Source organism: Lagopus muta, chromosome 16, assembly GCF_023343835.1.
Source record: "Lagopus muta isolate bLagMut1 chromosome 16, bLagMut1 primary, whole genome shotgun sequence".
NCBI lineage: Eukaryota > Metazoa > Chordata > Aves > Galliformes > Phasianidae > Lagopus > Lagopus muta.
The window spans coordinates 2,401,344-2,472,600 of NC_064448.1; the positions used below are offsets into that span (position 1 = coordinate 2,401,344).

General features: G+C 51.2%; 1 protein-coding gene across 2 annotated transcripts; it reads right to left on the reverse strand.

Annotated features, from left to right (window-relative positions):
• Window positions 1-13,348: 13,348 nt before the first annotated feature.
• Window positions 13,349-47,204, reverse strand: PMEPA1 (prostate transmembrane protein, androgen induced 1). 2 transcript variants are annotated; one of them, XM_048962874.1, is made up of 4 exons: window positions 46,748-47,204; window positions 21,992-22,146; window positions 17,906-17,959; window positions 13,349-17,804 (listed from the first exon to the last, which is right to left on the reverse strand). In XM_048962874.1, exons 1-4 carry the CDS (start codon window positions 46,848-46,850, stop codon window positions 17,259-17,261), a joined length of 858 nt encoding a protein of 285 aa, XP_048818831.1. In that variant the 5' UTR covers window positions 46,851-47,204; the 3' UTR covers window positions 13,349-17,258. The 2 variants fall into 2 exon arrangements, with proteins under 2 accessions (XP_048818831.1, XP_048818830.1); XM_048962873.1 differs by having other exon boundaries at window positions 13,349-17,807.
• Between the last annotated feature and the right edge of the window lie 24,053 nt (window positions 47,205-71,257).

Sequence of the window (71,257 nt, forward strand, 5' to 3'; positions counted from 1 at the left end):
AGCGTGGGTTATTGAGGCCAAGGGATCCTGTGTCACTGCCAAGGACACAGCAGTGAGCACTGAGGTGTGCAGGGTTCCTCTGGGAAGGGCTGGGCTGCCCCTCAGGCCTTGGACTTTCCAGGGGATTCTGCTTCATTTGGGTGCTGAGCCTGTAAGTGGGAAAAGCAGTGCCCTATTTGGACTGCTTTGTCCAATGCAGTAAAATTAATTCCTGGAGTAACAAATGTGTATCAGAAGGAAAAGGTTTGTTTGGGTATCTGCAGCATTCCCCGGCTCTTCTGGCCAACTTCTAGGGCAAGTGCACAGATAAATGAGAAGAAAACACTCGTCAGCATGCTGGCTGCAGGGAGCAATAGATAAGGCAGATAAGGCAGCAAGTGAAACTTTCCTGGTTGCAAACACAGCCCTGGGTAAAGGCTGCTCAGCCACAGCAGAAGTGTCGCTAGCAATAACTGCACCTTCAGGCACAAACAGGACAATAACTGCCATCTTATGAGAAGTCTGTTGTACAGAGAACCTGGAGCCTTCCCTGCAGCCAGAGGAACTCAGGGAGGGCTTTCAGCCTCAAGCCAAGGTCTCCGGCCCCAGGAAGCAGGTACTCAGGGCTGGTCTGCATGAGAGTGTAACCTCACAGAATGCAGAAGAGAGAGAAACATGGACACCAGAGGTCAGCTCAAAGGCCAGTACCACCTGTAGCACCCTCCTCCCACAGCCCCCCCAAAACCTGCCTGTCAGAGCTGGCTCTGCCACCAGGAGGAGAGGCACAAAGTCAGTAGCACCCATCCCCACCAGCCCCAGCAATTCCTGGCCACTTTGGCTCTCTAACCCCAAACCCTTTGAGGAGTGAGAACTTCCCTGCCATGCTGCTGCCAGAGGCTCTCAAATCATCTCACCCCCTCTTTACCCAGCGATTCTTGGAGCCTTCATAAGGCCGTTTCACAGAAACTGATGGAGGCTTTCTGCCCAGCTACTGAGACTTATATATCCCAGCAGTTCCTTCCCTGTATTTATTGCTGTTCTGTTTTCTACCTCTGGGACCTGAGCAAGCCATTGAGCCTGGATGAAGAACACCACAGAAGAATTCAGTCCTAGACACAGCCAAACTTTGGTTTCCAATGAAACAAAACAAAAGGCTGCAAAGAAGTAACCACCTCAGCAGCTCTACAGCCACGTATGTAGGTATTACCAGTGGGGTGAGGGGAGATAAGAACACACCATCTGTCCAGTGAAGTGTCCAAATCAAACTGATTTTTCAGCAGTTTTTTCCACCACTCCAACTTCAGCAGAAACGGTGGATAAGCCACATTTAAAAAGTTGTTTTAAAAAGGGACAGAAGAAGTCCTCATTCCTGGTGGGACAGCAGGAAGGCATTTCCTTTCTGGGCTTTGTCCCAAGATGCTGGACATCCGCAGCTCTCTGTCCATGAGCAGGGCACGAAGCAGCCCTCAGGTCTGACTAGTGAGAGCTCAGCAAACTCAGCATTTGGTTTGAGCTAAACATAAGTATATCTTTCGAGGATGATCATCGCTATGACCCACAGAGCTGCCACGCAGCCTCATGGTAGCCACCCGAGGGGTGGAGAAGTGAGGGGAGCAGGGCTGGGTGGCCACTGAAGGTCTCTCCCAACTCACACGACTCTATGAGCAGTGCACAGCCCTCCCACCCCCCTCAAACACAAAGGAAATCAGTGCAATGGGAGGCAGCTACAGGTGGACCACACAGACATGACGAGCAGGTGGAGGAAGAAGGCAGCTATGCAACAAGGGGATTTACACCTGTTCGTTAAAGAACAAGAGAACTTACAAAGCCTGAGACCTCTGTTTTCACAAAGGGATGGGGTCAGTGCACAGCCCCCACTGGGTACAAACACTGAGGAATGTGGCTCAGTGCTGGTGTAACCTGTTTGCTCCATGCACAGCCAGCCCTGTTGGCCGGACTTTGGCCTGAGAACATTTCACCGCATGTATTAACCCAGCATCCATCAGAGCAAACATTTCATTTTCAGGCTTTGCAGAAGTAACTGAGCCAGGTATGGAGGGCTGCAGCCCCACCAGGCCCATGGGTTCCACCCCGGCACCACAGACACTGTTATTCTTCCAGGCAGAATCACCATCTAGAAAAAGTGCTGGAGGAAAGGTCAGCACTTGTGAGCACCCAGGATGGTGCAGGGGATGGCTGCTGCACCCACTGAACAGTGTTGTGCTTTACCCATACACCATAGCCCTGTGCTGCCATCAATGTTTAACCCTGGTGTCCTAAAGCAACCCCACAGAGCTGCCTCGCACCTGGACACTGCCAAGGGTTTAGGGGAAGCACATGTCACCTCTGGTGGCAAGGAGAGGCTAGCAGGTCTGTTCTCACTGCAAGCAGGGGCACATCTGTGGCCCACTCACACCTGAACGAAGGCATACAGCCCAGCTGGGCTCTGTGATGTTAGAAATCCAACTTACCACAAGTAGTTGTTGATGTAATGCCATTTTCATATTAAGAGATAAGCACTGTAAGAACAGGGCAGCATCACCTGCCTCTCCCTGCTCACCTCTCCACCTCAAAAGCACAAAGCAGCCACAGGTTTCTATGTGCTAAAAATGAAGTAAATCTGGATGTCCTGCATTGCCACGCATTGCGGCAAATCCAGTAGGTCTGCTGGAGAGCTGTTAGCTGCGTGCATATGAGATTATCAATTTCTCTTACCTTTATAAGCACCATGAATTCTCTCAATACAGCAATACAACCACTGCTGCAATGCTCAGGATGCCCCACATCCAACCAGTGCAAGCACTGGGCAGCTCTCTTACAAAGCCAGCAAGTCCTTAATAAGATGCCCCTTCAGTTTCTGCGGACATCCTTCCCCCCCAAGCAGAGCAGAGCCCAGCGCTCACCGCTTTGCCTTCTATGGGGCAACGTGTTCGGCACCCACGAGCAGTCCCCGCCTCCTCCAGGTGCAGCTCAGCAGCGCTATTGGGGCTGCCCCAGCCCCGCTCCCACCCGGCCCGGCTGCATAGGGTGGAGAAGGAAGAGGGGGAATGTCCCCGCAGCGGTGGCACGGGGAGGGGGAAGCGCCCTGCCCTCGGGGTTCGTCTGCGGACACGAGCAGCCGTGGCACATTGCGGGGTGCCCCGAGCCGTGCTCGCAGCACATCGCTCTCATCGAGCGTCCAACCCTACCCCGGCCCTATCTGCGTGTCTGTGTGTCCGTGGCACGGCACGGTGCCTCTTCGCTCGCCCCCTCGTGGCAGCGGGAGCCCAGCACGGCCCGGAGCCGATGTCCCCTCGACCCCAAGCCGTCACGGCCGGGACCGCTCTGAGCCGGGCGGCTGGGACTCGCCTGGCAACAGCAGCACACGTCCCTGTCCTTGCAGCCCCTGATGTACCCTCAGCGCTGCGTTTCGAGGTTCTATGGGGGACCCGACGAGCTGTGCCAGTGCCATTGCTGCACCCATACGCTCCCATTGTAGGCTCAGCCAAAGGATTTTCATCAGATGAGCCCTAAAAAGAGCCGATGGATGCCTGGTTGCTCTCCCAGGCCAAAGCAGCATGCTCCAGCCCCAGCAACTGCATCCCTCCTGCCCCGCAGCCCTCGGCCCTCCACCTTACTGTTTCTGTTTTTCCCCTCTCATTTGGGTTGAAAGCCACAAAAGGAGCCTCCCTCTCCTGCCCCCGCCTCTCCCCCCCTCCCATCTGGCAGGTCTGTGTTATTATTAAGACACTTGAGATTATGGTTGTCTGAAAGTTGAAGAATGACAGCACAGAACCAGATGCTGCACACTGATGAATTACAAGGGCATTATGCAGAGGCAGCTGTGCCATATAAACGTCGGGGTTTTACGCGGTGCCATGATTTTCCATGTGGCATCGTATGGTTCCAGCATCTGGGCGTCACCATCAATGCCTCCCATATATTTTGCTGAGCACTGTCATTATGATAATGAAGAAATTGCAGCAGACGTTAATTGCAGTTCCCGCTGGCTATTGAGAGAAGAGGAAGGCATGGAGCAGGCTGTGGGGGCCTCAGCTGGTGAGGGGTTCCCACTCCCCCTTTGGCTTTCTCATAGCTGAGCAGAGTGTGGTCATGGACTGTGTGAGTCCTCCTTGGTCTCCCTGTCCCCTCCTCTGTTCCCCATTCCCCAGGTGGGCCCTTGCTCTATTGGCAGGACAACGTATCTTCAGTTTTCCAATTAGTTCTGAGTTTGGAAAAAGTCAAGTTACGGTTCTCCTTGGACTTCAGTATCAGTGCTTACTATGGAGTTTGGTATATTTGCCACAAGTCTGTGTGTTTGGCATTTCTTCCTCTCCTGCAGCCTGAGAAAATCTGAATTGCATGCAGAACTGCTCACACCTATAGGATGTGGCCTCCTGGCAATGTCCCCGTGCCCTCTGCAAGGGACCAGGTGGTGAGCCATCTCCTCCCATCCCCACATGGATCTGGGAGTTGCCCCCAGGCTGTGGGTAAGGAGCAGCCTCATATCTCCAGGACTGCTCAGTGTGCCAGGGCTCCCAGGCTGCATGCTTGCCCCGAGCACAGTGCAGGAGGCACTGGCAGCACATGGGGGGTGGCTGCTGAGAAGGCAGCCTGGTGGCACTGCAGCCCCAGCACAGGGATGGGTCCCCACGCACCGCTCAGCCCCACGCCAGGCCCTCCTCTGTCCCCCAGGGAGACTGAGGGACATTTTGGGCTGATGGCTTCATTCTGGGTGCGGGTCCTGGAAAGGATGGCTGCCCAGCGATGCACAAAGCCTCTGGAATTCACCACTGGCGTTTCCTTGCTCTGCCAGCAGCCGGGATGGGCAGGATTGCTGTCCCCTGAGTCACTCCCTGATAACCATCTATTAATCAGGAAGCTTCAGGGATGAAACACTGCTGCTCCTGTTTGCCCCCAGCCCAGTGGGGAGGTGGCCTCATGGCATCACCGTGACTCACAGCAGGAGCAGCGCTGGTGCTGTGGCAGGCAGAAGGCTGCACCAGGATCCAGCCCTATATGGGACATGGGACAACAGGTGGGGCACCACCGTGCCAGGCAGAAGTGACAGCAGCTGCAGGCCCACTCCTTGTGCCCCCCCCCAAAACCCACAGCAACGATGGCCCCAAACCTACCTATGAACTCTGCCCAAGTTGTTACAAGTTCCCAAAGCCCCTCAAGGCAGGGAGCTTCAGTTCCCCTCCTCCAGCCCTGCCAGACCCACATCCATTCCAAATGGCTCCATGGTGTTGCAGGTGGGACTGCTGGTGTTATGGCAGCACCTGTGGCTGGAGGGGCAGCAGCTCCGCTCGAAGGCGATGCAAACAGTACTGAATCTGCTCTCTGGGAAGGCAGCGCTCAGCTCTTTTTTTTTTCCTTTTTTCCAATGGGCAATGGAAATGATGATGAGCGAATGTATGTGGCTGCAGCTTCCATGGAAAAGCACTCGGGCTGCCCGGTCAGCAGGCTGTGCTGCAGAGCAGTGTGCTGTCAGCACAGCCAGCTGGGATGTGCTGTGATGCTGGAACACAACAGAGAACCAAAGAGCATTCATGCCCACTCCTGTCAGCTACCAGGAAAAGAAAAAAAAGAGAAGGTGACCAGGCTGTAGAACTATGAAGAGATGGATGGGGATGCAGGAGCTGCTGGAGGTGCAGCACTCGCTGCTCAGGTGTGGATATCCACGCTCATTCCCCACAGCGCTCAGCAGTGGGGAGCAAAGAGAGCAGTGCCTGCAGCTTGAGCAATGCTCTGCCTGCAGTGAGAAGAAAAGGCCTGGGGGACACGGAGGAGATTTTCCTGGAGGAGGGGGGGGAAAAAGGGAGAGGGAGGCCGCCTGTCTGAGCGCATCACTGCCTGGCACCTGTGTCCCGGGGCAGGCGGCCAAGTGCTGGGAGCAGGCATGGTGCCACGACAGCAGATGGGCACAGAGCAGGCAGCTTTCGGACTGGGGAGGGGGTGGCTGCTGAGGGCAGATTTCTCAGCTGAGAATGTCCAAACAGCTGCCAGTCTGGAGTGTGTACACCTATAATTAAGGGGGTATGCGATTTCTAATCCAGCTCAAACGGAGCTGGATTAATTGGCAAACCTAAAAATAGCACCCATGACCATGTATGGCAAGCTTTTGTGTGCAGTTTAAATTAGGAAAGCGAGCTCTGTTCAGAGTAAGTTGGGAGACACAGGGGCATCGCTCTGCAGTGGGACAGCCTGCAAGTGACAGGAGCAGCCCACAGCACAGCCGTGATCCCACGGCCCCAGGAGCACACGGGGCAGCACCCAGGAACTTCTGCTTATGGGGGAATAGGAGGTGCCCCCCATAGAGACCAGCTCTTGGCTGGGCCTCCCCAGTGTGCCTGTCCCAAAGGCTCCTCAGACGCCCCCCTGTCCCACACAGACCCCAGCAGCAGAACAAACCCTGCTGACTGTGCTCCACCACCGCTGCCTTCCTCGAACGCCCCGCAGCCAGACTGCAAGGTTAAATTGCTTTTAATTTCTGTTTAATTATCTGCAGTGGTACAAATAACTAACAGTATCGATCTGAACTTGGCACACAAAGGCAGGTTTCAAATGGCAAAGCATATTATGGGATCGAATTATTAAATGTAGCTAATGAGCAAAATAATGATGCGGTGCCAAGCTGTAAGAGGTTAGACTTTAAAGTTGTCACAGTTCATAAGCAAGAAAGATTCAATCACATTCTTAATCAAATATTTATATGATAATGTGCCTTAATCAAAATAACAACAATTAATTTGGAGAGGAATATATTGCCTGCTTCCTGCTCCTGCATTGTGGTGGTGTTGCAGCGGGCTTTCCCTGCAGGTTAATGGAACCCATTCACTGCATGGTGGGACCCATTCATTGCATGGTGGGACCCATTTATTGAATAGTGGGACCCATTTGTTGCATGGTGGGCCTGTGTGGTGCTGGGGAGTCGATCAGAACACTGTGACAGTGTCAGAGCTCTACCCACCCCTCCAAACCTTTGGAATGCACCTCCACACGCAGCCTGGTCGCTTCTTTCCCCCCCTCATGCCAGCTGTGTGTGTGTGCACTTTTCACTCTCAGCCTCTTTCACACTTCATCAGAAAGCTGGAATTCTTTAAGCACCAAATTTGCCATTTCTGTTGGAGTCGAGATGAAAAGCTTTCAGTGAACCATCTCTGATTGGAATCACTTCTGCTGCCTTTGCTTTGGCCAGATGTTTCCCAATTACTTATCTGTCAAGTATGTTTTTTAACATATTTTTCCTCTAAATGAGAAATAGCATACTGTTCTTGTTTAGTGTCTTCGCCTGAGTGATATAAGCCAGGCTAAGCTTCATCAAGGCCACATCTCATGCTTGAAGGCTCAACTCAACATCAGAAGTTTGATCTTTCCCCTATTCAGCATAGCCTTTTTAGAGCAGCCTTAGCAGGAGCCACATGGCACTGTGTGGCATGGATTTAGAACTTTTGTTTTCAAGGCTGGATCTGAGTCATGCAGCTTTCTCCTGGGCCAAGAGTTTCATGCGGTAACCCATGAACCTGCTGCCATTACTCACCTCAGTGAAGACTTTGTCACATGGATGGACTCACTGAACTGGTGCTTTGCAGTGTGAGGACAGCAGAGCCATGCAAAAGCAGCCCTGCCCACCCCAATGTCACCTCTCCATCTGCACAGGAATTGGAAAGCCACACACACAGCAGAAGAAAAGCTACAGCCATTCCCCACAGATTCTACAGTCCAAGCACTGCTGCAGATGATAGACCAATACACAGATGGGATTGAATCAACCAAAAGCAAACCCATAGAACATTTCTTTTTTTCAATAGCTTTAGTTATCTTTGAGGCCAAGCAGCATTCTTTAATGGAAGCAGTGAGACTGGGCTGGTAAAGCTTCCAGAGTTTAAAGTTATTTGATAGCCAGTTATTTTTCTTCAAAGGAGACAAAGTAAACCTCTGCCTCCAGCCCTCAGCACAGCAGCAGAAATGCTTTCTCAGTGTATTTGTGACAAATTAATTATAGCAATGGCAAATCTCGGTGGAAATGAATATTCAAAAACAAAAAACTTTTTAGGCTGTTGACTTCAGGGAATGCATTTCTGGTTCCAAAGCTCTGTGTGTTCCTCATTAGCTCTCCCCCTCCCCCATCTCCTTTCAGAAATGATGAGAAATGGGCCGATTTTCAACCAGCCTGAGGAGCGGCTTCTGAGGCACAGCTGGGTGATGCTGGGCTCTGTCTGGCACCCAGCAGTGGCCTCGGCAAGCTCTCAGAAAATGTGCTGGGATTACTGCATTGCTGCTGAACTGCTGGGTACCACCATGCAGGAAGATGTTGGCGTGGAGTTATCTCACAAAGCTTAAGGCTGAAGGAGTTCCCGTTGCTATTTTCTGGCCCTCATGGCAGACAGTGCAATCCCCAGGCTGACATCCGCAGAGACCTCCCTGCCCCGGCTGGGCTGAGCTCTGTGGTTGGGCTGGATGGTCTCACTGGTCTTTTGCACACTCTGTGGGTGTAGGAAAGCACAGCAGGGGCTGGTGGCTGTGGGGCAGGGCAATGGGATGCCCAGCACCACACTTTCGCCACGCTGCTCTGCCCTGCTTGGCCCAGGAGCACCCATGAGGGCCGCACCTCCTCCATTCTCCAACCCCCCAGCGTCTCAGCTTAATTAAGTTGAATTAATAAGTAGCACGGGGCTGCTTAATTAATAATTAATTAATCCGTGGTTAATAAGGCCATCAGGAATTAGCTCAGAAGGGAATTGTTCCAATAGATTGAGGTGAAATGAGGAGGTGAGAGCAGCAGCACCCAAAGCTGTGTGTGGTGCTGACCCCATGGGTGATGCTCTGCAGAGCCACGTCCCAGTGATAGTGCATGGGGACGGGCTGTGCCCTCCCTGGGAGCACTGCTCCTGGTGGAAGGGAGGGAGGGAGAGGGGCGTCACACTTAGCGAGCAATAAAAAAAGGGAGGATCTGCTACAAAATGCACTCTAAACCCATCCTTTCCCTGCAATCACAGTGCAGTTGGGTTGGAAGGAATCTCACATCCCCCAGGCCCACCCCTGCCCTGGGCTGGCTGCCTCCCCAGCTCAGGCTGCCCAGTATCCATCCACAGCCTGGGGCACACGCAGGGCTGGGGCATCACAGCTCTGGGCAGTGCCTCACCGCCCTCACATCTAACCTAAACCTCCCCTCTTTCAGTTTAAAGCCATTCTCCCTTGTTATTGGGGGAATTTACTTGTTATTTACTTGTTATCTCCCCCTTGAGATAGCCATCGCTATCAGAATGTCGCTCCGTCTCCTCCTTCTAAGCTCCCCCAAGTACTGGAAAGCAATGTTGATGTTTTCTTCTCATTTTGATACAGTAAATGTCTTGTTTCTATATTAATATTGATCTCAAGGTGTGCATACATATGTATACACGCCGCATTAAAAGCGCTCATGTTATCATGTAACATTTCAAATGCAGCTAAACTGAAGCAGGTGATTTCTCCTGATGGCTTTGGTTTGAAATTTCTCATCCACGAACCGCTCTGAAATCTCAAACAACACAAGAAGTCAGAGCTGCCATTTCCCACACAACAGATGCAATGCAACGACGGAGGAAAAGCAGGTTTCAGTTATTTTTGTTGACGGTAACTTTTGCTCACAGAAGGGTTCAGAGAAGATTTTGGGCGTACCAACAAAAATAACAACAAGAAACCTTCACAGAGTGTGATTATCGTTATTTTCACTTACAGTGTTGTCATTTCTGTTGCCTGAGCACATCCACTTGTAGTTCACCTTCATTTAACCGCTCAGCACAGCACCTGGCTTTGTAATGCCATCCATCGCAATCCCAGCAGCCCTTTGGGGCACTGTGGTGGCCCCAAATCCAACAGCAGTGCTCAGGATGAGCACAAAGCCATCTCCTCCTCAGTGCAGCTTAGGGCTGCAGAGCTTGGGGCAGTCAGAGTCCTCCTTTCCCAGTGCTGCACTCTGCAGCTCACAGTGCTTACAGACTGGGGAGGGAGCGGTGCAGGGCTCAGCACACCGTGCTCCCACCCACCCGAGCAGCTGGGAATTGCAAACATCATTACAAATTCCTGTCCAGTGAAAAACTGCATTTACTCATCCAAAACAAATGCACGGGCGTCACCACAGTGGAAGAGGGTAGGTCCTATTTTGGAGCACAGCCATCCAACTCAGGCTGCATGCACGCTGGCTGCCTTTGTGACCTTTGGAGGAAGCAGGGGCTTGCAGATGTGCAGGTCTGCAGCTCTGGACACTTTTTATTCCCTTTTCTGTAAGGAGGAAAGCTCAGTGCAGCTGTTCCTCACCAGCACTGGTACACAGCACACAGCTTTGCTGACCTGACTGCACTGGCACATCTCCCCAGCACCGCCTTCATCTCCCCTGGAAAGCATGAAGTGTGAAAGACCATTCCTTGCAGTCTGCCCTTGTGTGGGGAGTAATTGAATCAGGAAATAGGAAATATGAGGCAGGAGAGCTTAGCTGTCATCGTACAAAACAATTAAACACGTGAAATGTATCATAACGATATAATTAAGGCAAAATTCCAATCTTTCATTAGCAGGGGCATGAAGTATTGTGAGCGCATTGCAGTCAGCATCGCTGCAATGAGGAAAGCCTTTGTTATGCAGCTTTATTAAAAAGCATCTAAATAAAAGTGGATTATCGGATCCTCAGGAGAATCTCTGATGCAAAATTCCTTCCGAACCAACCTTGATGACAACAAAATTCAGCTCAGCAAACAGAGGGGAGGAAACAGAACCCTGCTCCCTATGCAGCCACGCAGCTCCTGGATGGTGCCCCACGGCGTGCTGACAGCTGCTGGAAGGGGCCTTGGCAATGGCACGTGGATGGCTTCCTCCACCTACATCACCCGCTCCATGGGGAAAAGTCAATTAGCAAGAATCATTTGTTTCGGAATGCTGTGGTCGGAGGGAAGCATTAGTTCAGAAACATTAATTTCTGGACAAATGTTTACAATTAAAATGCAGTTTTGATTCCACTCAAGTTCCACACCGCCATCACCAGCTCAGCCAGGGCTGGAGAGCAGATGGGCATCTCCAGGAGATGCACAAGGTGGGGGTGCTGGGCAGTTCTGCAGCTGAACTGTGCTGCACAGAGAGCAGAACCAGCGGGGCAGCTCAGGCAGCTCTGAGTTACACAGACTGGTGAATATAGAAACATGTTTGGGCATCTGCAGTAAAGTCTATCCTGAAAAACGTAAACAGAAGTCCAGCTTCATACCACTCTTACAACATTACTGTAAATGGAGTGATATTTAGTATTTCTTTGTGCGTAGGAAGCCCGCTGCCGGCCATCCTGCCCCAGCACAGGAGGATGAGGAAGATCTCCAACCTCCTGTTTGCAGAGCAATAATCCAGAACAGGGCTCAGGGATCAGAAGCGAAGCACACAGCCCTCCTGCTCCTCCCTGAGCTGCTCTGTGCCTTCCCCAGCTTGTATTTAGCTCTGTCCTGCCCAGGTACTGTGGCCAGGGGCACCGAGTCCTCCTACTTTATCTGCAGTGAATGTGTGCTCATGGCATCATCCTGCATGATAACACACCAATGGGTGCCCACCTGTGCTGGCTTTGCCCCATCCACCCATCACCAACAGTGGTCTTAGCAGTGCTTTTCCAGCCTGGTCCTGTAGCACAAGGAAGGAATTATTCCTGCTTCTCTCTGGTCCAGCAGAACTGTCATTCAAAGACCCGAGCTGAGAGCAAAGTGCTCTGCCATGCAGAGGGGAAAGAATTGGCTGGGTACATGCAGATAAAATACTGCTGTGAAGTTTGAAGTATGGATGCTCTGAAGTCAGAGTTTGCACCTTTTGGTGAGCAGAGCTGGGAATGCTGCAAAAAGGCTCAGTGCTGGGAGGGCAGGGGGGAGCTGAATCTGATTCCTGAAGTCCTATTGAATTTGCAGCACTAAAATCTGTTTAAAACCAAAGCCTTTGCCCCTTGCAGTTCCCAGACTCAAGGAATTGTTTCTTCTGCTGAGCAAACGGCAACAACAACAAAAAGTTAAAAATAATCTTGTGCCAATCAGCCGTGCTGCAGTGTCCCTGGCTCACCCCATTAGTGCAGGTAGCTTAGGAACAGCACTCTGCCCGTTCCCACGCGCTGTGCTGGTTGGGCTTTTTGTTTTTTCATTTAAACAAAAAAATCCCCTTTAGAAAAGGTGGTTTTATCTGAGTTCCCATTTTCTGTGGGAAGACGTTGGTTCCAGCCAAAAATGGAAAAAAAAAAACCCAACCATCATTTCGAAAGTGGTTGAAAACCAAAACCTCCTCCTGGGGAAAGGCGTGGGTGAGCCGGGCTCCAGGAAAGGCAGAAAGGGGCTCTGGGATGGGATGAGGCTGTGGTGCTCCAGGAGAGCTTTGGCTTTTTGGCACAACGCTCAGAGCCAGTTGAATTACTCGCTATGTAATGTCTCCATGAGACATCAGTGTGGGGTCTGCGCTGAGTGCTTGGCCCTACAGATGGTGTAGGTGCACTCAGGGCTGTGCACATGGCTTGGGATGCACAGCACAGCCTTCCCTGAAGGTGGGAACCCAGCCCTGCAGAGCTCTGCTTTGGGCTAAAGCATGGCATGGACTGCAAATGCCTTAAAAACTGTATTTAGCTCCAGCACTCATGTAAGCTGCTCGGTTGCTAAAAGGAGGGAGAAGGTTTCTGCTCATTTACAGTAAGATTTAGAGGCAAAAAAGGCTGACAGCTGGCGTGTGGTACAGGGTCCTAATGCTGGCACACGGGGCACTGCTGAGCACCACGCACCGACAGCTCTGACACGGCACAGATTTGTGGCATCTCCACATCCCCAGCTGCCCAGCATGGCGGATGGCTCTGAGAGTGCAGGGCTCACTGCTGCATCTTCTTCTTGAGGGGAACCCACACTGCACAGAGCGGGCAGCTCTACAGAACATCCTCCAGAAGTACACAAAGAAAACCCCCTGCAATCAGTGACGCTTCCAACCATTTGATTGTGATGGCTGCCATGTGACCGCAGCCTCAAGAAGAAAAGTCACACACGTGGTTGGTGCTTAGGGTTGGAGCCCACCTGCACCGTTCTCATCGACTGATGGTCATTCAGGTTAAAGCTCTGACTGTCACTGCTCCCATCTGAGGGGCGGCTGCGCTTCTTCTGGGAGGAAAGTGGCAGTGCTGGAGCTCAAAGCAAAAGGAGCTGAGGTGCACAGCAAACAGCAGCACAGCACACTGCACCCACACAGCACCAGCTGGGCCCAAAGGATGCTGTGCAGAGGGGGAGCACAAAAAAACCCAAACCTGAGAATATTCTTTTTCCAGTATTCAAAAAGAAAATGGGAAGTGCTCCTTAGATGACACTGAGTTGGCAAACTCTGGTTTTAGGGTAACAAAGCGAAAGGTGAAGGCAGATTGTCCAAAGTATTGTAAAATTTATTGTATAAGTATTGCAGCTTTTAGAATGACATATAATTGCCACTATTGGTTACTGTTACACAATAAGCATTTACAACAGAATTTTGTAAATTGGCATCAGAGTACATATTCATACTAAACCAGCAAAATATAGGTAAGTACTGCATTGCATGTGCGGTCAATAGTTTACAGAAGTTTAAACTTGAACAGAACTTGGGATGCAGGACTGCCCGTGACAAACTCCAAAGCCAAAGCAATGCAACTGGAAGGCTGAGGAAAGATGAATACAATGAGGTTGTGTCTGTAAGGCAGGCAAACCAGGACTGTAGTGCTGTCCCTCACGGGCTTCTATGGCACAGCAACAATTTGAAGCGCTGTTTCTGGAAAACTTTTTTGTTTTATGGTAGCATTGAGAATGTCTGAGTGAAACAGAGAGACTACGAATTCATTCTGTCCTCAGCCAGCACTGCTGGTGCTACACAGCTGGAGGCAGTCCTTGTCTGATCCTCAGTGAAAACATTGGGCTTCTATTTCTTTAACACGGCAGGTAGTGCAGTGTAGAGGTTGTACACACATAGGGAAGGTGAGTGCCCCAGAAATCAGATGGATTTCCTTATAGCCCCAGTTAAGATACCTCAGTGAGGCCGTCTCACACCAGTGGGCTGTGGAGGGGGCCAAAGCCTCAACAAAAAGCACTGCTCCTTGCCATCCTCACTGAGAAGCCACGTTCATTCTGGTGGCACGCTCAGGATGCTGTTTGCCATACTGTACCCTAAGGAAATCCCTCAGATTAATGAACCCTTCTAAAGCCAACACGACTCCTACAGCTCTGAGCAAAAAGGCTGAGCTGTGATGGAGGCTGCTGAGCACTGGCAATGTCTTATTTCTCCTGCTTTTGTCGCAGTAAGTCACTGGGGCAGGGCCTGATGCTCCCTCTGCTGCAGCTGTGGGATGTGAGAGCAGCTGTGGGCAGGTCCTGCATAGAGACCAAAGGGAGACAGAGTGCATGGCCAGCACCCGGCCATGGAGGGACTGGGGGGTGGGAGACATGGACCCCGAGGCAAAAATAACATTAAATAGCAATAATAATAAGGACAACAATAATAAAGAATCATCATCATAATTCAAGAACATTATTTCTAACACCCATTCAGAACTTGGGAATTCATCTGGGCCCCAGATCTGGTCCTGCATTGGAAACACAGGGTGTGCAGGGCTGCAGGATGCGGAAAGGAGCCGGGCACAAGGGAACAAGTCAGCTGTGCTGAGCTGGGCTGGGCTGGGGATGCACTGGGCTGGGCTGAGACCCATTCTGGCAGCCTATGGCAGCTCCAGGGGTGTGGGACATGGGCTGACGGCAGTGCTGCAATGGCAGTTTGGTGCTGATGAGCCACCCTGCTGTAAGCTCATTCCATGCCCCACACGGCAAAGGAAAGCAGAGCCAGTAACTCAGCGAAGGGATCAAGGAGCTGCAGGATGCTCGGGGTGAGGTCTGCGAGATTGAAATTCACACGGGGAGAGGATGGGGAGGGAAAAAAGAGAACGAGTTGAAATCCCAAGGCCTGATAGAAGACCTGGAGCCGCTCTGACTGCACAAAGCCAACAGAGCACCGCTCAGTGCCCACCGCCCAGCAGTGCCGCCAAGAACCCCCGCCTGCTCCGTGCCGGACCACGATGCACATCCCACCCCACACCCACTGAGGTAACCATTTGGTTTTTGTAGCAAACACACGAGTTAAGCTCACAGAACAGAACACCCCCCGGAAACAAAACCCAACCGCACTATGCACGCGTTTTGGCTCAAGAGGGCAGCAGATATTACAGGCGTCTTTTGGTTGGTACCTCACGTCCAACAGCAGCTGCGGTTCCTGACCCCACGCCATGTGCAGGAGCACCCAGGTGACCCAGGCAGCATCCGCAGCCCACGGGGGGACAGCTGCCCTGTGCACGGCATGCGGAGCAGCACTGCTGGGTGGTGATGCCCGGGATTCCCTTCTCCCCTCTTTTAAAAGGGAGCGATGCTGCTTCTTTCATAAGGCACTAATAGATATGTTACATAAAGATACGTTTTCATAAACTCACTTTGCGCCTTCCTGACACACTCAAGTCGCTCTCCTTTGCATTTCTGGTTGTTTCTTTTGTGGTTTTGCGTGGCTGTAAAGCTGGGAGGACCCCGAGAGCTGCAGAAAAGTGCTCTGAAGGACTGAGAGAATACAGGATTTATTAAAAAAAAAAAAAAGCAAACAAAAAACCAACTTCAAGTTCAGTTATTCTCCATCTTCACCAAAATACATATAAATATTGTTCAAACCGTCACAACTTCAGAACTGTTCTCACGTATTTTTCTTTTTCAAGTAATAGAAGAGTTGCTTAACAACAACTTATTGCCTTTATGTCTTCCACGTCTGTCACTGCCGGGCAGCACCCTGCAGGGAACGGCCCCACACCTCCCTGCACCGACACGGAGAGCAGAGGGACGGACGGCACCGGAGCTGAGCTGAGGGCAGCGTGGATCTGCAGGCAGAGGGCCGAGCAGGTGCTGCTCCCAGTGAAGAAATCTTCCAAGGAGGTGAAGGGCTTTTGCTTCTAAAGCATTGAGCCTATTCGGTTAGCTTTTAATTGACACATCACAGGAACAGGCTCGTTCCCACCCATCGTGCCTCACACCTATCTAGAGGGGTAAGAAAGCAAAAAACAGCACTGAGCAGAGGCAGGCGGGGCTGCAACCCCAGTGCTGGGAGCAGAGTGCAGCCCCACGCAGCACAGCAGCCCTGCAGCCATGGCAGCCCAGCATGCTGCAGTCCAGGTCTGGCTCTGGGGGTGAGGGGGGGGGGGCACAGCTCTGCTGCTTCCACACCTGCACGCAGCGCCCTCCAGGCTGACATTGAAAGAAATAAACCAAAAACCACCACTTTGTTCCTTCAGACACAGAAGTTTATTCTCATCCCCGCCGCCACCCCCCTCCAAAAAGTTAGAGGTTGTCCAAAAAAAAAAAATAAAATAAAAAAATAAAAAAAAATCAAGTAATTCCTGCCTGCTTCTGCTTCTGCCCCCCCGGCAGCAGCCAGGCCCCCCACAGCCCCACAGCTCGGCTGCACGGCGCCGCAGCGCCCACAGCCCCACTCACTGCTGCTCCTGTGGACAAACATCCCTTAACAGTTGCATGGTAGACACGATAGAGGCTTTGACCAACACAAGCACTGACATATTTATATTAAAAAATAGTGCAAAATTTCAACATTTATATAAATAACTCTAAACCCCTGCTTTTGATTTTTTTTTTTGTTTTGTTCTTTTTTTTGTGGTTTTTTTTTTGTGTTTGTTTTTTACAACGTCATACACACTTTTTGAGTTGGCACTCAAAAAATTGCCATTTTTCTTCTAGTTCAGAAAACAACTTTTTTTTTCTTTTTTTTTTAATAGGCCTCTTCTAATACAAAAATACTCCTGCTCCTTACACATACACTTTTCTCTTATTCTTAATATATATTTATATATTTATATTGCAGATCTTTAAACAAAACGTTTTTTTGTGCAAATATTTTGTCTTTAAAGTTAAGTGAAAGAATCAAACGAAAACAAAAAAGCATTCACACACAGCTCAACTAGAAACAAAACCAAAAAAAAAAAAAAAAAAAAGACTACAGTTGTTTTCTTTTTCCTTTTTCAACGTCTAGACACAGCTCAAGAAAGAAATGTTTCTGCAAGCTTTGTGGGCTTGTGCATTCAGACCAGACATAACAAGTAAATATTTATACACGGAGAGATGGGGAAGGGCTTTTTTTTTTTTTCATTTTTTTTTCTCCTTTGCTCATCTTCCTCAGCTCCCAATCCCTCCCCTTCTTCCTTCCCACCAGAAGTGCAGAGCGTTTCGCTGACTTTGCCTTTCTCTCCTTTTTCTCCTTTTTTAAAAGGGGTGCCCTTTCTGTTTCTCTTTCTCTTTGTTCCACGCCGTTGTGCTCTCAAGGCCATTGATCTGTGAGGGATGGAGTCTGCTGCCCTCCAGCAGCGAGGGCACCCCGCTGTTGTTCTGCTGGTGCTGGTAGAAGGTGGCTCCGGGGTAATGCCCGATCACCTCGCTGTAGGTGGGCGGCGGGCCCTCCATCCTGCCGTTGCTCCCATAGCAGGTCGCGCTGATGCCAGAGTTACTGCTGGGGGGGCACGGCCCCCCGTACACCGAGTTATCTATCAAGTCACTGTCGAAGATGGTTCTGTTGGGGGGCGCGCGCACCGACTCCCTGTTGAGCTCCATTTGCTGCTCGGGGTCGCGCAGCTGCAGAGTGCAGGGTCCCTGGTACGGGGGGGGCTCCTCGCCGTCCGACAGCGAGATGGTGGGGGGCAGGTCGATCTCGTGCTGCAGGTAGGGGTAGGTGGGCTGGAACCTGTTGAAGCGGTCCCGCTGCAGGAAGGACGGCACCGCCAGGCGCTCGCTGGGCCGCGGGGTGTAGATCTGCTGCTGGAGGGGAGAGAAAGAAACGAGAAGGGGTGGTGGGACGTGAGATGCGGCCCTGGGGCTTGGGGACCGGCGGCACGCGGAGCCCGGGCTGTCCTCACCTCAGCCATCCCGCTCCCCGACACGGTGCTTTCCGACGGCCACAGGCTGCCCTCCTGCATCGGGAAGAAGAGAGGTTGGTGTCAGCATGGCTGAGCTGCGCCCCCAAGCCCTGCTTCCCCCCATCCTGGGATGGGATGGGCTGCCCTTGGAACGCCGCTCCTAGCAGGGCTTCCCTCCCTTCCCGTCCCATTGAGATCTGACAAACCAGAATGAATGATGAGTGCCAGCAGCAAACCGTTTTATCCAGACTGCAGGCCTCCCCCTCCCAGCCATGCCTGCCCCGTGGGTTCCTCTCCCGACCCCGGCCGTGTTTCTCAATATGTGATTCACAAGCCATGGGTGATTCACGAGATATCAGCAAATGCTCCATGAAATAATGGCAAGATTGAGAAAAACAGAAAACTTCACACCCACATTCTGATGCAAGCAATCAAGAAAACCATGGGAAAATAAAGACAGTTAAGCAAATACTTAAGCTTAATCTTGACGTGGCTACAAAAAATACATCTCTAGCAACAGGATGGTTCCACAGTTTTTCCTCCCCCAAGGGATCAATGGCCCCTGGTTACAAAGACTGAGGAGCTGAGGCTCTGTTCATCCTGGCACCCAGTGCTGCAATCTGTACCTGGGACCCACAGCCCCTGCAAGGAACACCCACAGCCTCCCCACATGGCCTTACAGCCCATCATCACAACAAACACAAACGTGGCCTCCTTCCGTTGGTTGCAGATACTGTGAGCACACACAGTTCACATTTCTGCCTCGGGACCTGAAGTATTTAAATATTGCTAAAATTCATATATATTGCAACATTGCTCCAGGAGAGAGAGCAGGAGGAAAACAAGCCTTGAAGGGCTCATAAATCCACCTCTACTGGCTGGCACTTCCCAGCTGTGTGCAGGTGAACCTTCAGGGCTGGCACAGTCAGACACCTTTACCCCAGTGGAAAAAAACCTGCCAAGTCCCCTTTGTATTTCCCTTTTAGGATTAAGAGTCCCATCCAAAGGTCACTCTCCACCTCTTCCCGGGGATGCCCAGGGATTTCAGCTGACTGGCAGCAGCCTGCCCCTCGCCCAGCCCTTTGGAGCCATACCAGCCCTGCAGAGCACAGCCCAGAGCACCTTGCAGGGCTCACCTGCTGCCCCAAACACATCGTAAGCCCCGTGTTAACATTTCCACAGAACCGAATAATAAACCCTAGTTTTTCCCTTTTCTCCATTTTCCCCAGTTTGGGATACACTTCTCATCGGGTATGCAGCCCCCAAACTGTTACTGAAATACCTGCACATCCACCTCACAGTGGTCCTGCTGCCAGTGCAAAGAAAATGGTGACGTACACCAAAAGGAGCTGCAGCACCACACTGCCACCCCTGTGCTGGGCAAGGCAGCAGCACCACACTGCACAGCCCCAGGATGCACACAGCTGTTTACACAGGCACCGGCTGTTTAGTCTGGGCTGCTCTAAGTGCACTCCTTGCCTGCAGGCACCGTCTGCATTCAAATTCCCTCAGCAGCTGAAGGAGCTGCAGGCTGCAGGGCAAAGCCCGGCCAAGCGGGGTGCTCAGCACCATGCCTGCCTCCTGTGCTCCCAGAGAGCTCCTATCTCACCTTCCTGAGTCAACAGCAGGATGAAAACTGCTAGAAACCAACAGCCAGAGGTGGGCAAACCCACAGAGCGTGTCTGTTCTCAGCCCTGGTGCCGTGGGACGGCCACCACCAGGCCCCCTGCATGGCCAGGCTGCCCCTGCACAGCGCTGCACCCCATCTGGGACCTGAATTCATCTCAGCAATGGCTGCACCCCCAAAGCTTTGTTTTCTCAGAATGGAAGTTGGGTCTGCTGAGCAATGTGGCTGTGAAATCCTGTAAGTATTCCAGGACTCACTTTGGAACCTCAGACTTCTTTCTGATTTCATTTTACAGCTCCATCTTTGACTTCACGGAACCTCTTGCTTTAGTTATGGCAGAGCATTCCCACTGCAGAGCAGAGTGACACAGATTAAATTTCTGAGCTGTCCTTTCAATTTTGTCTTAGGAAGGTCTCTATGCTCCAGAGGTGCAGGGACAGTGCCGTTCTTATTGAAAAAAAAACACATATATTTTCAGCCACATTTCTTAAAGAAAAGTAAAGGTACCTGTTACAAGGAGACAATTTAAGAAGTAGAACAGATAGGACTGTGATGCACAAACAGGTGCAGCAGAGCAGGAATTCCTTGCTAGCACGAACCACATTAAAAAACCCCACCTTCGGGGAAATGAATTTCTCCTTCAGTTGTAATTTTTGAGCTACAAGAACTAAAAAAGACAACTGCTGCACATCTTGCAGTACTCTGACCATGGGATGAACTACTTTAATATTTTAAAAGATGAAAAACGTGTTTGTAGCTCCAGCGCCTGTCTGGTCATGACAGCAAAATGAAGTTTGAGATGTAAAAAGCCCAGCACCAGTTCAGTGCAAGTTTAATGGCTCACACAAGCTGGTTCTGAGCTGAGCACAGCCGCTGCACACAGTCAGACTGCAGCAGCTCTCCCCAGGAAGGTGTGCTGTGCTGAATCCCAAATGAGGCGCCTTGAAGGTCGTTCTCATGGCTGATGCCACTGTGAGATCTCAAGGGCTTCTCGTGTCTCCAGGAGGGCTTTGGGGACACGCAGGAGCTTGGCCCCTCACCTCGCTGTGTCAGGGCAGGGAAGGAGCAGGAGAAGAGGGAGAACAATAAATGCCCCAAGTGGGGGTTGGAGAAATGCTCAGAAGGCTCTGTGCCCTCATGCAAGTCTGGCAGCCATCTCTTTCCAGGTTAGCCTTCTTTCTTCTTCTTAAAGAAAATAAAAATAGCCAACCTGAAAAAGGCTTGTCCTGACATACAGTATGCTGACGTGATGCAGAGTGGTTTGGTTGAGCTTGGGGCTTTCCCAGCACTCCTTCCCAACAGGCAGCTTCCTCCAGCAAGAGAGCAGCACAGTGCAGGGACAGCGGTGTGATGGGTACCACAGGCTGAGCAGCCTTCAGCAGTGCCATGCTTATTAAACCTGATGGCAGAGCTCTGCTCTCTTACAATGAAAAAAAACCCCAAAAAACAGTCACAGTACTTGATCATTTTCCTGGTTTTGCTAGAAAGGAATGCAGCCCTGCAGAGACCAGGACAAGGCAGCAGTGCCTGCTCAGCCTGCCCTGCACATTGGAGACAGGAGCTTGGAGCAGTGACCTCAAGAAATCCGTATTGTTTAAAGAGCTTTAAGATCTTTCAGAGTGAACGAAGCAAAAATCCATCAGCACAATGTATCCCTGCACAGGGTTATGTAGGCAGCAGTGAGCATGCTCACCCTCCACTAAACTTGTGTCTTTTCTCTGTAGGCTCCTGTAACTGAGCTGCTGTATCTGATGAAACCTTCAACTCTGCATAGACAAGCATCTGCCACAGGCTGGAGAGGCTCTCCTTGAGCTGCAGAGGCAATTAACACATTTCTCCTTGGGCTTCTATGAACCACAGAGCCCGGGCTGTGCTGGGAATCTCCTGAGCATCCCCTTGGTGAGGTTTCTGCTCACGTGTCTGATGGGCGCTTCCTGGCACCTCCACCACAGCAATGACAGCAGTGCTGCTTCACCCCTGGCAAACTCTGGAAATCCTTGAGGATTTCCCATCCTCTCGAAGGCAAGGAGCAGATTAATTCACTCCTCTGGGACTCTCTAACTGGAGCTGCTGCCAGAGTCAATAGCTTGGTGCTGTAAATGTCAAGGTGTGTGCATCCCCAACATCCGGCAGTGCAAGGTGGTTTCAGGAACAGGGCACACCAGGAGCAGCCTGGTGTGGTTGCTTTGTTAATGGAAAGTCCAAGCTGCAAAGTGTAGAGCTGCCTGTATACTACATCATACAACACCCTGAAAAGCCAGAGGCATCCTTACAAGGCTCCCACGTCCCTGGGCAGATGAAGCCAAGACCCAGCCTGGTCATCTCTCCAGGCAGCACTGAGCCGCAAACATGCAAACCCAACTGAGACGAACGCCTTTGGCTCTCACATTTCCCAAATTTCACATCACTTGGCAAACAGCGCCGTACGGCACAGATGGGAAGAGCAGCGTGTGACTTACTGATGACAGATTCTCATCTCTCCGCCTCCCTTGGCTGTGCCGGCTGATGAAGGATCGCGCAGAGAGTTTGTAGTGGTTCAGCAGGCAGGTGATCACCACCACCATCACCATCATCACCACCACGATGATGATTATCTGTACAAACTCCAACTCCGCTGCAAGAGAGAGAGACATATTGTGAGCCACCTGAAAAAGCAGCACTTAATGGAGTGCGAGGAGGAGGAATTTGGCCAAGCAGGCGGTGACACAGCACAGCTGCATCCTTCCCCCACAACACTCGCAGACGCACACACGTGGGCTCCGTGTGCTTTCAGCCCAGATACTTCATAAAAAAAAACCCACATTAATTCACATCTTCGGTGCCCCAGAGCAGTCTCTAGGAGGGACCTTTAGACAAGACCCACAGAGCACAGATTTCCAAACCACAACCCGGATAAAACTTGATAAAACTTCCCTACCACTCCCTGGTGCTCTGCTGCCTGCAGGCTGCACAGCCCCCGTGCCCATGGGTGCTGATGGAGCCTTCCCCTCCTCGCATGGCCATCGCAGAGCAGGGCTGCAGCACCGCACTGCTCGCCCAGCTGACAGCAGGAGCTTGAGCAGCCTGAACTGACACACAGGAGAGCTGCCAAAAACCCTCCAAACAAACAGGAACAAGCAAACAGATGACCTGCTTAACTCCAGAGACACTTGGCATCCAAAATAAAAAACAGTTCTGGGCATTTTCACTTTGCATCTCAGTAGGGATGGCTACAAAACGCACTTTCGGAAGGCTCTGCCTCACACTGCCGTGGATGCAGCCACCTGCACTTTATGCAGACATACACAGCACACGTGCCCACACGCAGACTCAAGGTGCCCAAGGGCAGCATCACATTGCTCGCAGTGCCTGCGATGCCATCTGCTGAGTCAGGCAGTTGTTTTTTTTTTAATGGAAAGTTTTCTCCTGGCAGGTGGCATTTAAGTGCCAGTAAAAGCAAATAAATGTCAAGAAAACAGTCCAGGTGGTAAGTGCCACCGGTTCCTTTGGAGTTCATTCTGCTAGCAGCAGCTATTTCTGCTGCCAGACAGGCGCACTGCCCATCACCCCCAGATCCCAGAATGTTTAACCCGCTCCATCCACCACCTGCACAGCGCAGAGTTACGCCCTGAAAGCAGGAGCTTGTCCTGACACGTGGTGGTAAGCAGCCCTGGGAGCACAGGACGTGGCTCTGACACTGGTGGAGTTGCTACCAGCTGTGCCAGCACGGGTTCCCAGACAGGAAGGGGCCGGTGGCAAGGCTGACATGGGGGGATGGAGGAAGGGGCTCCCACTTTATAGCCACACTTATGGCCATCCATCAGCAGGAGAAGCAGCTCTAGGAGCAACTGGGGAGCAGCTCTACAGGCTGACTGCAATCTGCCTGCTTCCCATCAGCCAACAAGGGCACAGCTCACGGATTTGTGCACACAGAACCCCAGGGCAGAAGGAGCCCATGGGCAGCAGAAAAGCCTTCATGCAGAAAGCACTGCAGTAAAGCAAAGACAAAAAGCCACAACCCAAGGTTTTAGGAAGATGAGTCAATTCAGCCTCAGAATGAAACATGTGCTTTGGCCACAGCAAGAAGATACAAGAAAAACTAAATGAGGCCAGCGATGGAAAGCCTCCTTTTTAGCTTAAAAAGAAAAAGAAAGAAAGAAAGGAAGAAAAAAAAAAGTAGCACTTCTGAAGAAAAGGGAGAGGAAGGCAGTTATAAACGAAAGTTCCCTTCCTAAAATGAGAGGCACACTAAGCAAACCAAATCCAGCTCCACTGCTCACAGCAGTGCGGTGATGCACGTAGCACTTTGGCCATCAGGAAGAGCTGCCCCACCTGCACTGCAGAGCTGGGAGGTTGCAGTCAGGAGCAGCTGGGGAGGAAGGGGCACCCATGGAGGAGGAGGAGCTGTGATGAGCGATGCACCGTGTACTGCTTGCTTGTCAGACCCCAAACTGGGGGGTTGTGATGTGGAAGCGAGTCCAACCTTACGGCAATCACTGACTGTATAAATAGCAGAGGGATTTTAATATCTTGCTTTGTGGGAGGGGGATGACAATTAAGCTGCAACTTAACATTCTGTAAACTGCCACATCAGCAGCCGTACTCTTCTCCATTTTCCTCAGCACAGAGCAGGAGCTGAACATACCCACATGAGCACCACGAGCAACGCACCTACCCTGCTGCCTCTCTTGTTGCTGAAATGAACAGTTGCTCACATGCTGGCAAAACCCAGCAGGAACCCCCAACCCCTGCACCAGGACATGCACGGGGCTCCCTCTGCCCCCAGCACAACCAGAGCCTACACACAGCCAGGGGAGCTCTGATCCACCCAGCAGCAGCCCTCCTGCAGCCCACTGTGGCAATGACATGCAATCCTAAAGCGCCCCGCACACAGCTGGTGCTTTTCAAGTTGCAAGAGATTCATACCCACTCGAGGTGTGGAAGCTGCTGCCAGCTCTCCCCCTGTTTTAACTTGTCTTCATGGGCTCCATATTCAGAGGGGCAAAAAACGAACCAAGGCACAGCACACTGAAAGCTGGATATACCTGGACAGATTTTATCCAAGCAGCTCAGTCAAACTAATGAAGTCAAAGAAAAGCCACCAAACTTTGAGTTAATGTGTTATTATACAAGTGCAGTTCAGCTGCTATGCTAATAACAAACCTTTGGGGAATGAAAAACAAGCCAAACTGCAGAGCACATCATTTATAATTCTGCTGGTATTCTTAAAACACACACACAACAAAACGAGAAAAAAAATACTCAACACATTTTGTGTTTGGCTTCCTAATCATCGTCACTTTTCAATTAGAAGAGACCTCATTCCATTTCTCTCTGTAATTTTCCCCAAGGGAAGTGTTATAAATGCACGAGGCTTTGCAAGATGGGCAAATGCAGCCTCCCAATGCAAAGTAAGGTCACACTAATTTAATTCTGCATAATTTTCACTCCAGAATCCATTTCACACTCGCAGGTTCAGACATCGCGTTGAAGTGACACAACCTGCCTTTCTGTGCTCTCCATCCAGACGCTGCAACTTTGCAGACACTGAGCACGCACACAACTGCTCTGCAACGTGAGAAATGCTCTCCCCTCATGCAGAGCATCACTGCTGAACACAAATGCTCCAAGGATGGCAGGTAGAGAGAAGAGAAAAACACACCCACGTACTTTTTGTTTTTGGACAGGTGTAACACATCTGGGGGTCAAATCTGTTACCTGTATGCCTCAGTGATGGCTCCCATATATTGGAGTTGCATTTCATGTGAGAAGCAAAACTGCTGAGGAAATAATGGCTAAGCTGAACAAATGGATCTATATTAGCAGCAGTTCCTAAGTGAAACACAGCAACGCTGCAGCAAACTGTGCTAAAAGTGCAGTTTTGCTGACACAAAATAGAACAAACCCGAGAATCCCCGGCAGGACACTTTGCTTCTCCTTTGCTCACTTTCACTTCCTCTGGGTGTTTTTATCTTTCAAAATCCCTCACTCTGACACAAAGCAGATCGTTGGGCAGTGCAGCATGACAGGTCAACTCAAGGGCTGCAAAAGACCATCAGAAACATCCTCACACGGGTGTAGAGGAAGAACTGCTGCTGCCGCCGCCACCAGTGGGCAGCCCAGCAAGGCCACAGGTGGGGCAGGAGGAGGGTTGGCAAACCTTGCTGCTGCAAGGCAGCAACCTTCGTGCTGCCTGGGAAGGATGGCACGTGCACCTGTGCTTCTGGATGCTCTGCCCAAACCGGGCACAAAGAGTAAGGCTTTCTCATTTCGCCTGCTGAAACGTGGGCAGGTGTAGCATGGCGTGCACAGCACAGCCTCCCTGTTCTCCCCCTGCTTTAGTGGCAAGGCTGTACGCAAAGTGTTATGTGCATTCACATTAGGGGAAAATGATGGACTTAAGGTTCTGTGGGAGGAGCCTGAACCCAGCATGGAGCACAGAGCACTGCGGGCAGGATGCAGTCCTGGGGCACGAGTGGGGAGCAGCACAGGGCTGCCTGGGGCACTGAGCCTGACAGGGCTTGGACTGCCATGGGACTCATCCTATGCTGCTCCCCAAGGCAGCGTGGAGCTGAGGAGACACTCTCTGCCACCACAGCCCTTGTTCCAAGCACTCAGCAGCACTTCCCCACTCCTCACTGTGCTCAGTGCGGGGCAGAGCACCCGCAGTTATTTATGGAGCCTGGCTGGGCAGTGACTCAGCACCATAATTCAACGGATCCCCACTCAGCACCCGTGAAGACAAAGCAGGGCATCACAGCAGGACACCACAGCAGGACACCACAGCAGGGCACCACAGCAGGGCACCACAGCAGGGCACCACAGCAGGGCACCACAGCAGGGCACCTGCAGCGCCAGGCTGAGCTCCAGCACTAACCCTGCAGCCAGGGGCAGTCGGGCCATGGCGGCTGAGACTCATGCAATTCACAACTGAACAACTTGCCTACCTCCAGCAAAATGCAGGGCACTGTAATGCCACACTGAACACCCCAGCTTCCTCCAGGATTCTTGGGAATGCAGGGTGAGCTCCCTCCTCCCAGCACTGCCCAAGAAGGAAGGTCTCCATGCACACACACATCAGACATGACAAAATCAACTGGATGAATTAATAAAAAGCGTTTGCAGCTCCGCAGTAAATGCTTCCATAATGCACTGCTTCTCCAGGTTTCCACTAACACCTCTGACACCATGGTGCTGCCCTGGAAGCATGACACTCTCATCCCCTCTCATCCCAGGTTTTGAAGTTTTTGATCTATCCGCACCTGGGGCACCCTTTGCTTGAGCAGGTTCCTTGCAGACATAAAATTACATAAAAAGAACACATAAAAAATAATGGTACAGGCAGCTTTTGGTGGAGTAGGTCCACCTCCCCCAGCTTTAGTGGTGGTGTGTCAATGCACACATGAGCAGCTACATTAGTATTCTACAGCAAGCATCCTTTACGGGTCCAGAGGTCCCTGCTCCCCTACCTTCACACCAGCTTTGAGGCACAGCAAGGATACAGCACAGCAAATACACCTCATGCAAATCTCTGCTGCTGTCTTCACAGAGATGCTGCCCTATGGCAGATGCAAAGGGTCTAAAGGGTGTGACTTCCAGCTGCCCCAGAACCTACATCTCTGGCTGAAGGCCTCAAAAAACAACCCATTCCTTCCCGCCCCTACTGACATTTCTAAGCATCACAGTGCTGGCAGCAGCAAGGAGATGCACAAGGACTGACCTTACCACGAAGAGCAGAGGGCCTACTGTTGCCTTGCATGCTCTAGTAATCAGGGCACAAAGCAGTTCTCAGTCGCTTTCAGAGAATGGCAAACCAGTAAGGCCAGGAACTGGCACTGCACAACTGCCTTGCTGCAGACCTAGCCCAAAGCATGCCCCAGCTCCAGCCTGAGGTCCCACTGCTGTGGGCACATCCCTGGAGAGCAGGAGCCGGGTGTCACAGTGCAGCCCAGGCACACTGTGGACCAACCTGTGGCTCCTTGGAAGGATCTGAGGGTTAAAAACACTCAACAAAACTGAGTCCACCTGAAGGGCGATGGTTACGCCAGGTGCTCAAAGCATCTGTAAAGGATGCGGGCTAAGCAATGTAGCCAAACTGCGGACCTCATTTTTTCTGCTCAAAGCATGTGAATTTGAGAAGAGCCATGTGAATACAGGCACCCGTCGGAGCTTTGTTTTTCCCAGGGAACAGCCTCACAACCCTTCAGCAAGCAGCTGCAGGCTCTTGGATTCTGCACATCCCAAGGGCCAACACCAGGACCACCACTGACTGCAGCCCCACGCCAGCACCCTGCTAACACACACTGCATGGAGAACACCCTGACACAGCAGCACCCGGTGTGAGCAGCTCCATCCCATCCTTCCCAGCCCCGCCTGGAGAGGGGACATGCTCACTGAGCAGAACATCACATCTCAACCAGACTCATTTCAGCAAGAAGCAAAACAGCTCCAGGCAACAGCTGCAATCCGAGGGCTGCCAAGGAGGGTGCAGCACCAAGCGCTGCTCCTGCTTTAGTGCAGTGATTTCACCCATGAGATGCCAAGCTCCACTTGTGAGAGTCTGGTGTTCTCGCTCCCTGAGATCATGGCACAGGAAGATGAGATGAAAGAACAAAGAAGTTCAGATGGCAGATTACTCAGCCGTTTGTCTGCTAGGTCATCTGAGCAACAATCAGACCAGGCAAAGTCTTGACTGCAGTATTTGTGTTAGTGTTTATCTGTTATATTTATCTTCTAAATAATACCTCCACAAAACCACATACAAAGGGCCCATCAGATTGCCAACATTTGTATTTGTTTACAAGACAGCATGGGAAGTCCTATCTACCTTTAGATAGATACAGAGCGTGATATTACCACTGCTGGCACAGATCAGCAGCATCCTGAAGCTGCAGCAGCAATATCGAGGCACAACAGAGCAGGATCAGGCCCATGGCAAAGAGCTCGTGCTGGATTCAGTCCTGCCTCATGCATCATCAGCACTGTTAGCAACTAAATTACATTTCCAGACTTAGCCTGCTGGTAATGATGCACAAAGCAGAAGTAACGCCACGTGAGGTAGTGCTGCCTGCAGCAGGACGGCTGGCAGAACCTCTGGCACCAGGGCTCACAAAAGGGGTGGATCTGAGGAAAACCACTGCTGCAGAATGGGCAATGGCGGCCCAAGAAGTCATTTGCATCATGCCAGCCCTTGGAGCATAACTGTGCCTTTAATACAGTTCCTTTTCATCATCTGTCACCCCAGGCAATCAAGCATCACATCCTCTGAGTCACTGACAAGCGATGGCCTCATCCTGCACCCCCACTCCCTTTTTTTTGTTTGCTTTAAAGGAAATGGCCCCGTTTCATGCTTACAGCTGTGCAGTCATCAGGCGGGTCAGGCCTTAGGAAATCTCCTAGTCCTCAGACACCAGTAGCTGTCTGGTACAGAGCCATTCCAATCCAAAGGGCGAGCGCAGCAGGCGGCGGGGCTGCGGCTGCGGCCACGGAGAGAGCAGTGAGCAGAGCCAAAGGGGAACGACAGAACGGCCACACACAGCTCTGACATGGAAACTGCAAGCAGTCCAGCAAGGATTGCAGCTCTTTCAGCCAGGACACCTTCTGACTGCCTGCAAAGACCTGACTAGTGGTAACTCGTATGGAGAAAGCTGGAGACAGTGGGGGCTCACCCACTGAGCGTGTTGGTGCCCCCAAAAACCTCCTCTGCGCCCTGAACACAGGCATGCAGAGGGGGGAACAGGACTGAGAGTGACAGGCTTGTTTCCAGTCACACACAGCACAGACCAACCATACCAAGAATGACCAAAAAAGACACTCAATATCCAGACCGAACCAACTGACCCTGGGAGACCAAAGCGGTTTCTTCAGGGTATTTCTTCAGGTAGTAAAAATAAACCCATGAATAAGTAAGTACTTTCGCATACCCCAGGGACACAGGCGATCAATATGCGGCTTGCTGCCACGGAGGTTTTCTTCCTCCCAACCAGCAGAAGCCCACGACAAAGGAAAGCACATCTCATTTATGAACTTAGCTATAAATACTTTTGCTAACTGCCATTTAGGAATTTCATTTCCTGCTTGAGCAAGTCCTGTTGAAAGAGGCAATTACCAAATTTGTTTCTAGTTATAGAAATAGATGTTTGTTGCTGCCCACATCTGTTTCGACAGACGAACCGCCAGTCGCGGACGCTCCGTGGAGAGCAAACATTGCAGCCAGGGAGGGCTCTGCCACCTCTGCACAGTGCAAGTGGCAATTAAAGGCTATGGGTGGCAGGGAAGGCCTGGCCCTGGTGTGGTGGGGCACACCTGCAGCTCAGGGTGAGCCGTGAGCCCTCATCTCCTCTGCCTCCACTGCCTCTGACCCGAGGGCAGGCAGCACTGCAGCTCCGAATCACAGAACTGCAGGGGCTGGAAGGGACCTCTGGAGATCACTGAGCACAACCAATGTTCTCTAGGATCAATTGCACAGGAAAGCATCCACAGACGGAGACTCCGCCACCCCCTGGCAGCTGTTCCAGTGCTGTGGCACAGCCCCATGGCACCCACATGGCCAGGGGCAGACGGGTGTTGAAATGTGAATTGAGCAAGCTGGCCAGAGCCATGCTGAGCTTCATGGAAACCGGATTTCCTTGGCTCTGTCAGCAGGACACCTCTCCTTTCTGTACCTCTTTATAAGTGCCGTTATCTTCCCCAGAGCTTGGCAGCTTTTGCTTGCACAAGGAGCAACATTTCACAAGGGCAGCTACTTCCAAGAAACAAGTACAATTTTATATTACAGTCATTCACTGCATCAAAAATGCCAGATGCGGGCAAGCGCTCACACATACACACTGCATTTGGTCACTGCCATACTCAATTTCAATTCATGATCTGGTCTGAACACCACTAGACAGGAGAGTATGTATGTGTGCACTTCCATGTAGGTATGTGGAAAAAACGAATGTATTTATGTATACATATGCATGTCAGGGCAAATGGGGAAAGTGAGTAAAAGCACCCCAAGTCTGGTTAAATTAAGAGGTAATGAACTTCAACCTTGATTGCAGCAACAGCCCTAGATAGATTTTAAATAACTCCTGCAGCAGATACACTGGAAGGGCCATATCCTGCTGTGTTGGTTTGTGAGTCTCTAAGCAGACACGAAAAAACATCTTTTCTGCTCAATAAGCCCAGCTGCACAGGGCTGGCTCCCAATGCCTGGCTGGTGCTCCTCTCCTCCAGCCAGGCAGGACGAGGTGCCCCATCCCACCCATCCCATCCCACCCATCCCATCCTATCCATCTGCACCCCTCCTTTGTCCCACTTCCAGACCTTTCCCATGCGGCGCAGCCACCAGAAGGCAGACTGATGACATGGGGCTGCGGTGGAAAATTGATGGCTGCCCAGCGAAGTCAGCGCCCACAAGGGGCTCTGGGGGAGGCCGCCGGGATGCGGACATGGCGGCGAGGACCCCTCCAATCCCCGTGCCCCACAGCCCTGGCTCTGCAAGGAGGGGACTTCACGTTTGGCTTTCAGTGGCCACCGTGGGCGACCGCCACCTGCCCATGGGGATGGGGACAGCAGCTGCCCTCACACTGGGGCGGAGAAAGACTTCGGAGGATGAGGAAGAAGAGCACAGAGGGGAGGATTATCCAACGACACAGCTTGTCCTCTTTTCATTGCATTTAACAATAAAGCAGTAGCTATAGCAACGGGGTTAATTAATGCGCCCTATTTGCATAACTAAAACTCTGACCCATTCAAACCTCGCTGATATTTTCATTCTTAAACCTGGCCCGCAAGGCTGTGCCCTTATCGCGGGGAACACAAACAAAACCATCTCCATATGTGCCCATAAACCCGGCGATATCTGCACACACCGCTGCTCCGCGGCTCCTGCAACGTGACCTGCGCTGGGGCTGCGGGGGATGTGCTCCACACATCTTTATTCCTCCAAAAAGCATTAACATTTGTGAACACACATCCTAAAAAGAACAGCAAAAATGGGAACTGAAGCGTCCTTCCAGAAATAAAATGGGGGAACAGCAGTTTTTTCATGGATGGAGGGAGGAAGGCACATTCCAGGACAGAGGGGTAAGGAGACAGGCAATGCAAAGGGCTCAGACTATCGTATAACCAGAGGGGGAAATGTCTTCTCACCACAAACATGCATCTGCATGATGTCTAGACAGTCATAAAAAGGGCAATTAGAGTACTGCAGGCTGCAGTAAGCTAATGTCTCCTCGCTCAGTCTAAACAGTTGAAACGTACTGCACCAACTTTGAAAGAAAATACAGAGGGGGAGAAAGACATGTTTGTGAGGAAGAACGTTTTGAAATTCGGTTTTAAATAAGCCGGTGAATGAATTCAACCTTGTCAAATCTTTGCCTTATAACATATCAAATATTCCGCCTGCGTCCTGTCTAGACTGCGATAACAAAGGGCATTTAAAGCCCTGCAAGATGCGCTGACAGAGTGGCCATTTAAAGATGCAGTATTGCTTTCTCCATCTAAAACGATTTGTCAGATGGAGTTCAAATGAAAATGATAAGCAATCACCCTGGTTCGCAACCATTTAAAAAGGGAAAAAAAAAAAAAAAGACTAAACAACCAAAATGCCCACAGCCTGTAGATATAAATCCCGCTAAAGTCATCCCAATGTATCATCCCAGCAGGATTTGTCTGGCAGCTGCTTATTTTTTTTATTCTGCTACTCTGAGACACTGCTACCTCTGCATATCACATACATCTCTACATCCCAAGTGTGTTAAGTTTTCAAACAACTTTGGAGCATTAATTGTGATAAAGCAATGCTTTGTGGACAGACACTATGAAAACTGGAAGGGACAACAATGGAAAGGATTGTTTTTTTGCCATGTACTTGAAAGCAGGAGGGCAAGCTGCCTGACACAGCCAAGCACCAGTTGCCATCGCTGACCACTCAGCCCAGGCACTCCTGTCCACAGTACAGAAGGACAAATCAGAGCAACCCATGGGCACACATGGCGTTTTTACTTCTTACTGACAAACAATGGTACTCTGAAAAAAGCAGAAGCAGATACAACCCTGCCTAATACCGAAACACTCCTCCCTTCCTGAGCTTCATCAGCCGCTGGAGAACCAAGATCTCAACAAATAAATGCAAAGTAGGGCTCAACAGACTGATGCTGCAGCTCTGGGCTCTGGCAGGGAATCTGGAGGCAGCCCCACGCAGGCAGGGCAGCGCAGATCTCTGGGCTTTGCTGCAGGTCTGAGGGCTGAGAAGCAGCATGAGGAGGGCACACCAGGGCACAGCCACCCCTACGGCACAGCAGCACGGCTCAACCTGGGGCAGGTAGGAGTGCAGTGAGTTCAGCGCTGGGGTCACGGCAGCTCCTCGCCCTCCAGCATCCCACCAGCACCTCATCTGCACCTCCCTCTGCCTCCCCACCCTTGTTTCTTAATTATTATTTTAATAAGAGCGTTTCCAACTTCACTTGCTCATTCCGCAATAGCCCAAGGGCTACAACTGTTCATTAGGCGGAATTTCTGTTTTAATTGCACCGACACAGATGTGTAGGTTATCTGGAAGAAATTACTAAAATGAGCACTAAAGAATGGGGCTGGATGCCTTCCTCCTGTTCGGAGAAGTTCATTTAGCACGTTTCCCCCCATAAAATGCATTGCTCAGCCCTTTGCAGGTGCCATACACGCATACCCTGCGCCTTACAGCCAAGGGCTGGCCTTCAGGAAGCCTTTTTCCATGAGAAGTCAGCCTGCTCTCACCATACATATATATGCACACATATTTTATCATTATTATTGTTGACCCTCACTAAGATCTGGGGACACTGAGCCCTGCAGGAACAAAGCAGTGCCACTGCTCCGGAGCCATGCCCACAGCCCCCACGGCCTCATTCCGTCCCCTCGCTCCACTCTCAGGCTCCAGTCTCAGAGGATCCTGCCTGCCCCCTGCACAGCACTGTGCCGCCAGACGCGGCTGTGCTCCACACAAATCCCACTGCCCAGCAGAGCTGCGGCTGCAGCTGTCAGATCAGCTGTGGGCTGGGCAGGAGCTGCTCTGCAATCTGTGCTGGCAAGAGCCAGACACACCTCAGCCCCAGACTCACCGAGATGTGGCTGCCTGTGTTAGTCCTATTTAGAACCTTTGTTTGAGCTCCAGACGCTCACCCTTCACGCAACACACTGCACACAAACATGAGATGTGGGAGCACGCCAGACCCAGGAGCACGTCACCTCCCCAACAGCACTGCTTAATAAGGGTTTCGGCTCTCTGTAAGTATTTGATAGATTTTAATTCAACAATAAAAAGTATGAACCTGCCAATTTTTGGTTACGTCCTCTTGCCAGGAGCAAAAAGGGACAGCAAGAACCTTGCCACCGGCTCCACCATGCACATCCCACCTACCATCCCTCCTGCCCCATGGGGCACCAGGAGCACCAGGTTGCAGCCACAGGGCGGGACAAGCACACACCAAGGGCTCGGGTCCCACCTCCGGACATGGCTAAAAGCCATACAGAGCATTCTCCTTCAGCAAGACTATGCTTTGATTTCGAGCTGGGGGAGTGCCAACAAGGAAATCACAAATGCTTTCTATCAGGAAGGCAGAACTAAGGGATACCACTTCTCCTGTGCTGCGAGGGGACTTGCTTTGCTTTGTGTCTGCTGAAAACCTTCAACGTTCTACTATTCTATTTTAACAAAACCCTGACACTGAAGCATCTCATGTGCTAAAATTCAAGAGACAGAAGTACCATCCGTTATTTCTAAGTGCTTTGCTCAGGCTCGACTGGGTTTTGTGTCTTGGTCCTAGATGCTTTTTGGCAGTTTGCTCTAGACTTCCTGGCAGGGGCTAAAAGGTTTTTATTTAGCTGGTGTCAGCTGAGCATCTGTGCCTGGGAGAAGAGGAGCGGGGGCGATCCCGACTGCCTTTCAGAAGCACATTTCCTTCTGGAAATGCCTGGGTGATGTTAAATTCCTGCAAGCTTGAGTTATGGGGTATCCTCACCCCAGACCAACATCCCTGCCCGGTGGTGCAGGGGAGCCAGCAGGCTGTCCCCACCCCAATCTCTTCCCAACAGAAGGCACAGAATGCCCAAAGCCCAGCCTGAATCCCAAGACAGATGGGGTGGAGAAGGGATGCTCACAGCATTGTGCAGTAGGGCTGGGACTGTGGCAATCACAGGGCATGTCCCAGCAGGAGCCAACAGCTCAGGGGATTCCACACCTTCCATCTGAGCAGGCAAATACTTTGCGAGACGTCACAACACGCAAATACCCCAAATAAATGATAATGGCAAGTTCCTGTTGGAGAACTGCATAAAGAGAAAACAGGAGACCTGCTAAAAGCCCTCCTCCATCCCTGTCAGAAGGAAAATGCTGTTACCAAGGATGGAAGAAGCACTTCAGCAGACAGAGGCTCAGGAGCACCCAGTGCCGTGCCCTGACTGCAGCCCCGGATGGAGGCAGCCATCCCTGCAGCCTCAGCCCTTGCTCCGCAGCCGGGCACCTCCTGACACCATGTGTGAATTATTTTTGGTACCGTGCATGGGAAGAGTGGCAGATCCTACAGCGAGGTTTTATCAGCAGTTTGCAGCTATGGAAACAAACCAATTTAGACTAATGTAACAAAATACCCAAACTGACAACAATGAAATAAAGGGCGAAGCCTTATAGGCGTTTTCACAGGGGAGTGGGGAAGCAAATGCAGCATGATCCAACTCCTGGGAACTGGGTGAGGGCCGCACAGCAGCTGGGACAGACTGCCCCCAGCCTCCAACAGGCAATGCACAAGAGGGAAGCCTGGCAGGGATGGCTGCAGCCCCTGTTGCTGCCTACTGTGGGGTCCCACAGGACTGCCTCTGTCTCAACCAGCAAAGGAGATACAGTCACCAGGTCTGGCCACAAGCTGACCCATTTCAGGCCATGCACCGTGTTCCACATCCCACCCATCTTTCCCTCTTCTCCTCGAGGCACAGATCCATATACGTGGCACAGGAGAAATCAGGGATAGCAGGAAAAGCTGCAGCCAGAACAAACCCTTGCGCAAGCTTCCCCAAATCACTGGGCAAGGCAACGGGTGCAAGCTGCACAACCATCAAGCAATAGCGAACATCTGCAAGAGCAACAGCACTAGAGCACAGCTCAGAGCAGAGTGACACTGGCTTTCCAACAGCAAACCCCACACTTCAGCTGTCCCACACATCACCCTGCAGGAGCCCATCGCTCCCCATCGCACATGGCACCTGCACCACAACGCTCCTCACGGTCATGTTTTGCAGCTTTTCTGCATAAGCAGAGGCTATTTTGCTGTACAACCAAGTTGTGTCACCCGGCTCAAAAGAAAGCAACTCAAATAATTATTTTGTTTGGTTGGTTGGTTATGACTTACACTAATAAATGCTCGATAAAAGCCCAGTGAATGATTTGTAGGCATTATGAGCATGTTAAAGATCCGTGTGTGGTTACAAGCAAAGGTCATAAGCCCTATTGACTTTGCGGGCTCTGTAACAATTGATTAGCTCTTTATTAAAAGCATTTATTCATCACTTGTAAATACTTTATCTAGTTGGTTCTCCTCTAGCCATTTCGGATACCACACCTGAGCGAAGACACCTTACTTGTGAGGTATTCTCATAAACTCAGATCTATATTGAGAGAGAGAGAGAGACCCATAGATGTTATAATGTCTTAAAACAGCAAAGGCAGTTTTGCAAACAGCTGTAACTTCACACAGGCTCGGCAGGGCTTCTGAGGCCCCATTCTATCCATCCTAAAGGTCCTGAGGTCCCATTTTGTCTGTCCTGAAGGTCTTGAGGCCCCATTTTGTCAGCCCCTTACACACGGAGCCTCCACAATTAGATACTGGCAACTCCTGAAACACTGCACTTCCCCAGTGTACCTGGGAAGGGGTGACTAAACAACCTGGACTACCGAGAAAAGCTGACCAGGCAGCAAGGCATCCTGCAGGGGATGCAGGAACACCTGCACACACAGCCTCCTTTATGAGTTCCACAGGGACTGTCTGTCACTGATAAGGGTTAATCAGTACTAATTAGTACCTGCCACAGGCTGATTCCAAGGAGTCCTGCTGCCCCATACGGCTGCCTTTAACCCCACACCACAGTCAAAGCTGCCGGAGTCGCAGCCACACCACGGCTTCCAGCACTGCTCCAGTCCTCCTGCATCGGGCTGGGAGAAGTCACTTTCCACACACACACAGTGCTGAGATAAGCAACTTTTTCACCCCGATGAAGGGGTGGAGAGCAGCTGTAAATTACCACAGCAGCTAACTAGCTTCGGCTCCTCAGGCTCAGTCAGCTCACTGATTTCAAGTCATGCTGATTTAGAGGAACGACTCCAGATGTATGGCAAATCAATCCTCCAGGCACAGGAGGCACCGAGGAGCTGCTGTGGGTGCAGGAGCTGCTGTGCTGACAAGGGGACTTCGGGCAGCCCTGCTGGGGGGGTGCAGAGCAGCTGGTGCAGACTTTGGGCAGTGCCTGGCCAAGATACATTCAGCAGAGGGGCCGACTGGGGATGATTTACCTTAGAATGAAAACATCAGCCCCACTTCTTGCAGCCGATGCAAGAAAGGCACTGAATGTTAAACAGAGGCAAAAAGGATAGACCAGCAACATCTGGAACTTATCCTTCCCTGCCTCTGAAAAAAAAAATAAAAAAAAAATCACACCCTATTCTTTTTGAGAAAGAAAACTGATTATATAAAATTATAATGCTGCAAGGAGAGAAAAGCAGAGATTTTCTTTGAAACTCTGTTTAGACAATTAAAAGGGGATAATTTCAAAGAAGAAACAAATCGTATCTCAGCTTCTCCCACCCCGTCTGAGTGCCAGCTTTCCTCCCATATGCTGGCTGAGACAAACCGAGTGCTCATTCTTGCAGGACCTTCAGTAAGCTCGGATAACCAGCTCTCATCCTAACTGGATGAAGATAAACCAAAAACCCCACAATTCCTTCAATTTGTGGCAGGAAGGTTCAGAGGAGCCTTGCTTCCTGTGGAGAAACCCCACCTGGGGACCAGTTGTCCCGAAGAGGAAGGGTCAGATGTTACCCAAGAGAGCCAATGCTCCGTCTCTCCCAACAGAAGAACGGAAAGGCTTTAAATATAGAAACAGGAAAGCCTATCTGGATTACTGTAAGGATGCAGGGTCAAAACACGACACCCTTCACTTCCTCAGGCCCCCGGTGACAGCCCGCCCTGAGCCCAGGGCCCACACAGCAACCTCCCAGCCCACAGAAGTGCCTACAGCCATTGAATTACCGACGTAACCGCATCGATCAGGCTGGAAAACAAAGCGGCGGCTCTTGGCACACGCACCGTCTGGCAGGCACAGCTGCAGGAGCTGCATGTTTCTCACCTGCTGGCAGTTACAGCCCCAATAAAGCCGCCCTGTGACCCGGCAGGGCTGTGCCAGGCAGCTCGGTGCTGCAGGGTGAGCTGGCGGGCACACACAGGGGAGGTGCAGCCGGTCCTCCACCGCCTTTCCAACCGTACAGAGCTGCAGGAACTGCTGGGTATGTCTGGCTGTGCAAACAGGAGCAAGGCTGTTCGTGGTCCAGTTCCTTGGGCTCCTCAGCCCTCCATGCCCCCATCTCCAGGGCAATGAGTGGACTGGTTGCAGGATTTCGTCAGGACACTGAACTCAGGAGCCGTAAAATCACTGTGCAAAAAATTACACCTATTTTTGTAGCAGCCAATTAAAGCTCGTATTTAGGTCTCCTTGCATAGCCCTGCATTACATAAAGCAATTCTTCCACTTGAAATGCAAATTTTAAAAGGTCGTTCTGCTTAATTTAATAAAGCCTTAACACGGATCTGCAAATCTGTGGAAGCAGAACCAAGGAGGACACATGGCTGAGAGAGGCGGTGTGATCCCTCCTGAGCAGGGACCAGGGGGGATGAAAAGCATCTCCCGAGCCACAAACCCGCTGAGCCTGGAGTGCACTTATGGTCTGAAGAGCAGCAGAACCCCACGGCCATGACAAAAGAGAAATTCCTGAACATCTGCACGGGGCTATGAACCCACTTGAGGCACTGTGCTGCACAGCAGGACGCACCTTCAGCCTGAGCCCACCCTGCCATGATTCCCTCACCTGGGAGGGCCTCTTTCTGCACCTAAATTAATTAAATGCTTCCATCTTTATACACACAGGCATATATATATACAAACATGCATATATATGTGTGTATAAATGCACACATATAAACGTATTTAAAGCTGCACTCATAAAAAGCACGTAGTGAATTATCAAATGGAGGCTGCCCATTTTGTTTATGATTCCTTACAGTTCAGCCTGGACGGCAAGTCAGTGGATGCTTAGCAGTATTTATCGAGAAAACCCATGAAATATGAGGATTAGGAGCCATGAGCAGAGCAAACGGCATGCATCCCACGGGATGCCCCACACATGGGCATGCACTGCAGACCCGGCCTCACGCTGAGCCCTTCCACATGGCAGCTCCCACCGCAGAGGCTGAAGAAAAGAGCCCCAGAGTGAGATTTCTGTGTGTTATACTGCAAACCTGAGCCTCTAAATTGTGTTAAGGTCAAGGTACTCAAGAGCCTAACCCGTGTGTGAGACCGAGTCACAGAAGCCAGAAGACCACACTCTTGCTGGGGTGGGAAGAAGGCAGAAACACAGGCAGGGCAGGAGCTGCTCCAGGACAGCATCCCACTGCAGGGACGCCCAGGACACCTGGGAACACTGACAGCACCAAGCCCAGCCCTGCGCCTGGTTATCACCAACTATAACCCTAACAACCCCAGCACCACCCAGGAGCGCTGCAGGGAGGATCTCCCAGCCCCATCCACACAGAGCAGAGCCTGGACTCATCCCCAGCATGGCTAGAGGCAGACAGAGGTGGGAATCGGAGCCTGGCAGCGCTCATCTCAGCACTCTGCACTCAGACATCCTTCGGGAACTCACCCAAACAGCTTGGCTCCCTCCCCACCTGCCCTGCAGGTAAATCCAGCATGCTGCTTGTGCAACGTGTTGACTTACAGTGAGGGCAGAGGCAGCAAGCTGTGCAGACAGCAGGAGAGGCTTTCGGCAGTCTGGGTCACTTCCCTGTGAAGCACAACAGGCGTTGGGCCAGGCCTGGCTCCCTCAGAGTGTATACAGCAGGACAGTCATGGCCTTCAAGGCTTCAGCCAAAGGACAACAAAGACACATTGCCAAATGTGCATTTCTGGCCCGGCTGCTTTCTGTGGCTATAAAGCCCAACTGCCTCCTGCTCACACCCAGCTCACACCCGAGTGCCTTCCCCAGCTCCCTACCAGTAAGCCAGTGCACTGCTCAACCCACGAAAACCCCAAGTGTGATTCTGAAGCAGATGCAGCCAGAACTGCTTTTGATATCAGTTACCAGGGGGAAAATTAATGCTCACAGAGAGTGAAATGGGACAGAGATAGAAGAAAGCTGCTTCGTATGATGCCAGTCTCTTTCTCCCTTGGGTTTTAGAGCACTTCTTCAGACACATTTGGCAGGAAAACCAACTCACCTGAGCACCACCATCTCTACTAAGATGTCACATAACCATTTAGCATGACGTGCAAACAAGAAATGCTATCACTCATTAACAAGTTAAGCAATTAGCAAGTTAATTATATATTAAGCCAAAATCTGCATGTAAAAGATACAGAGTGAGGTCTGCCATAGCAAAGACCAGGACTTTGTCACTATGAACACACACCATGCATGTTCACATCTGCATCTCAAGGAAGTTATGGGGGAATACCAAAGCAGTTATGAAGGGGAGTTCCTTAGGAGACAAGCCAGACAATTTATTTCTTATATCAGACCTATGTAAGCATTTAAACAGGACCTACTGCAGCAATCCTTAGCAATGCGCAGATGTGGTTTTTGAGTAATGGTTAGTGTTACTTAACTGGTTATACTCACTAATGTAATTGACACCTATTCCATCATTCTTAATACACCCACTTCTTTCTCCGATACCATAAATAGATTAGAAAAGTTTCTGCAGATGGCCATGACCCCATTTGTTTGTGCACTTAGCCATGTATGAATCACTCTTGGCTTGCAGCAGCACTCTGGAATTACTGAAAGATAACTAGTCGGCACAGACACCAATAAATGAATCATGCTTTCCACAAGACCAAACCTTTGGGCTTTTACAGACTCCAATTACAAAGTAAGAAGAAAAGAACAAAGAAATTACTCAGTCTATTTGCACAAAGTCATGCAGAGTTGATTCATAGTTTTGCAGAATTATTACTGACAATCATTTGTAGGGGGTTCCAGTAACAAACCAGCTACTTAACACATCGGGCAGAATGAAGGGAGGGAAAAAAAATCCCCAAACCATGTCCTGCATGTAATTCTTGAAAAGTTGTATTGATTCCTGTGCAAGGGCCTCTTTTCATTGCCACTATCTTCCAAGCCTGGGGGTTAAGCAGCTCTCATTCTCCAAGGCTAAGCCGTGTTTCACTGGGTTGCTTGGGCCAAGTTGGCAAATGTGAGAAATCCTGTTGCACCTGCTGAAGTGCCCGTGCCTCTTGCCAGCAGAACACTGCATGCACAGCTCCTCATCCCCGTGTGCAAGAGCAGGGCCTCGGGAATGGATCACAGAGCTGACATGTGCAGAAACACTCGCATTTCTAAATGCACATTCTTGGGTATATACTGCAAGTAAAAGATCAGCCAGTCAGAAGTACTCCATTAAAGATATGTGCGAGACTGAATACACTGAACATAAATGTGTGAACCACTTGGAAGGACTGTGGACATCCACCAACACTGACAACTTGTGAGGCAAGTTTCTGAAGACGTGCAAGATAGCTTTATGTAATGCACTGCCTGTGACAACACCAACACACACCGCAGACACAACGCCCTGCTCTGCATGCAGCGTGAGTCCAGTCCTGCACCAGCTGGAAATCTGAAGTCAGCCTACTTGCAGGAAGCAGGTGACACTCTATCAATTATAATCTTAACAACGTTATCCTCCTTGACATGCTCCAGGAGCTGTGTTTAGTTATAAGGATCCATGGGTGATGTGGGACATGGTGCCTGCCTGACCCCCACAATAAGCACCAGGGCATCGAGTGTCACAGCTGCACCTGCAGACCACACAGCCACGCTGCCTTGCACCCAGCCCATCAGCATCTTGCCCCAGAAAAGGATGCAGAATGATGAGGATGACATCCAGCAGAAGGTCGCTGACATTTTGGACCAGGATGCAGCAGATGTGTCTATGCTACCATTTGTCTCAGGCACTGCTGTACCTTTTGCCCTCTGAGGCCCATCCATGGGGGCTGACTGCTTGCAGGTGAGTGGCGCAGCCTTTCTGCACACCAGCTGAGCTTGGTCTGCAGTTTGCTGCTGGCCTCACACATTTCAGAGTCAGAGCTCAGGAGAGGCCAAAGCCAGCACCACAAGAGCGACTACGAAGCTCTGCACCCCCTGGGGAACATGTGTCTATTTGTCCTTCACCTATAAGGCCACTGATTCCCCAAGCTGTCTGCAAGAAGGAATGATGCTACAGAAGATTTAAACAAAAGCTTTAATGAATGTTCTCAATTCCTATCCCCCCTTACTCCATCCCTACCACAGAAATTAATGCAACAAGCCCTCTTTATAGGGATAGACAGAGTTTATCTGAGAACGTGCTGTAGATGAAAAGGGAAGAAAAAGGTCCCCACCAGCACCACTAAAGCAGCAGGCTGTCTTCAGAAAGCTTCTGGCTCAGTACACTCAGGGCCTGGAGTGCAGCAGGAGATCACCAGGCTGCATGTGCTACATGGAAACATCAATTGTCAGGTGTTAAAAAAAAAACCAAACAACAAATCAGGAACCTGCGATGCTGGGTGGGTGCTCTGCTCAGTGCTGCACGCCACATTGCAGCAGAAATGCTAATGCAAGTTTAGTTTTCACACTGGAGATATTTCAGAAGATTCCCAAAGCTTTGATAATATTTAACATCTCTACTAATTTCCTTTCTGGCGTAATCATGAATGTGCCATAGTAGCCAACAGATCTGGGATGAAGTACAAGTTCTAGCTGGCTGCAAAGCAGACAGGAATCATGTGTGCTCATACTGTTTTCTCCCACAGCATACCTCTGCAAAACTGACTTAAAATGAGAAAAGAAATTGTGAAACTGCCATTACAAAGAAGCATTTAAAATGCAGATCAAAGTGCCGCCTTGGAAGCCGCATTCCTGGCCAAATCATCAGAGCTCTCTTTACTCTCAAGAGTTCCCCAAATCCTCCGGTTTGGACGAAGAACTGCAGCTGAAATTTATCTGCTCTAAAAAAAATGCACAACAAGTCACAACTCCTTTCTCCAGCTACCAACCCCTTCTCTCCCAAGACCATTTCATACAATTTTGTTGTACTGCTCCATCAATTAACTTTCACAAACGGGTTCACGCCTGTGTGCACACACAGATGCCACCCCAGTGCTGCAGCTCATCTCCAGCATTTCCTCCTCAAATAATTACAAAATGATCCCATGGTAATTCAGCCACACAGACGGGACGAGCGCTGCATGCAGCATCCCCACTGACGTTAATGATTCCTTTGCTTTATGGCTTCCTGGCAGTGTGCTGGTGGCATGAACAAAGTTTCTCCCCAGCTGTAGCCCTGCACATCCCTCCTGCAGGCAGAGCTGCACCACCAGCAGGTGCCCCCTGTCAGCACCAAGGGCTGCAGTGACCAAACAGAACGGATCTCCCTGCAGGCATTGAGCGAGGTGTGAGCCAGTTTGTCAACGAAAAGCCATTGCAAATAAATGACCTTTTTTAGCTCATGAGGGTTACCAAATTCTGCCAGATGCCACTACCTGAAACAAGACCAGCAGGGATGACGGCACAGCGAGTTACTCAGGAAAGCAGCTGGGCTGTAATTATGCCCATTAGTGACACCACGTATTTTGGTACTTCCCTTGAAAAGGTCTCCTCATGTATACCCATTTCTAATTTAGGTTTACAAACTCATTCTCAAGTTGGATTTAACTTGCCACTGACTCTCAGTGCTGGAAAGCTAGAAGTGTTAGCACGCTAGGTGAGCAACAGCAAATAAAAACCAATAAGGAGAGAGAGCACTTCTCCATAGGCGCTCCTCTCCACCTGCAAAGCGAGCAGCTCATTCACACCCTGAGCATCTCGAGGTGTCTCAGACCCCCCGCAGCTCCTGGCTCTGAGGGACGCAGTGTGGGTGCTGTGTGTCACACACTGCGGTGTCATCACTGTCAGTCAGCACCTGCAAACGGCGCCAGGTGAAACGAGGGCTGGGCAATGTGCTGCCCATCACACATCCCGCAGTCCCCATGCCCTGCTCTGCACCTCCTGCTGGGGCAGCCCCAGCCATGCCACATCCCTGTGCTGTGCGTGGTCCTGGGCACCGCTGCTGTGTGTGCAGTAGGGTCCTGCTGCAATGTCACCCAGGTGTTCGCCCAGAAGAAAAAAAAAAAAGCCGGATCTTTCTCCTCCCACTACATCTTTTCATTTTTCCATTCAGCCCTGATTATAGCAGCAGGATTACATCACTGCTCAAGGGCACCAAATCAAGTCTGGCTTTATGACCCCAGTGCTGCAGGACTGGAGCACGGCCAGCCCCCAGGCCACCACCTGCCCCTGCCCTGCTCCTTCTGGGCACCCCTGGGGATGCTGACCTGCACACAGAGCAGCACAGCCTGCAGGGACACATGGCATTCTCCTGGTTTTGGCTGCAGCCAAACTGAGAACCACAACCGGAGCACACTTAGAGAACGCTCTACAGCTTGCTAAGGCACTGGCGGCAGCTCAGCCTTCCTACAGCCTCCTACAGGAAACCTCACAGATGAGGGAGGAAACGAAAGTGTTATACACTCTGCCCTGAGCGCTGTGTCAGGACAGAGACATTGCTGCCAAAACGCAGTCTGAAGTGGTCAGGAGACGTGATCCTCAGTGGAGACATCAGCACTGTTTGATACTAAACCCAGGAATGTGAAAACCTCAAAGCCCCCACTCCAGGCAGAGCTCTCACCAGTGTCACCCCCAGCACCCCCAGCACGAGCACAAACCCAGCACAACCCTTGCACACCCACACCTGAAGCTGCCCCCATTCCTGCACCAAGCACCTCCTCGGCACCCCATCTCCCTTGGCAGCTGAACCCCTTTGAGATCATCCCATGGGGTCTGATGCAGCCCTGGCACAGATGAGTTCCTAGTGGAGATGCTGGGATGCTGCAACATCCCCCCCCCGGAGCGATGAGCTCCCAGACACACACCTCAGTCTGTCACTCACTTCACAATGAGTTCTTTACGGACCCATCTGACACCAGGCTCAGCCCTGACCTCTGTCACTCTGCAGAGGCAATTCATTTTGCTGCACCCAGTGCTGCCCAGCACAACTAGTAGGCTCAGCCTCTCCTTCCCAAACCCCTCATCCAGGAGCTGCACAGAGCACAGCTGCTGCTCGCTGCTCAGGGAGAACCAGTGAAGAAACAGTCTGGGGGCTCAGATACAGGGCTAACCTAACGAGAGACCTAAATTAGCTTACAGCTCTGCCACTATCTCAAAGCGTTCCTGCCTGGGAACTTTTGGCTGGGAACTGAGATAGCATCTGATGGGAGCTGCCCAGAGGTCCCCTGAGAGCTGTATTAAAAGAATAAGCACAAAGAAGCGACTGGAGGAGGAAAAAGCCATAATATGACTTTCTATGAGGATGGATGGGGCTCAGCTCTTCCCTCCCCTTCAGAGCTGGACTATCAGGTAACAGCTCCTGCAGGACCACCACAGCCCACGGCTGCCACTGTGGTGAGCGGCAGCATAGAGATAAATGTCATCGGTGGCAAAGGGGAAGCCCGGGAAGGAACAGAGAGGCGAGCAGCCCTGCAGCCCGGCCACACAGCCCAGCTCTGGGGTTGAGCACAGCGTGGGCAGCACTGCAGGGACAGCCCTCGGGACTGCGGGCACTGCATCCCACTGAGCCCATGTCAGAAAATGCAGAAACAAAACCCAAGATGCTATCTCTAAGAAGTATGAAATTCAAAGCTGGGGTGGTTGCAACAAAACCTCACAGCAACAGAGTGGGAGAGCAGCTCTATCTCCAGCAGACACTGCCCGTGTGAGCTCCCAGCGCTGCCACCAGCCCAGCCGGACACCGGCTGCAGCCTCAGCCCCGCAGCGCTGCTGCCGGCACCCACGGAACGGTCCTCATTATGTACCCGCCGCTATTGGTATGCACATCCCGCCCGGCCGCTGGAGTCAGGGGAGAAGAATGGTCTATTCAGTACCGGCAGTGTTAATAAAATCAGGCAAATCCAGCTTAGTTTTGTCTGAACACGAATGAGATTAAATCAAGATTAAACGCACGCAGTACAAAGGGAATGTTTTATGCTAAAATTCAGAGTGAATCCATTTTAGCACCCGGCGTAGAACCGCCCCCAGCTCTCCCGCAGGACGCGGACACCTGAACCGAACAGCGGCGGAACCGGAGGCGGCGGAGGCTGCCCGGCACCGGGTTGCGAGCGGCCAATGCTCACGGACCCACTGCGGGAACGGCACGGACCGCAGCAGCGCCCGGTGCCACGGCCCCGCAGCCGGCACTGAGAGAACCCACGTCCTGCTGGGAGCATACGTACAGCCTTCCCCAGCTTTTGGACCATTCAGCCTCAGCGGGCTTAAGTTCTCGAGCACCGCGCTGACAGCCCGCCTGGCCCCAAGATCTTTCCCTGCACAGAAAAGCCCTTCGGTTTTCAGTCCCAGAGCAGCCACCGCGCCTCTGTCCTCGGCAGTGCCATCCTGCGCTCCATCTCTGCGCAGTCCATCTCCAAAAGGCAAAGAGTAACAGAACGGCGGTGCTATCGGGTCAGGCGCCGTCCTTTCCTACTCTGCGCGGGTTGAAAAATATTCATTACCAAAGCCGAACAGCCCCCAGAAGAGACGGGGGAAAAAAAAAACCACCAAAAAAAAGCACAACTACGCCGACACCTGGAGATGGGGGTGGGGTGGGGGGGCTCCTATCCGCGCCGAGACAGAGGGGGGGACCCCGTGGGGCCGGGGGAGACCCGCGAGGGGTCGCGGGCACCGCGCGGGGGCGGCGGAGCGGAGCGGCACCTTCAGCCGCGGCCCCGCCGTGCCGCCGCCGTGCGTGGGGAGCGCAGCGCGGCCACAGCCACGGCAACTTCCCCAGCCCCGCTCCCACCGCCCGCTGCCATCTGCACACCCAGCGCAGCACGCCCAGCACCGCACGCCCAGCCCCGGAGGGCCGCAGGTCGGTACTTACTGATCTCCATGCTCTGGAACAAAGACCTTTTGCAGTTGCATGTGCAGGACACATTGGGCTGAATAGCGACGGCCGTGCTGTTCAGACCCATTAAGTTATACATTTAAAAAAAAAAAAAAGAAAAGAAAAAAAAAGAAAAAAAAAAAGAAGAAGGCGACGGCGACACAAAGCACTTCAGGGCCGCCGAGCGCTCCCCGGGCAGCACCACATAAAGCCGGGGCTCCTCCTCGGCGCGGGGGGGCGGGGGGAGGGAAATGCAGCTGCGATTAAAAATTGGAAATCACAACCGCGGCGCAGCGCAGCGCCCCCCGCAGCGGCTCTGCCCGGCACGGCTCGGCTCCGCGCCCCCTCCGGCCCGGGCAGCGCTGTGCTGGGCCCGGCCGCGGCAGCCCCTCACTTTTGTGGGGCGCGGCGGAGCGGCGCGGCGCGGCGGGAGCGCGGCCCGCCCGCTCCCCGCTCCCCGCTCCGCTCCCGCCCCCCGCGCTCATTCACGGCCACGGGGACGCGGCCGCGCGCCGCCGCCAGCCGCGGGCGGGCCCCGTGACGTCAGCGCCAGACGGGGACTGCCCCGCGTCCTCGCGCCGCCGCCGCGGGGGGGGCGCGAAGGGGGGGTGCGAAACGGGGGGGCGCCCCGCGGTGCGGAGCGGGGCCGGGGGGGGCGGAGGCCCCGAGCGCCGCGGTCCGAAGGGAAACAGAAGGGAAGGGAACGGGGCAGGCCGAGCGCCTCGCCCGCAAAAAAGATCGCTTGAAAATGGAGCAGCCCCGTTCGCTTTTAGAAAGGAGAAAGGAAAATACTCCATCCCCTCCGTGGGGCTCCACGTGCCGGGGGTCAGCACAGACTTCTTAGCTTGGAAAGGGACCCGAGTGGGGCGCAGCCACGGGCCGGGCGGGGGGGCAGAGCGCCTCTGGGAGCCCGCAGTCCCGCAGCCCGGCGCTGTGCACAGTGCAGAGGCCGATTTTTCCGTGGTGGTTTACAAACCCTCGGTAACGATGTGCCTGCACTTCGCAATGCCTCGTGCCCGGTCCAGCACCGCAAAGCTACCTGAAGGACACAGCTGGGGGCTGCCAAACTGAGCTGCCCCTCTGTGCCACCCTGCAGTCACCATCCTGGGGAGGAGTGGGACGCCGTGCTTGGAGGGAGCTGCACTGCTCAGCTCCTGGTGTGTGTGGGCCCACTGCCATCACTGCTCCGCCAGAGACACGGCTTTGTGTATTTAAAGCCTTTGGCGGCTGAATATTAGAGACCTGATCCCAGTGAGCCTCACCTGGTGGCCCCAAAAGGTGGCTGTGAGCTCAGCCTCTGCCAGCAGCTGGCAGCACCCGTGGTCAGGGCATGGTTACAGCATGGTGGCAGCCCTGCAGTGCCAGCCTCCTGCCCAGAAATGCAGGCCATGCAGCCCCACAGCTTGCAGGGCTCCGCAGGAGGAAGGCTGCATGGGAGGAAGGCTCCGGTTGCAGACACAGGCTGCTGCAAGTCCGCACATCGCCCTCACCTCACGGAAGACAAAGCAGAACGGTCTGCAAGTTGACGCTGGCCTACAAACGCCCCGCTATCCCAACTGCATCTGAACCACTCGTGGCTTTACAACTATCAGCATTTTTCCACCGTGATTTAAGAACAAATAATTAAAGTCATCCCAGATGGGCTGGTAAAATCAGCTAACTGAATGCTCTGCAGTAACACCCCTCCCCCTTCTCCCCCCCCCAACGGTGCTCAGGGCAGCACCACACACTGCGGTGCTTCTCCAGTGCATCTCTGCATTCTGACACCTGTGCTCCATCCTGGCTGAGCTCGAGCTCCTTGGACAACCTGCACAGCACACAGCGATGCTCTCTGATCTGTGGGGCCAATGGCACTGTGTCCAGGCCTGCAGTCAGTCACTGCTCACACAATCATGCTTCAGTCTTTGCTTTCAGTTCGTCAGGGCAGCACTTCAGTGTTACAGATTGCAGTGACCCCGCTGTAATCATTGCAGTGCTACACCAGGGACAGACTGATAACTGATAACCATAATAGACACAAGTAACCCTAAGAGTCAAACCACCCTGGCAGAGTGGTTGAGGAGATCCAAAGAAACACAAAAACAGCTCCCCAAAGGTTTGTTAACCACACAGCTATCCATTTGAGGAGACAGAATATCTCACAGCATTACTTTTCAGACTCATGTTAAATAGGCACGCACCAATGCAATAGGGCAAGAGTTACCATGGTGAATAACTCTATATTTATTTCCAAGTGCACCTTATTTCTAACAACCCCAGACACGGTTCCCACTTTCTGGTGACTAACCACTTCATTGAGGCTTTTAAACTGTTCAAGACGAGGCACCCCAGTGTTCTCCCTGGCAGGCAGCAATACTGAGATCTGTGCAGAGGAGAACAGTGCTGGGCAGGGACGGTGCCCGGCAGCCCCTTGCTTCCCTCTGCAAGTTTGCACAGATTATTCTCACGTATGATTTAAAGCCCTGCAGCCACTCTGAATTAATTCCTCAGCAGATGAGCCCTCATTGTTGTCTGGAACATCAGACACATTTTCCTTCTCAGAGTTCATCCTCTGCAGTAAGCGTTGAGAACCACCACAATCAAGATTTCACCTCCAATGATCCACAGTGCCCACCGTGTCTCTCCTAATGAATTGTGGCTCTGCTGCTCCTGTCCTGAGCCCCACGGAGCCCAACTGCTTCTACAAAGCACCACCCATAACCCAAACCCTATGCCCAAGAGTGCTACCCCAACACTGTGAGCTCTGGAAGCTCAGGGCCGTGCCCACAGCCCTGGGTTACTGTGCCATGCCCACCACCCTCTTGGCACAGCTTTTCCCCAGCACCCCTGGATCCTCCCGATAGCTCCATGCCTGTTACTGTCACCATACAGCAGAGCAGCACAGCACACTTCCATCCCAGCAATGCCCACGGGAGCACAGCCCTGTGCCCTGTGCCAGCCCCAGTCTCCCTCACGGCTCCCCAGATGAACGCGTTTTATTTTCTTGCACTGAAAAACAAAACCAGCAAAACCAGGCAGGGAATTTCGGGTAGACTTCTGCGGGGCCAGGACCTCACGACCCCTGCAGGACCCTTCCAACCCGGAGTATCCCAGCATTCTGCATGTAAAATAAAGCAGCGCTAGGGAACGAGTCTCAGAACGCCCGGACGCGCCGCAACCTCGCACCTTCCCGGGAGCACCGCGGCCCCGGGGAGGCGGAATCACGCACCGCACAGCGGCGGTGCGGCGGCCCCTTTAAGGTCCCCAGACGCCTCGGGGGCGGCCCCAGACGGCGCCCGATGTCACGGACGGGCGTTCCCCCGCCCTCCGCATGTAAACGACGCGCGCCCTCAGCCAATCAAAAGTGGGAAACCCGTCCGCCGGGCTCCAGACAGCCAATGGGAGAAAGGAGGCGGGGCACGCCCGGCCATGTGGGCTTTCCGTCCACGTGGGGCGGGGCCGTGACCGCGCGCTGACCCGGTGCCGTGACAAAGGCGCAGCTCGCGCCTTCCCGCACCGCCGCCTGGAGGGGCCCGGGCCGGCGGGGAGCGCCGCGGGGGGCGGCGGCTGCGGGCGGGGCCGAGCCGAGCCGAGCCGAGCTGAGCTGAGCCGAGCCGCACCGAGCCGAGCCGCGCTGCGCTGCGGGGCTGATCCGCTGTGCGGCGTGTGCGCTGTGGGCAGATCGGCCGCGCGTGCCCCTGGCACCCTCCGCACCGCGGCCCCGTTCGCTCGGGATTCAGCACCAGAGCGACGGGAACACAAACAAACGGGCGGACGAGGAGACGGGGAGGATCCTGGAACGCGAACGCTCCCATAAATGCCTTTTCCGTAACTCTATTTACTCAGCTGCTGCAGTGACTTCAGCCCAGCGATTGCCTGACGCGCCGAAACCCCCATCCATCCCCTGCGTGACGGTGCGAGCCTCCGCGTGGCGTTACCTGCGGGCTGCGCTCCCCCTTCCTTGGGAAGAGCTGTCAGCCCCGCAGCGCCTATCGCCCCGCCCCGAGGTGGGCCGCAGCCCCCCCGCAGCACCGGGCATTCCTGCGGTCCCTGCCGGCCCGGTCCGGTGCGCTGCGGGGGCCGCAGGAGGATCTCATTTTCCGAACGAAAAGAGTTTTAATCTCACTTTAAACCAAAGGGTTCTGCTTTTGCAAATCTTTTCCTGCTGGATTTATGCAGCTCATCCATCGCCAGTGTTTCCAAGGAAACCAATGTGCCCTGTTCTCACCGAACTAAATCTCACTATTAAAACAATTAAAAAACTTAATCTGGGTTCCCTTCCTTGCTCCCTCCTCTCCTTTTGGTACTATCATAGGCATTTTAATTAAAAACACAATAGCAGTATTTTACACATACGTAGGCTACGCCCTAAGTTACCTATAGGAAACTTGACTCCAGAGCATAATAATGGGGAATTGCATCCACTTCCACAGCTGGGTAAAAACAAGCGAGCAGGACTCTCGCTGAGCCGGTGACAGCCATTGGTCCCAAATGCCACCCGCTGGCTGTCAGAGCTCAGGGCACTGCTGGACTGCAGCACTGCTGTGTCCCAGCGTGGCCCACAGCCCCACTTCTAGCTGGGCCGGCAGTGCAGGGCAAAGCAGGGCACCGACAGCTGAGCGCAGGCCGGGAGCTCTGCAGCCTGCTGTCTGCTGTGCCAAAGCCGACCAGCAGCTTGCACACTGCGCCCAAAGGGCTGTGGGACAGAGCAGCAGGGCCAGGCCTGGCAGCCTTCCCCCTTCCTGATGTGTTTGTAGGGAGCCTCGCCGTTCCCCTCAAATGTGAGCCCCAGGGACAACCGCCAGGGAGCTGAAAGCCTCGAAGCACACAAGAGCTCGGGCTCTTTGTGCTTAATGCATTTTGCTGGTTTGATCTGAAGAGGCAGCCGGATCCTGGCACAGGGCAGCAGGGCTGCTGAGGAGAGGGATCTGCAGGTCAAGAGGCTCCTGACAAGAGGAAGCCGGCTCTGAGCAGAAGTGAATGCCACCAAGAAGGCAGCAAACACAGCCCTGCTCTTTGTTTCCCCGCACTGTGCTCTGCCTGCCGCGCTGACTGCGCTCTGCTCCCTTGTGTGCAGTTCCACTGCTGTGATGAGGGGCTGAGCACTGAGCACAGGGAAGGAGCAGTCGGCACAGAGACGTTTCATCTGCATCCAGGAGCTAAATCCGTCCCCAGCTTGTGTGCTGCCCCGATTCTCCAAGGAGCAGAAGGGAAATGCTGCCCGGGTGGCTTCCTCCACCATTGTGTGAGCGGTGGCAGAGGGCAGGGGACAGGGAGAGCGTGTCTGGGCCAGTGTCTGGGGCACTTCCAGCTAACCCTGTGCCCGGCGGGGCTGGCTTTGCAAACTCCCTGCGGGGGGATTCAGGGCAATGAGTGTTTCTCACTGCTCTGTGCACATCCCTCAGGGCACTGTGTACTGTTGTGTGCTCCTCACAAACGCAGTTTTCTGTGAAAAAAAACAAGCTTTGCTAGCATCCCATCCCACACGGAACGTGATACACTCCAATTCATGCCCACTTCCCACCGCTCTGACACGCAGCACTGTACAGGCAAAGAAAGCATACGGCACATCGGCACTCAGAAACACCCCTTCCTCAGTGGGTCGGGGTGACTTGGGGTGATTTGAGAGGGTTTTTCCCCCCTTGTTCCAGAAGAGGTTGGAAAATTACTTTCCACCATCTGCCCTGCCAGAGCCGAGAAATATTTGGAATACATTCCATTCTCCTAATGAACACGCAGCAGCAGGGGTGCAGCAAATAAGAGAGAAAATCTTTCTAATGAACAACAAATGAACTAGAAATCAGATCTGCATAGCTTCAGCTTTTGTTGCCTATAGCTTAAGGGTGATTCGTGGAGACAAAAATCAATGAACGTGCTGTAGACCCAGGCCTGGCACGGTGTGCAGAAGTCTTGCCATGACCCAAGCCGTGTTTGTTTCGGGTACAAATGCCAACTCTTGATTGCTTCCTTCTCATTTAATTGAACAGAAGTGGGGGAAGAATTTCTTACGTATGATTCCTACGAGTCTTGTTAACGCTCTTCAAAATGTGTTGAATTTATAGGATACTGTCAAATGCGTATTAGTATTCATGACAAATCACATTGCTTCCAGCTGGGATATAGAGCTGTGTCGTGTTCTTTTGTTTAAAAAATAAAATAATGTGCTCAAAGTGAAGAAAGTAGTGGGCTTTTCTCAGAGGAAGGACTCAGAATTCTTCTTGATCCACGCTGAGCATGGCCAGAGGTGAATTTCCGGATCCTCCACAGCAGAAATTAAGGGTTTCTCTCAAGCACTGTGTGTGCCATTATGAATATGCAATTTGCTATTCTTTTTAGAGCTCTGCCTGCTGCAAACCATCTAGACATAAGCAAGTTTCCACCCAATGCTTTTGGTGTCAGCTCCAGCCTCAGATGCTGTGTGAAGCAGTGACCCACCGCAGCTGGTCCCAGTGTAGAAGTGTGAGGTGCAAAGCATTTCTGAAGCTGTAACCCATCCTCAACGGCAAAACCTTTATTTGGATCCTGGGACTTTTCCTCACACTTCCTTACTGGTGTGTTTTTGTTTCGCACCACTCCACAAGCTCAAGCCCAAAATGCTCAAGAAGTGACAAGTGCCACCAAAGAGCTCAAACCATCACCCCTGCAGCTGCAGCATCTCAGCTGGTCCCTGAGAGGAAAAGCTATGAGAGCACAGGAGCTGCTACCAGCACAGCAGGCGCAGCAGGCCAAGAGCAGCACTCCCCAACCACGTCGCTTTGGGTGCCAGCACACAGATGTCAGTCCAACAGATGTTCTCTTAGGAGATATTACAGCCGCTGCCTACACTGCCCTGACATCCTGCATTGTGGACACTGCACACTCCTGGCTCCAAGAGCACCGAGTTCCTCATGGGAAACATCACCACCAGCTGAGACAGGAGTCTATTTCAACAAGAAAACCACCTCACCCTGCCCTCACAGGCGTCTGAAAGTGCTGAGCCCTGGAGATACACGTAGAGCAGCCCAACGTGCAGGTGTGGAGAAGTGACGGCCAGACACGCTTTGTTCTACAGACAGGGCAGTCCCTGCTGTGCCCTAAGCAGTCCTTGTGCTCTGTGGGCTGGCTGCAGGAGGGGAGGACAGGAGGTGTACACCAGCTGTCCTCTGTGCACCTGGCATTGCACCTGGCTGCGTGCTGAGCTGCTGATTTTCTGATGCGTGCATTCATTTCCTGAGAGCCTGACGCTGCAGTTCCTTAAAACACTGAACCTGCAGGAAAGTCAGCAGGGCTCTCCCATAACAGCATTACAGTGAGGCCTCTTTATTAAATGCCATCTTCTGCATACCTGCTCGCCTTCCTCTCCTTTTTATTCCTTGTATTCCCCACTGGAAAGAGGAGCTGCATTCAGCATCAAACACACCCTAACGGTTGCTTGGTCCCCCCCTGCTCCAGGTCTTTCATACTGCAGTATGTGTTACATAGGGGGAAAAAAAAAAAGGAAGAAAAAGAGACAGAACGTTCCTACAAAAAGCAATTTCTTGGCTGGCCGCTTTTTTTCTACTCCCCTCAATATGGCAGGAGATATTTCTGTCTGAACAAACCCTCCCAACCCATCCAGCTCTCCCCATTCTGCACCACAGTCGTGCTGTTTGTATCAGTCTGTTGCTGTGAAAATTAATGTGACAACACAGAACGCAGCATAATGACTGAAGGTGTGTGAAACAGTCCCGGAGAACTGAGCAATGACTTCAAATGCAAGGTATTTCCTTCTTCTCCTCTTTCTCATCCTACAAGCTGCCACAGCTCTGAAAATGGGACAGTTTTCAAATAGGCTATATTTGCAGAGCAAAGATGGATGCTATTTTTATTGCAAATTAGCAGATTTTTTAGCAGATTCAACCTCATTTGCAAGTGAAAATGACTCTACTTACCATGCAGATATAGGTCTTATGTTGGAAACTCATGGAAATTCATGTTTTGAACATACTTACAGAAGAAAAAAATAGACCCTGCCTTTATTTCTGGCTGAGCCTCGCTCTGCTGAAGAAGCACCAGTGGGGCAATGAGTGCTGCTGCTCTGCTGCACGGTGTGAGTGAGAGCAGGGGATCCTCAAACAGTTCTGTGTTTGTGAACTTCTGGGGTCTGCTGGATTTAAAGAGTCAGCAGAGATGGGAAAGGGCCAGAAACCTGCACCCGGGGATCCACATTGCCCCTGGAAATATTTGACTGTTCTGCATGCTGGGGAGGACTGACATCTCACTGTGCTAACAGAGCTAGTGAGGGTTGCTGTGGTTTGCCTCGTGTGAGCAAGTGAATGTAGTAAATGGTGTGAGGGCAAAGTGTTCTCAGTCAGTATTGACTGGTCCTGCAGGAGATGCACATTGGGATGCCAGAACTGTTGATACAAAGGGGACAGATCTGGGGAGTGGACTCAGCCAAGGAAAAGAGCTGAAAAAAAGATGAGGGGAATCAGAACACTCCATGGAAGTGTTACAGAATCAAAAGCTGCTCGGGCTTTTGTCTCAAAGTGAGATATTGGAGTGAAAATTCAGCCTACAACTTGAGAAAGGTGAGCGACGGTGAAACGCTCCGTTCCCAGAAGTGTGGTTGGGGATTTAGTTGCAGCTCCACCATGAAAACCAACTAAGGAGATTCAAAAGAAATAATCTGCATTTTAATATGGGCACTGCAAGGAGAAAACAAAAAGCGAGCAGCAGGCAGAGAGAGCAGGGATCTGCTTCTGAGAGGTGGGACATCATGTCAGGAGTGCCATTCCTACCTGCTGGATTTGCACATGCATCCCTGGAACCCGGAGCCATCCTTCAGGTGTGAACCTGTTTGTACTCCTCCCAGTGGAGCACAATGGAGGGAAACCAGTGGTGCAGGTACTCAGGTGTGCTCGCCAACGCTGTGGGCAGATGCCAGTTTGGCAGTTAGCTGCTGCACACAAAGGAGCAGGAGGTGCATGCCGGCCCTGCTGCCAGGCTGAAAGGGCTGAGCTCAGCCCTTCTTTCTCCCTGTCCCATCCTGATGTATCCTGGGGGCGTACAGCTCCCATTTTCATGACGTCCATTGCAAAGCACAGATCACATTCCCAAACACTCTTGTTGCTCCAATTTTCATCACAAGCAAATCTGAAATCGGAGGCAACATTTTTAAAGCACCTATGTTCATGTTGCAAAAACAGCCAAGTACCCACTATTCAAACCTAAATGGCTTTGGTTGCTCCTAAGCAGGGTCTCAGACAGCTCTCCACACTGCTGCATCCTGCCTGCCCATACACATCCTCAGTTCAACACCTGTTCCACGTGGTGACCCCATGCCATGGCAGTGATGGCACTGCAGGTCAGCACACAGCAGGGTGGGCTTTGTCACTGCAACAGCGAGGCCAAGGAGGCTGTGGATGCCCCATCCCTGGAGGCATTCAAGGCCACTCTGGATGCGGCTCTGGGCAGCCTGGTCTGGTGGTTGGTGACCCTGCAAAAGCAGGGGGTTGGAACCAGATGAGCACTGTGCTCCTTTGCAACCCAGGTCATTCTGTGATTCGATGAGCAGCAGTGACATCTCAGAAAATGACAGCCTGCCCTTCTCAGTTCAGTTTCACCATTCCTATTTTCTTTAATGGAGGTTCAGAGAATATGATTTCATAGTGCTGACGAACAGACCCAGCTATTCTTTCCTGAGCATGAGGCTTTGTATAGTTTGTAGCAAGCATGAATTATTGCCTCCATCCAAACAAGTGAACATCTGTATCCCATTTTCATTGGCACTGCGAGGTACCTGGCGCAGCCCCAGAGCGCAGTGTTTAGCTACAAGGGTTTAAAATATGCAGTAATTTGCTGTTGTGTTATCCTCTGGTATTCTCTGCTTTGGGAAAAAAAAAAAAATATATATTTTATCAGTGAAGTCCTCCCACCGTCTATTTGCCTTGCTCTAATCCACAGTGAAACGAATCCAGGAGAACAACGCTGAAAGCCTCATTTGTTTGCCCTCCTGAAGAGCGGTGCTCACGAAGCCAGCTGAGCTGTGTGCTGCAGGAGTGGAACACTGTGCCCCCAGTCCTCGGGGCAGAGCTGCTGGGAGCAGTGTTCTGTGCACACAGGGACACCCAGCCCTTCTGAGGTGGTGCTGGGAGCGATGCTAAGGGATGTGGCAGTGCTGAGCTGTGTTTCTCTGCTGATGGCTGACGAGGTCACATTGCCTGCCCGCTTCAGCTCTGTTTGGCTCTCAAGTAATAGACAATTAAAATGGTAAGGAAATTCCTGCTATTAGATGTCTGTGAACTGGCCAGTAAGAAACAGATTCACAAGTATCAGCAAAAAGTATGCTGAGCTATAGCAATAGGAATTATAGAAGTAAATAAGGCCACATCCCCAAAGAGAAGGGCTGTTACATCAGTGCAGGTGTCACTGCCCTGGAAACCCTCTTATTGCAGGGCAGGGGGGGGCTTGGGACATGGCTTCAGGAGAACGACCATCTCCTTTTCAAATGCCATCACTACAGAAGATATCTCCCAAATACCTGAATCAACTCCGGTTGGTCCCTTATCCAATACCGGCTATTTTCTCTTTGCAGGTGAGGTCTCCTCCCCATACCACAGAATGGCTGCAGAGGATTCCCCTCTCTGAGCTCAGCTCCCTGCTGACGCCTGCCTGCCCCAGCGCTCCCATCCCCGGAGCATCACGGGGAAGGAATGCCACTTGCCTAAACGTGATAGACTATTGCTGCAGGCAGGAGTAACTTGTGCTGTCAGTGTTCAATTAGCACCAAGTTAAACTAAATGTCTTGTGAATATTTCATAACGATCTGCCAGCATCGTATCTGAACTCTCTGGCTTTTACCAAGCCATTTCCCTTCCAAAGTGACACGTGTGGAATGAAAGGATGATGAGCCAATCTCGCTTCTTTGAGTGTCTGTTCAGAATCATGCTGTATAATAAAAAAAGTAACAATTAAAAACTGGCACAAAATGTCCCAGCAGCATCAGCCACCGAGGCTTATCCTCCGAAAATAAACTCTCACCTTGTTTAAAGGCAGCTTAGATCAAAAACAGCTCTTCCTTTTCTGACTGTAGGTTTATGGTAGCCTTCCCCATTTACTTAAGGAGTGACAGGAGCTGAGCTCATGTCAGCTTTTATATTGCCCGTCGTTATTCACAAAAAAGCTCAGAAGGTAAATGGGTTGGAACAGACCTTAAAAGCCAGGGCTGGCTTCAGCCTGAACATGGAGCAGGGGCTGGCAGTGGCCAGGCTGGGTGAGCTCCCCATGCCCTGTGCTGGCTGCATCAGCTCTACTCAGCTCTGCGGGAGCTGGGGCAGAAACATCCACTCCAGTGCAAATACCTCTGTCTTGGAAACCAGACATGCAGATCTCCGGCTGGAAAGTGGCTGTGAGGTCTGCATCACTGTCTGGGGTGCTGGGCAATGAGGCACAGGGACGCAGCTCTGGGCTGTGCAGAAGGCAGCAGCATCCCAAGGGGCTTCCCCTGAAGGACAGCAGCTCCCCTATGGACGGAAAGGTGCTGCTGGGCATGGAGAATCTTCCCCAGATTTTCTGCTGAGGCTGCCAATAAGGAGATAAGTTGTTTCCAACAGTAATGGACCAAAGCCACCAATTCCTATCACCTCATCCATCATATGCTGGTGATAAATGATGCTGGTTTCGGAGGACACAGCCAGACTGCCTAGCTGTGCTTGCTGAAGTGACACTCCTACAGCACCCGAAATTCTGCTGGGTTGGCTGCCTGGGCTGGGATGGATGCCCCAGTGCAGTGCATCTGCACAAGCAGAACAAGTGATGGGGCTGGAAGGTGGAGAGCCATAGCAGGGCTGCAGTGGCCATGGGCACTGAGCCGGCTCCTTCTCAACACAAAATGGCCCATGGCTAGTTTCACCTGGCCACACTCTGCCTCCAGTCTCATCTCTGTTGGATTTTACAGCAAAATAGTATAAATTAGGTAACTGCCCATAAGGAAAATACAAGTCACACCACTTTGGCAATGGAGACTTAATAGAGAGCCCACGTGGGAGCTATTCTGTGGCAGTGCAGCAGCAACTGTATTGATAGCACAGATAAAAGGGGTGTGCATAGGCAGGATGCATGCTTTGCCATTTTAAGAACAGCACTCTAGCACATAACATGTACACGTTCACAGCAACGTTTCACTTCTGGCCTCCCTCCCCCAGCACACTGCCTTGCATGCTTTGCCATGAGCAGGGTGGGATCCCACTGCTGATGGGCTCTGTGGTTTGCTGAGCAGACCCAGAGACTCATAGCACTAACTGCTGTGGATACAGATGTAACACAAACAACAAAGCAAACCCAAGTGTGGCTGGGCTGGAATATTAATGCCTCCCTCTGAGGGCAATAGCAATAGGGATGAGCCTGCGGTTCATAAACACAGGGAGGATTTTGCTGGGGACAGGCAGCCTCATTAACAGCAGAATGCCCCAACCCGGCTCTGTACAAATACTGACAGTGGCTCTTCCCAAATGGCTGAACCAATCTGCTGATAGCAGCACTGGTCTCCTTCCACAGATGGGAGTGGGCTTTTTGACCCAGCCCCTTGTCTGAGCACCAGCATCTGTAACACAACCCAGGAGGCCTTTATGGCTCCAACCTGGAGCCATGTGGGACTGCTTCCATTTTCTGTTAGTCACAGAGAAAAGGAATGCTACTGAAGTCACAGATTTGCCCGATTCTGTGTTCAGCTGTTTAATAGTTGCCAGAGTAAATTCAAGGATGTGCTTTAGAGTGCCAAAATATAATAGCAATGCTCATCTATGAAAATAATGATTATAGGAAAGGGATTTGTTTGTATGCCTTAAAGAGAAAACATAATTCATCCCATATTTTGCTGGAAAAGAAGGAAATCCCATATAAGTAGAACCTCGCTCCTGGAGTTCTGAGCTGAACAGAAAGGGTTGGACCCACTGACCCAGCCAGCTCCTGGGGCTTCAGCAGCTTGTTAGAAACAATCAGGAGGCTGCACAAATAGTATTTCTAACTTGGTTAACACGATGTTCCTCTTTGCCACAGTGCTGCCCCTGTTTTTTTTGTCCTTGATAACCATGGGGTGGTGGCTGATGCTGTGTCACTGCCACCAGGCTTCATTTCAGCCCTCGGGAGTGAAAGAATCTAAGGGAAGGGTCCCAGGGGGAGGGTGACAGGGTGGGTGATGCTACAGCTTTACAAGAGCGAGTAGCACAGGTGGAAATGCTCTGATAGACACCAAGATGGGGCAGGATGGGGAAGGAAAGGAGTCCTGCTCACTTCCCAAGGCGCTGCCCTGCACTGGGGCTGAGCCCCACACTGGTGCTGGGTCACCCTGCAGCTCTGCGGGCTGCAATGAACGCCTGCCTGTGCTCACCTGGCACCTCAGGCTTCCATGGGATGCTTTATTGCATTAGTGTTGTCAAATGGTGACATTTCTGAGTGTAAGTCGTAGGGTTGTTGTTAATGCCAATTTAATGGCGATAAAATGATTAAATATGGCAGGCTTTTAAATAATAAGGTACATAAAAGGTGTTAATAACCTCTTAAGTGCTTTAATAATATTCTGTGCTATCATAAAATGTTAGTAATTGGGCCTCTTAACTTTCATCTGCCATAAAGTAATGAAAGAAAAAAAATCTCAACAGAGGTGCTGAATGGCTGAAAATTTTGCTTAAAGAAAAGAAAAAAAAGGGGGAACAATGGTAAAATGAAGACCTATTTGTTAAAAAAGAGAAAAAAAAGAAGAAGAGGGAATTAACTGGAAAGCCCAACGGAACGTGCATTTTAATAACATGCAAATTGTTAGCATTTGGTACTGCGAGAACAAAGGATCCGGAGGAAGGCGCCATGGTTCACCATGAAGCCCAGCCTGGGGGTGGCCAACCTGATGGGAGGCAAAGGTGTGCATTCCCTGTGTGTGTCAGGCACAGAGCTCAGCTGTGCTGCTGTGCAGAGCTGGTTTTGTGGGTCTGATCCTGCAATGGGAGCATCTCCCCTGAGAGGCCTTCTGGAATAGGCAGTGCGGAAAGCCCCTGGAATTTCATGGGAACTGAAAGTGATAAAGCACCATTCGGTGCCTCTGAGGGTAATGAAATGCCAGTACTGGAGAGCAGAGGGTGAAGCAAAGAGCTGTGGTGGATGGGACAGCAAAATAACCAGGTGTAAATAAAATGGCAAATAGAGGACAAATAGGAATGCCGGAATGAAATGTGGCCAGGATTCAGGTATGCAGGAGCAAGGAGAGAGGTCTCTAACATCCCCCAGGTACTGCTGAAACCCCAGCCAGCAGTTAGCCAGAGGAGCATTGGCAGCTCCCATAACGTACTGACACCCATCTGCTATGGCCCCAAATCCTCCATGGCTCCCCACCATCATTTCCAGTAGCATTTCTTGGGTATTCTCCTCCTAAATGCTAATCAAATCCAATCCAATTATTGTGGGAGAACCCATACCAGCAAAAGCATTTCCATTAATGGCAATCTGCATGTTCCTGCTTCAGTGGCTTTCCCAGATAAACCCTTCAGTCTTCCTGGCTGCTGCCTTACATGCATCTCCTGTCATCTGTTTACACGTGCACCCAGCTCATTTAAGAACAGGTGCTTTGAGAGAACAGTGGAAGTGGGACTCAGGGATCTTGGGAGGAGGCAGTGCCACACGTGCTGTGCAGCCCAGCAGCACACTGAGCCATGGCAGCTCACCTGTGCCATGCACGGAGCGCTGGGGCCACAGCAGCCTCTTTGGAAGACAGGACCAGAGCAGGAGCTGGCCCACGTCAGCGTGGCCACCAATGGCTGCACAGGAATATCAGTAAGAAATGGCAGAAGCCAAACGTTTGCCTACAGGCACTGAAAAAATTATAATGAGCAAATCAATTCTGAGTAGTCTAAATTTGCTTGGAGATAAATCAGGAACAGAACAAATGCTCTATCTAACAGAGAAATGATTCACCAAGTACAGTGTTCCTAGATCCATGCAGAAGGCTCTTGGCTGCTGTGAATGTTGGCTCCTTTTTTTCTTTGGCTTGGTATTGCAGACCATTATTATTTTCTCATTACAGGTCTAGTACTGATCCCACTGAAGTCAATGACAAATTTTCCATTAGCTTCAATGAAGGACTTGGCCTCATAAAAGCAATTATTCATCCATCCATAAACTACTTCCTTGACTCTCGTATTTGAGAGAGACTGCTCCCCACTTGCCAGCATCTCTTCCAACACAGCTACAGTTTGCAAAGGCTCTTCATGCCCTACTGCAGACCTACTGCAGACTAGGATGGGATCATAGTCCTCTTGCTCAGATGCTCCTTGGTTCATTTGAGGCACTCATTATTTGACAACTCTCATTTTTCCCATTAGGTAAATTCTAGATGAGATTATTATTCTGGATTGCTGTGTTGCAATCCATCTTTATGCTTATCAGGATTTTAGAAATGCAATCTAATTTGTGCTGAAGCACAGAAATTCAGCTCCTCTATGATCTGTGCCATTCACATGTCACTGCTATGTCTGCAGTGCAGCCCTAATGCAAACACAGCAGTGGGAGAAGCAGTGAGGTTACAGTCCAGCAGGAAACCCCACTGAGACAAGAAGCTGAGCCCCAGTGAGCCTTGGGACCAGGAGAAACCAGCTGGCTCACAGATGATAGTTCTTTTTTAACTCTTTATCAACTCTCCACAAAACTCTCATGTTTTAAACTCAACTGGGAATCATCAAACTCCTTCTGTATCTGTAAGTGCAATTCATACTTTGAGCCACGTTCCAGGAATGTCAGAAGATGTGCAAAGCCCAACAAGGATGCTCAGTTTTTTTTGCTCTCAGACCAGCTCAGGTTGCAGTCAGTGCAAGCCTCTGCCTTGTTCTTGCTCCCAGAGCTCTGTGGACACCCTCAGCAATGTGGAGAAATGCAGCCTACCCAGACGTGCCAGTCGCTAGCAGTGATCAGATTCCGGTGTTGATTGGATAAGTTAATTAGAGCAGAAGTTATTTTGCTAGAATAGGTTAAAAAACACAGAGCAAATGTTTCATTTAGTGATTAGGTGCTGTGATTAGCTTTGGCCTCTGGAGGAATACAGCGTGGTGCTTCAGCGTGACTGCAGGCTGCGGCACTGCCCCACAGCACCCCATGGCACGGGATGGGGAGCTTTCTTCAGGATTTCACCTCTGAACTTTCAAACATGAGAAACTGCTCATGTCAACACAGTATGTGACAGAGATTCCCTCCTCTGGTGCCCTCTCAGGGCTTTGCCAACCAGATTTTGCCAGGCAGAACTGCTGCCCACTGGAGACATGCAGAAGTGCTTGGTGCCTGTGCTAGGAGCAGGACCCCGAGGCAGGCAGGCTCCTGTCCCCACAGCATCCCATGGTGTTTGATGCTCCGTGTTCTACATCGCATAAAAGAGGAGGATAAAATCAAAATCAGCAGAGTGCCCACAGAGGTGCTCTGTGCAGAGCTTCACACGCATATTTCGGAGCCCTCATCCCCATCACTCACTTCCCAATTCTGTTCTTGGAGAATAAGCACTGGGATGTACTCTGCAGCCAAAAGTAAAGTCATAAAGAAGTTTGCTCACGTTCCTCGACACACGAGATACAGAGTTAATTAAAAATTGTTCTCTGTACAACAGGTTTGTTTCACTGGAAAATGTCACTGATGTAAGCCTGTTCTACTCTTGTTGCCAACTACATCGAATTCACTCCATTATAAGCTTCCTCCTCCTCCCTTCCCATTACTTTTCTTCCAATAATAAACCAAAGAGATCTCAGATCACTTTTTAGTTGGAGAAGGTGTGTTAGGAGGAGCTGAGTGGAGCAGCCGCTGTTTATCTGTGTTTCTACATGAGAAGCAAACCCTTGCCCCAGCCCCACACAGCGTAAATGAGATATTTGATCCTAGGGGCACGGTGCTGCTAAAGATGCTTAATTAGATAAATACATTTTATAAAAAGATTTTGCAGAATAGTTGCCTCTAGCAACTGTGACAATCTTCAAGCTACATCTTCTAGACGGAAAGAAAACTCCTGCAGGAAGCGAATGCGTTACATCCGAATGAAAGATGGTATGACAGAATTCATAGAAGGGGGTCCACGCCCCGATGGAAATGCGGTCCCGCTCCTGGAAAAGTGAGTTGGCTTCATTGCTGCCTTCAAACAGCACAGGGGTTTGTGCTGGAATTTTTCCAGCCTGACTGCCAAGTCCTTCTGACTGGAGGAGGGCTGGAGCTGCAGGGAAGGAGACCCTGAGCACAACCTGTGCTGTGCTTCAGGATGGACCAGGCAGATGGCTGCGCCGGGGAAGGACCCGATGCTCCCAGCACTCTGGCTTGGTGCTCCATGGAGGAGTTGGGATGTCCTCCTCCAAACACAACATGTTGTCCCCTACCCCAGCCCTGCACACAGCCGTGCCTCTGCACCGTGTGGGAACTGCGGGATTTCCCTCTCCCACTTTCAGATCCCAGTGAATGACGCATGCCGGTGCGCCGTAAGCTGGCGAGTTTGGTCTGCTCAGAGCAGGGAGGCAGCTGGCACGGGAACTTTTCCATCCTCACCCCCATACTCAGTATATTTAGCCCTGACCTAGAAAGACCATCCTTTCTGGGGCTGAGCTGTGATTCAGACAGTCTGCTCGCGGAGCAGAGACTGCCAACTGTGCCGAATCCTCGCTGATTAGAGGTGGGAGAGAGCCTGTAAAACAATACACCCAGGCAAACGCGGTGGGTTTGGAGCGGCTCACAAAAATTATATTTAACACCATTTCGGTGGCTTAAAGGGAAATTAAAACAAACAACCCTCACACCTTCCAAAATAACCCTACCTGTCTGCGGTGGAAGAGAGGAGACTGGCAAAGTGCTGCTATTTTAAATCACAGTGAAACAAGATGAATACACATACAGATAGGTGGATTGAGGTACAGGGGCAACCTCACCTCCAGGCCTGGGAGAAAGCAGGAGAGGGGAGGCACTGTGCTTATGAAGCAGTAATACAGCCGTGGAGTTAGACTGGGAAATACTGCATAGCCCAGTCTGGAGAGAGCAGAACATGAGACCAAACACAACAGTTTAACGAATAATTGCAGGTTCTTTCGATGGGCTAGGATTTGTAATCCGCCTTCATCCACTTCTCTTTGCGCAGTTTAGAATTACAATGCCGAAGGGATCACAGGGAATCATGAAATAATGTCCTGTGTTTGAGTGCAGAGCAGACAGTCTCTGAGGGTTTTAGGCAGTCCATTTGATACTCTTTTCATGAAACATTTACCATGTTGTACCAAAGCATCCACTCCATTGTAGCTCAGCAAACAGAGCGCGCTGTTACACTCACATGTGCAGGATGTTTGCAGCCATTAAAAGTGATGAGACAAAACCTGGTAGGTGCTCCTGGATTTAGATTCAGCTGAGTGTGGGCCCTGAGCAGTATCTCCCCACTATATTTACCACACCATAAAACAGAGTGAAGCAATGGCTTGCATTTCCACAAACGCTCAGTCTCTGAGGACCTCCTCCTCCATTTGCTGCACAAGGTATGGAGGAGTACAGCTTCCAGTCATCTGTGCTGTTAATGCTAACTGCATGGAGATGGTGGGCTGACAGTAGAGGAGCTGGGTGGGTTTGGAGGCTCCCCAACACCCCAGAAATCCCATCCTTTGCAGAACTCAGCAGCACCCCTCTGCTTTGCCTGGAGCACCCTACAGCTGTGCCTCCATGTTGGGTGCCTCCTGCTGCCCCGAGTGACAGCACTGCATCCCAGGACACTGAGAGGGCTTCTCACTGAGCTGGGCTAAAAAGGAGCAAGGCACTGTGCTCGCACTTTGCATTATGTACACGTGGACACATCAGGCTGAGCTGCCAGCAGCTGCTGGGCAGGGGCACGGAGATGGGGGGACACACAGCTGCTGTGCTGCTGCTCCTCCATAGGTGCTCATGGATGGGGAACAGAAGCAGTCCTGGTAATAGACGAGAGTGAATGTTAATAAAAGAAATGCTAATAAAATAGCTCTAAAAATGGCTCGGTAGAAGGAACTCGCAATGAATGTCAGAAGTTGTTGAGGAGTCAAAAAGAAATGAGAATTATCTGAAGTCAAAGAAAAGATGCTGTTCTGCTATAAATAAAAGGCTTTTTTTACACCCTAAGTGGTTTTTAAACACTTCTACATAATGCTGGAGGAAATTTCACAATGGCAGTTTGCACCAAATGGAAATACTTTGTTTAGAAACATCTTCACAAACATTTCACATTTTTCATACTGCCTCCTCCCTCCCCCCCCCACCTTTACACAAATAGTGTAAAATTGCCACTGGTTTGGGAAACACTGCTGCATTTTTGGCTCCAAATATTTCACCCAAACCACGCGTTCATTTCCAATTGGAAGAAGTGTCTCTGAAGGACTTCTACAACAAAAGGCCTTCCTTGAAGCACAAGCTGGAGTCCATTCGATGTCAGTGAGCCGAGCACAGACGTAAGGAAGCGATTGGTGAGCGCGGTGCAGGGCGGCGTGCAGCCGGGGCTGTGCTGGAGTGCAGGGTGGGAAGGGAGCACAGAGCACACGCAGAAAGAATCAGCAAAGAAGCCCGGCGCTGCGAGATGCGGAGCTTTGTTTGTACAGTATTTCTAAGGTGTGTTTTGTATGTCTGAAAACCCACGTTATTCCGCAGCCCGGCATCGCTCCCCCATGCCCGGCAGTGCTGAATAGTGAGGCACAGCGGGCGGCCCTTTATTCCCAGGGAGCCTTAATCGCTCCCTCTCGAAACCGCGGCTCCATTTGAGTGACAGAATTAAACGCAATCCACATATTGGAGGGGAAAAAAAGAAAGGCAGCCCCATTTGGTTGTCAGACTGTGGGTACATACACAAAGCTTTTAGCAAAAAAAAAAAAAAAAGAGAAGAAAAAAGAAGGAAAAGTTGTTGCCCTCTTAAATCACATCTATATTAGTGACATGAATGACAGGCTTAAAGGGAAAATTATAAATCTTTCTTTCCAGCTTTTCTTCTATTGCCCAACCATATCGTTCATCTCTGCAGAGCAGTGCCATTAAGCACGCAGCTGGCAGAGGTGGCTGCTATGGATAAGCAGCAGTGAGGCCCCTCCTGCCCCGCAGCCCCTGCAGCACCCTGCTCCTCTCTGCTCCATCACCCGTGTGGTGAGGAGCGAGTGAGACCGAGTGCCCTGCTGGGGCAGTGCTTGGCCATACCCCCACCCAGTGCTTGGGGCTCTGTGCCATGGCAGAGCAATGCTCTGGGGCTCTCACAGGATGTCCCATGTGCCATCAGGGCGGTACGTGCCACCAGTGTGCCAGTGCTTTGAGTTCCTGATGGATGGAAGAGGGCTGGCTGCCCTCTGCCCCATGGAAGGTCTCTTCCATGGACCCAGCAGGTCTGTGTTTCTGCTTTGTTCATTTTCCTACGTCAGTCTCAAGGGAAAACAGAGAGGAAGGCAGAGAAACCCCCAAGTCTTGTGGGATCACGGAAGTACATTTCATCACCTTCGGTTAAACCTAATTCCTTTGAATTTCCCCAAATCCAGTTCTGCTTTTGCTGGAGGCAACACAGGGCTGACATGACCGCTGGGCCAGAACGTGTGCATGTATATGTATGCATGTATCCATGCACACACTGCCATTCCCTTTCTGTGCCAGCCTCAAACACTGCAAAGACACTTTATTGTCTGTGACCACCACGCTCCCAGTGTATGGTAGCCTAATTACAGGCAATCCACTTTAAATGCTGACATGTCGTGTTAAGTTATGCTGCAGGTGGAAGAGTGGACAGAACATTTCTCTGCCTTCTCTCAAATCCTGTAGCATTATTAACTGGCTTCGTCAGCGGCATGACTGTCTGGAGAAATTAATCTGTTTCAAAGTGGCCCTTGATTTCCCATCACCAGTGGCACTGAGTGCACAGCGTTTGGGGAATGGTGGTTGTTTTTTTTTTTTCCCATGAGGGAAGTGGAAGATTAAAAAAATTAAATGGTTTCATTTGAAACCTCCTGCAGAGCTTACTATGTAACAATAAAAAGCAATGATGGCTCCTTACAAATCAACTGAGGGGAAAAAGAGAATTAAGAGAGAGCGGCAGTGAGGACGCCAGGTGCTGCAGCGCGCTTCTCGTTGGTCTGCACAGCCCAAACCGTGCAGCTCCCACCTCTGTGCCAGCACCACTGCAACACATAACAAAACCATTTCACTTTCCATGACTCTTCTCATCTGAACAGACACCCGGAGATTTCTCAGCTGTGGGAAAGTGCACAGAGCCTCCTTCTGCATCATGGAGAGGCACAGGGAAAGAGAAGAACTGGGTGGAAACTCCTTGATGAAAGAACAGGCTTTCAAAGGTTAAAAACACCTGAATGACAATACACAGCACAGGGAAATAAAGTGTGCTGCCACCCCAGCGCTGCAGCTTGGTCCTGAGGGGTCTGCATTTCTCAGAGCAGAGAGATTCCTCAGGGCTGCAGAGCCCCGCAGAGAGCCGTGCGGCGGCAGGGAGCCCTTACCCCCCAGGCACAGTCTGGCACATTAAAAACCCGACAGGATCTTTCTGTTTTCAGCTCGCTGCTTCTGAGGCTCTCTAATGTGTTGCCATTGCCCTGTGCTCATCCCCAGCGCAGTATAAATAGCTGCCAGTAGATGACAGATAGGGCATGGACATGATGCCCATGTCCTCCCCCCATCCCGCTGTCAGACCGTGGGGACAGCAGGGACTCAGAGGGGCTGAGCAGCAGAGCTGAGCAGGAGGAACTGCTGGTGGTGTTCCTGAAACCCTGCTGTACGTGAATGTAGAGGTGAATATCTGAGCCAAGCAATAGCTCCAAGGCTTAAGTGGGGCTTGGTGTAATCTAAGAGTTGGACATAACTAAGAATGTATGTAATTTTATGTTGGGTGTTTCAGTGAGCTCCCAGTTCAGCTTGGTTTTTATCCTAAAACCCTCCAGCAAGGCTGTTTCTGGGATAATGGAGAGCTTAAACATCAGCTCCTTGTCCTGTGCTAATTGTCTTTACCACACCATCCTCCATCCAAAGCAGCACGGTTCCAGCAGGATGCCCAGCTTCAGACACCAGAATTTGAGATGACTGACAAGAAGCCGGAGAAGAGTAAACAGGAATGGGAAGAGGTTTGGAAAACAGGACCAAAAAAAGAAACCAAATTTGCTCTGTTTTGACTGCCACTGGCTCCCCTCTGTTGACAGCAGTCCAGATTTGGGAGCTGGTCTTTCTCCCACTGCATTCAACAGGGAACTTTTCCATTGGCTTCAGTGGGGGCAGTAACAAGCCGTAGTATCTGTCAGTGCACATTGCCAATGGAAGACAAACTGGAATTGCTAAGCACTGTCTGTAATGAGAGATCATTTTTTCCTTCCTCCTCCTCTCCCCCCAGCCCATTTTCAGACCATAACCACGTTTTAATGAATAAAAAGTTGTTGTTTCAAATCCTTGCAGCACTGCAGTCCCTGCCAAGCCTGTTTTTCTTCTGGAAAGACAGATGGGTGTGCTCACATTATGGTAGTTGTTTCTTGCGTGCCATATATTTTCAGTGATGTTCATGAAACTAGAATTAGTGACACTAATAATGACAAATCAGAGGGCTAATATTGTTTAACCCTGTTAAAGAGTGTTATTACATTTACATGTTCCCACAGAGTAAATGCTGTTTGGCTCAGACATATGTCTTGCTATCTGTTTATTTTTATGAATCAGAAATGAATCAGCAGTCAGTCTAAGAGTGTCCCTTAGATTCACTTGTCTCATATACCACCTCACAAGAAAAAAAGAAATCAACCAAAAATACATACCAGGGTTTACTGAATCATTTTGTATTCCGTAGAAGCCTATATTATTACTGCATTAATTCTAATCAATAAGACAGAATGTTGCAGGTCTACAAGGATGTATCCCAAAATGCTGAGCCACAAAGCTAGATTGTGCTCTTGCTGATGCAATATGCATTCCTTTTCAGATGGCAAAGGCAAAACAAAACCTTCAAATTAGTCCTTACGTTGCGCCTGTCTGGTCTGCACTGTTTATGAGCAGTGCCTTTAGCCAGCAGGTCTCTCAGAATGCAAAGAGCAGATGCACAACACAGTCTACAGCATTATGTCCTATTTGTGTACAAGACCTACAGTGATTTAGAGCTGGGGAATGGTTCCCTCTCAGCACTGCATACAGCAGATAATAGAAGGAAAAGACAGGCCCTGCTGAGATGGTCCCAACCATATCTTGCTTCCATCCTCAGGGACTTTCAGGAAAGGGTCTCGGCTCTCTGGGAAGGCCTTTGAGAGGAACCCACTGTCCTTCCTGATGCTCAGGCCCTGCTTCTTCTTGGTAAGGAGCCAGTAACAGCCCAATGATTTTTGCCTTAAAGCCTAAAATCAATTTACCGCTTCAGAAAATTGACCAAGAGAGTTATGTAAGAGGCACAAAAAACATCACACTTTCTTAGAGCATTAGACATTCCAAGAATTACAGAAGGTAATTTAAATTCAACTCAGCCACCACTGTTGCAATATTGAGGTTTTAAAGTCAGTTTATTTATATTTTAACTTTGCAGTTTCCCATAAGGCATGGTCAAAGTCTTTAACACAATCACTGACATTAGGAATTCTCGTCCTCCTTTTCCCTTGCTCCTTATCAAGCGTACTTTGTTTCCTGCAATGGTTTATTGGGACCATCTGCATCTCCTCCTGTTTTCTCTCAGGCATGGAGATAAGATTTCACCTTTGGCTGTCTGGTTGAAGTCCAGCTGGCAGTCGGGACGCATTCGGCCGCGGCTCTGCGCCTGTTGCATGCCTGCGCCAGGCTCACATGGTGCCAACAGAAGGGCCCACGTGAGCCACTCTTCATGCTCAGGACCCGCTTCGTTTTCCTCTTCCAGGCTTCAGAGCTTCGGAACTCATTGCTTGAAATAAATGCCGCAAGTCCTTATCTGAGAGGCTGAGCAATCGGCTGCGTGTTGCAGTCTGTGGTCCTCCCCGATGTGAGAGGGGATGGTGAAGCCCGCTGGGATGATGAGGGCACTGCGTGCCAAACCAAAACCCAATCTGCCTCCTGAATATTTTCAAGCTGCTGTTGGTCCCCACAGCTGCCCCCATCTCTGCTCATCGCCCTCATTCCTGACCTTGCTGCCTATGCTGAAAGCAGCACCGTCACCACTTGTGTGCTTGGGCTGTACAGCCTTGTGCCCAGCAGAGCAAGCATTTACTCTGCTGTCATTTACTCCACCCAGCTCAGAGTGCTTCTGGATGTCTGGCCATCTTACCACTCTCCCCTGGTACTGACTTTTGCCTTATGCAGTACTTGAACGTGAAGTTGAAGGCCTTGATTTCAGCCTTCGGAACGATCTGCAGCCGCAGCCCGCTGCACTGAGCAGTTGGGAAGGAATGCAGCCCCCCAGAGCTGGGGCACAGCTCCCAGCAGTGGGGAGGGAGGAGGCAGAGCCCTCCCCCAGCTCACCCAGCAGCCCTGCAGAAATGCTGCGGTCTTTGAAGATAATAGGAGCAAAGCCAGTTCCTTTCTTCCTTCCTTCCCTCGCTTCTTTTTGGAGACACATTATCCGCACAGAGGGTCAAG

What these genes read in the sequence shown, in the direction of transcription:
- PMEPA1 (XM_048962873.1), bottom strand. Translation starts at nt 46,850, where the DNA reads ATGTATAACTTAATGGGTCTGAACAGCACGGCCGTCGCTATTCAGCCC. An exon ending in GTTCCAGAGCATGGAGATCA is followed by an intron (nt 22,147 to 46,747) that starts GTAAGTACCGAC and finishes TCTCTCTTGCAG; the next exon opens with CGGAGTTGGAGTTTGTACAG. An exon ending in CGGGGAGCGGGATGGCTGAG is followed by an intron (nt 17,808 to 17,905) that starts GTGAGGACAGCC and finishes TCTCCCCTCCAG; the next exon opens with CAGCAGATCTACACCCCGCG.